This window comes from Psittacula echo (genome assembly GCF_963264785.1).
Source record: "Psittacula echo genome assembly, chromosome: 6".
NCBI classification, from domain to species: Eukaryota; Metazoa; Chordata; class Aves; order Psittaciformes; family Psittacidae; genus Psittacula; species Psittacula echo.
In genome coordinates, this window is record NC_137743.1 from 78,883,439 (window position 1) to 78,955,354 (window position 71,916).

At 45.2% G+C, this 71,916-nt stretch overlaps 2 long non-coding RNA genes and 1 pseudogene across 6 annotated transcripts; 1 reads left to right on the forward strand and 2 right to left on the reverse strand.

The window, feature by feature from the left end:
• Positions 1–14,171: 14,171 nt before the first annotated feature.
• On the reverse strand, positions 14,172–33,729 carry LOC308222839. 4 transcript variants are annotated; one of them, XR_013957215.1, is made up of 8 exons: positions 33,615–33,729; positions 25,870–26,064; positions 25,704–25,778; positions 24,733–24,882; positions 23,903–24,010; positions 23,619–23,713; positions 23,442–23,502; positions 14,172–14,440 (listed from the first exon to the last, which is right to left on the reverse strand). It is a non-coding gene; the product is annotated as an uncharacterized lncRNA (long non-coding RNA). The 4 variants fall into 4 exon arrangements; XR_013957216.1 differs by lacking the exon at positions 33,615–33,729 and adding an exon at positions 27,905–28,040 and having other exon boundaries at positions 24,733–24,879; XR_013957217.1 differs by lacking the exon at positions 33,615–33,729 and adding an exon at positions 27,905–28,040.
• LOC308223297 (G-protein coupled receptor 35-like) lies at positions 26,586–28,896 on the forward strand (annotated as a pseudogene). The gene is made up of 2 exons: positions 26,586–26,648; positions 27,842–28,896. The product of its transcript is annotated as a G-protein coupled receptor 35-like (transcript).
• An 11,855-nt stretch (positions 33,730–45,584) lies between the features above and the next one.
• On the reverse strand, positions 45,585–46,861 carry LOC308223019. The gene is made up of 3 exons (XR_013957231.1): positions 46,786–46,861; positions 46,432–46,559; positions 45,585–45,865 (listed from the first exon to the last, which is right to left on the reverse strand). It is a non-coding gene; the product is annotated as an uncharacterized lncRNA (long non-coding RNA).
• Between the last annotated feature and the right edge of the window lie 25,055 nt (positions 46,862–71,916).

Genomic DNA, 71,916 nt, shown 5'->3' on the forward strand with positions numbered 1-71,916 from the left:
TGAGTTTTTGCATCTGATTAACTACTCAGAATAGGAGTAGCTTTATGGGCTTAGATACCAACTTAATTACTAGCTTTTAACATGCAATCTGGTACTTTTGTTAGCTTGGCATATAGAAAAGTCTAATGAGCTCTGCTTTGCACTATTCTGTTTTGGAAAATAGGTGGTAGTGGCTAGGGTGGGTGCTCATTTTTCTGCTCATTTTCAAAAAATATTGGCTGAAGAAGCAAAGTCGGCTTTTTGAGAAAAATTTTTGGATTATTTTCTTGTTGTAAGGCACGCAATATTTTCAGTTTAAGGACAAGTAGATATGCCTATTGGAGTATGCTCTCCTTACTCTATGTAGATCATAATCAGAAATCATGATTTCTGATATATTAAGGCAATTCATGAAGAATTTATGAACTGAGCTGGATTATTCCCTGTGTAATTTTATTGAATAACTTATTGCATTCTTTTTGCTGCAGCTCTACAGATTAATTCCCAGTGCTGTTAAGGTCTTAAGATGTACCTATTTTTGTTCCTTGGACATTTAATGTAATGTAAAAAATCACAATCTTATTTTGAAACTCTTCTACCTACTTATACAAGGGTTTATAATTTTCAAGGTAAAGAGTTTGTAAGTTGCTGCTTCGTCAAATTTGTAATAAAATTTTTAATTCATCTGAGTCACCAAAATACTAGTTTCTGTGTCTTTAGATTCAGTGTGCACTCCATTACCACAGATATACATTATGGTCGTCCCTACAGTAGCAGAAAACTCTTTGGTGGAAGTCTACACAGATTTAGTCTGACCCATACTGCCTTATTTTCTTTCTGAATTACTGCTTGAATGTCACTGGGAAATAGTCAATAATTAATAATGTAGTGATCTGCTGGAGAAGTAGACCTGATTATTCTTGATGTGTCTTCTGGATCAGCGTTCTCACTGCCCAAGGTGTGCCTCCCATGTGGAACATGGGGAAGTAACTGACTATATCTCTTTATGTTAATTTTTGAGACTTCCTAGAATTTGAACTCCCCTAGCAGCCCTGCATTTAAGTTATGGTGCTTGAGATAAGGACCAGACAGGAAGGGAGGAAAGCTTCCAGCTGCTTTCTCTCAATCTCTCCCCAAAATATCTCATCAATTCTGCGGTGTTTTCCAGATTAACTTGAATGCAGCTACAAGTCAAAGTATTTGTCCCAAAATCTTCTGTATTGCTAGGTATGTCCAAGCAGAACAGACACCAAGATTTATAAATAGCTTGGGTAAAAATATGTGGGGGAAACTACAAAGCTGCAACATGGTAAAAGGAAAATTCTGAGCCAAATTGAAGTTTATTGTACAACACTCCAGTTTAGAGCCCAGATTTGTAATACAACACATCAAACTCAGAATCCTGGGATGGGTGCTTGAAAGATTAAGAAATATTAGGTATTAAATTGTGGACTGTTCTTGTAACCATTTATTATTAACATGCTTTTTTTTTTCCCCACATTTAGAATTTGAGAGAATTTTAGTTTATAATTCTGTGCACAAATGATTTATAGCCAGAGCAGGCAAAACAAAATTCCTCAAAGCCTCCAAGCTATACCCAATGAGATGTAGGAGGGTTGTAGAAGAGAACACTCCCAACAAATACTGACTTTAAGAATAAAAATCACTAAGCTTTTGTTGCAGAACATCACAAATTTATAGATGCCTTTCAATACATGATGTATTGACTGGTTTTTTTTTTTATTTTCCATTCTGAAAGGAGAGATGAAATAAAATAATCTGGCAGGTCTCTTAGTCAAATCTGTTCATCTTCCCTTCTTCATACTATCATAAAATAGTTGCAGACACTTTGAAGGTGCAGATGTTTAATTTTTTCCTCCATTTTTCCATACCATAATGGAGACTCCGCACTTCTTCCAAAATGCTGGGTAGCTGTGCAGTGGCTGAAGCAGATTTGTCATCAGAATGTGCATGTGTTCTTGTCAGATGCCTACAAACTTGTGGGTAAATGTCTGATATTTGATTAGTGTGGTATCTTGATGCAATAGTGCATTCTCAGGGGCTATCCTTACAAACTATGCTTACCTGACTTGCATGAGACCCTATGCATTTTTATTACTAGTGAATAAAGCTTCACCTTCCAGGTAACTCCCAGTTATATCCCCAGGCATGACGTGCTGTGGTATGGAATACCTCTTTGGCTAGTTTGGGTCAGGAGTCCTGTCTCTGCTTCTCCCGGCTTCCCCTCCTCCCTGGCAGAGCATGAGACTCACAAAGTCCTTGGTCAGAGTAAACTTGACTTAGCAACAACTAAAAAACATCGGTGTTATCAGCGCTGTTCCCAGGCCAAAAGTCAAAACCACAGCACTGCACCAGCTGCTAAGAAGGAGAAAAATGACTGCTACTGCTGAACCCAGGACGTAGTGATAAGACAAGGGGTAATGGGTTAAAACTTAAACAAGGGAAGTTTAGATTGGATATAAGGAGGAAGTTCTTTACTGTAAGGGTGATGAGGCACTGGAATGGGTTGCCCAGGGAAACTGTGAATGCTCCATCCTTGGCGGTGTTCAAGGCCAGGTTGGATGAGGCCTTGGGTGGCATGGTTTAGTGTGGGGTGTCCCTGCCCATGGCAGGGGGGTTGGAACTGGATGATCTTAAGGTCCTTTCCAATCCTAACTATTCTATTATTCTATATGCTTTAAACTCAATGACATAGTGAAAATTCCTGTTTCTGGACTACGTACAATGATCACACATTAAGAAAAAGATCGTCTCTCATTGAGAGATTTCTGGTGTGACAGGCTTACTAGTCTGAATATTGCGTGTCCTTTTCATGCATGCACTGCCTTGAAAGTGGCTGCAGGAATTAAGAGAGTCTACTGATTATTTTCATCCTCGAAGTGTCACATCTTGGATTAATGTGCTGTAGCATGCCTTACCTTACTGCAGGTTTATACGTTAGAAGAGAAGCTTGTGAACGTGATCTATGTCCCATTAGTATCCAGTCATCTTAGCAAACAGAAATGGCTGGGATGTGAATTATTATTCAGTAAGCCAAGAGTAGCCAGAGTATCTTCTGGATTAAATACTTGTTCTAAAATTTGATATTTTTTTCCCCTCCCAGATCTTTAGTGACTGAAGTCAAAAACCAGTAATTAGTTTAATTTATTGACTGGTGTATTTATGCAAGATATAATCAGTAAATTATTTTCCTGAAGTTAGAATAAAAAGCAGCTGAGTTGGTTTTTTTTGAGGCAAAACCTCATTTTTAGACAAAACCAGTTTTCTTCCTTTGATTTCCTAGTTATTTACTATCTGGTTTTGGAACATGAATCTCTTAGAAATGTGAATGAAGTGAATTTTTATAGAATGGGACTGTGTTTCTTTCCCTTCTTTCTCCCCTACTGGAATGAGTTGGTGATTTTAGCAGGTAACCAAGAATAACTTTTTCCTGAGCAGAGACTAAAAATCAGAAACAAACCTTAAGTTTCCAGGAATGTAATTGCTATGCCAGCTGTTCAATATAGTTCTGATCCATAAGTTATATGTGCATACAGATCTATGGCATTATACCAGTCTGTTGTCAGCTCAATACAATAACATTTGTGGAATATTACAACAATTTGTCTGCAGAATGAGTTATTTTTCTTAGCTTAATAATTGTGATGTAAAGCAGCATATGCATACAGACTTGTCCACATCGAATCTTCCTCTGAGGCTTTCTGTATTAGGGTTTAGTAAATCAAGCAAACACAATTTTTTTTGTGTGTGTGTAGTGCAAGTACTTTCAGAGCAAAACCTTTGTGGCTTCCTGCTTGCTGAGATGTAGCTTCACTTGTCAGCATTTTCTGGACTTAGAAAATCTTTGCTCAGTACTCTGATTCCAGATTGACTTCCAGGCTTGCATACCAGACCCATGCATTCTTGGAGAACAGAGACCCAGTATTGCTTTCTAAAGCTGTCTGTTGACCTCCTGCACTGTGGATAGTAATTCCTTCAGTAGGATCACTTCCAAAATATATTTGTAGTTAGGGATGTCCTTATAGAATTAGAAATTACCGATGTGTCCAGCTAGAAGCTTTGCTGGCTTAAAAATATGAAAAGGATATAAAATACTACTGAAATTTTCTGAAAGGGTCTTACTCATCCCTTAGGCATGTTTAGGCAAATGATTTCACTTTTCAAATATACAAACTATAGCAAAAGTAATACTAGTGCTAAAACCTGCATTGATTGAAGCAACTAGTTTATCTGAGTACCTTGATGGCCTTGGTGGTGCAAGGAAATTCGAATGTTTCTGAAGTGGGTTTGAGGAAAAAAGCGTGCTTTCCTGCTGGTGGATGGCAGAGGGCATATGAAAAATGAACTTTCTGAATGCAGATGCCTGCGGGTTAGAACAACCTCTCACCTTTGTTGTTGGTGGCTTATGGTTATTTGTATGCTTATAGTATTTAGTGGCTGTCATGTCAATACTATACAACTTCAATTTTAATAGTATGCTTGCACATAATGTTTTGGGGTTTTTTTCTCCTTTTAAAATATGCATTTGTTTTATTTGTGCAGCTTTTTTTTTTTTTTTTTTTTTTTTTTTTCAACTTCACATACATTAATGTGACAGCAGCGCCCGTCCTTGGGATGCTGTTAAAGGTGGGCTGCCCAAATGCAGGCCACTAGGCAAGGAGGTGGCTCTCTGTCATCAGCTCTGCTGGCTGAGCTGCAGCACTTTGGTATCAAGTCCTGGAGCACCAGCCACACCTTTCCCATGCTGGTATGGGATGGAGAAGGAAAAGCAGAGTGCTGCCACAGGGATGCACCAGAGACATGATGGGCTCACTGTGCTGCTGTCTGTATTCTGCAGACAATGGTAAAATGAACTTAATCCCTTGTATGTGCAGTGATTCTTGGGAAAGTACTGCATACTGTCACTTGTTTAAATGCATCTTTCCTCTTACTGTCGTAGCCCATGAGAATTAGTGACTATAATGCAGCTGTAAAAAGAGAAGAGTGTGGTGTAGCTTTGTGTTCCCTCGGTCCCAGATCCTCAGACATTGGCAGAAGAGAAAATTAGTTCATGGTTCTTCTTCTGCGTCATTTGGTCATCCGCACTGGGTGGAACTGTTTTTTTCCTCTAAGCTGTGCTTGCCATCCTTTTCTCTTTATTTCTGTGCTCTTCTTCCCCAGAGAAGTAGTGAACAAACACCTACCCATCTTCCCAGTGTTGTTTTCTGAAGATGGCGAAAAAGGAAAAATAGCCCCCTGGCTTCAGTAAGGCTGTTCATATATAAAGGATTTTCAGATAGAGGACTACAGAGTTGAGGTAGTTTGAGGATTACATGTAATAAGATTTTGCTAAGAAGTAAACACTATACAAGATGGTTCTTAGAGTGAAACATAGCCTAGATTTACTGAGAACTAAAATCAGTATGATGCATCATGGCAGTTGGAAGCCAAAGGAGGCTGCTATTCATGTTCATGGTATTTCACAGATGACAGTATGCTATTTTTCTTCCACAAAGGACTTATGTGAGTTTGTTTGTGCCTTGTCTAGCAAAACAAATCAAACATTTAGGATACTATAAGACTGTTCTGGCAAAGAAAACACTAGCACAAATACACTAACTCAATTTTAAATTCTGCATATTTTGCAAAGAAAAACGTATCAAGTGTAGCTTGCAGAGGCAGCTTGGATGTGAACAGCTAAGTTACTTGCCTTTTTTAGCACTTAAGGGTTTGAACTGTAGTAAAGTATATTTATTACTTATGTGAGTTTGACTTAACTAAAAGATAAATAAAAATGATATTCTAACAGCTTTTTTCTGAGTCTCCATGGGTTAACTAAAGCTGAACTTAGCTTTGGTTTCTCTTCAGGGGCTGGTTATTATGACAATTATTTCAAATAGAATCATAGAATCATAGAATAGTTAGGGTTGGAAAGGACCTTAAGATCATCCAGTTCCAACCCCCCTGCCATGGGCAGGGACACCCCACACTAAACCATGCCACCCAAGGCCTCATCCAACCTGGCCTTGAACACTGCCAAGGATGGAGCATTCACAACCTCCCTGGGCAACCCATTCCAGTGCCTCACCACCCTCTCAGTAAAGAATTTCTTCCTTAGATCCAATCTAAACTTCCCCTGTTTAAGTTTGAACCCATTACCCCTTGTCCTGTCACTACAGTCCCTGATGAAGAGTCCATCCCCACCATCCTTATAGCCCCCCTTCAGATACTGGAAGGCTGCTATGAGGTCTCCATGCAGCCTTCTCTTCTCCAGGCTGAACAGCCCCAACTTTCTCAGCCTGTCTCCATACAGGAGGTGCTCCAGTCTCCTGATCATCCTCGTGGCCTCCTCTGGACTTGTTCCAACAGTTCCATGTCCTTTTTATGATGAGGACACCAGAACTGCACACAATACTGCAAGTGAGGTCTCAGGAGAGCAGAGTAGAGGGGCAGGATCACCCCCTTAGACCTGCTGGTCACGCTCCTCTTGATGCAGCCCAGGATACAGTTGGCTTTCCGGTCTGCGAGCACACTGAAGCCGGCTCATGTTCATTTTCTCATCGACCAACAGCCCCAAGTCCTTCTCTGCAGGGCTGCTCTGAATCTCTTCTCTGCCCAACCTGTAGCTGTGCCTGGGATTGCTCCGACCCAGGTGTAGGACCTTGCACTTGGCATGGTTAAACTTCATCAGGTTGGCATCGGCCCACCTCACAAGCGTGTCAAGGTCCCTCTGGATGGCATCCCTTCCCTCCAGCGTATCAACTGAACCACACAGCTTGGTGTCATCAGCAAACTTGCTGAGGGCGCACTCAATCCCACTGTCCTTGTCACCAACAAAGAGGTTGAACAAGACCGATCCCAACACCGATCCCTGAGGGACACCACTCGTTACTGGTCTCCAGCCGGACATCGAGCCATTGACCACAACTCTTTGTGTGGGGCCATCCAGCCAGTTCTTTATCCACCGAGTAGTCCACCCATCAAATTGATGTCTCTCCAATTTAGAGACAAGGATGTCATGTGGGACAGCGTCAACCGCTTTGCACAAATCCAAGTAGATGACATCAACTGCTCTGCCCCTGTCCATCAGTTTTGTAGCCCCATCATAGAAGGCCACCACATTGGTCAGGCAGGATTTCCCCTTAGTGAAGCCATCCTGGCTGTCACCAACCACCTCCTTGTTTTTCATGTGCCTTAGCATGCCTTCCAGGAGAATCTGCTCCAAGAGTTTGCCAGGCACAGAGGTGAGACTGACTGGTCTGTAATTCCCTGGCTCATCCATTTTCCCCTTCTTGAAAAGAATTTATTCCTGATAGATTGTTTTGCTTAGTGTTTCTGTCGGTACCCTTTTGGGTCTTAGACTACCTCAGGAGAGGGTACTTCAGTGCTGAGGATGCATGGAGCCTCCGGACCAGTCACAATGGGGTGCTTTTGCCATTTCCTCCCAGTCAGGCTGATCTCAGCATCCAGTACAGTCAACTCTTGGGATCCTCCTGTCACTCCAGACATACAGATGGGTTCCACCCCTTGACAGCTTGATGGCATCAGGGTACACTGTGCACCGGTATCTACTAGAGCTTTATACTTCTGTGGGACTGATGTGCCAGGCCATCTGACCCACACAGTCCAGTAAATCCGATTGTCCCCTACCTCCACCTGGCTGGAGGCAGGGCCCCTCTAACAGTCATCACAACGTTGGACGCCTAAGTCGTGTTGAAAGGGATTATTCTTCGGTATCACAGGAGCTGGAGTAAAATCAGCTCTTCCACCCCATCTGGGAACCTGCTCACCAGAGACTGAAGCCGCAGCTCTCATGGGATGATCAGCCTTGACCCTTGTTCTCCTCTTCAATTCATGCACTTGTTCCTCCAAAGCTGAAGTCGGTTTTCTATCCCACTTCGTCATGTCTTCTCCATGATCCCGCAGGTAAAACCATACGGTGGCCCGTGGTGTATACCTTCTGTATCTTCCCTCTCGAACAATAGGACGTTTTTTGTTAACAGCTCAGATGTGGGTTTTTATACGTGAGGATCTGGATAAATCAGATAGATCGTCCCTCAATTGTTTGACATCCTGGGACAGTTTTTCCACAGCTGAGATGATGGAAGGGGTGAGATTGTCTTCGAGCTCTCGGAGTTTATGAATCATTTCATCCACTGTTAGTGGCATTACGTCACTCCAGGTTACTGTTGTCAATGAATGGGCATATGATGACGGTGCATTCCGTGTACCTTTTCGCCACATGGGTCATGGACATTTGACTTCATCTGGGTCTATGGGTATATCTCCGTTATTTGGTTTGATGTGATAAATCATCTCTGCGATGGCTGATTCCCTCAGAGACTGGATACCTTTGTCTAAAGTAGTCCACTTGGCCGAACAACTCATAACATCGTCCTTGTATGGAAACCTTTCTTTCACAGCTGCCAAGAGCCGCCTCCAAAGGCTGAGGGACTTTTTCTGTCTTGCAATTGCTTTGTCAATTCCCCCTTCCCTAGCAAGTGATCCCAGCTGCTTGGCTTCCCTACCTTCTAGTTCGTGACCATCAGCCTCATTGTCCCAGCATCAGAGGAACCAGGTGATGATGTGTTCCCCTGGTTGATGGGTAAAATCTTTTCACATATTCCATAGCTCTGTGAGGTCCGGGGTCAAGAAGTCACCTCTTCTTTTTCTTCTTCTTCCTCTGATTCACATAATAATAACTCCTGATCAGATGCTGTCCTGGGTAGTAAGTGCATTGTTTCTTCTTCTTCTTCATCTTTCTTGCCTCTTTTTTGCTTTTCCCCTTGCTTACAGGGGCAGCCGATATTGGCACAAATTGGTCTTCTGGTTTAGCTGCAGTAATTATCACCATGGTTGGAGTAGCTGCAGTATTTGTTGTTGGGGTTTGAGTAGCTGCTGTACTTGTCACTGGGGGTGGTGCAGCTGCTGTGCTTGGAGCTGGGGTAGCTGTGATGTCTATTGTAGTCAGAGTTTGAGTAGCTGCTGTACTTGTCGCTGGGGCTGGTGTAGCTGCTGTATTTGGAGTTTGAGTAGCTGTGTTGTCTGTTGCTTTACCATCAGATCCAGAGACATTTTTTTTCCCTTTGAAGGTGCTGGATAGTGTTGAACAGGGCTCTGGAAGCATAGGCCAAGCCCCAGCACGTTGCCATGACCCCATGATCAGGTGGGCCATTTTGAAGGCCATTGTCCTGTTTTAGTGATTAAAGACCTTGTCTCCGATTTCAGGATTAAAAAAAAAAAAAAAACAAAAAACCACAAAATAAAAACCTAAAAACCAACAACAAAACAACCCAAAAATATCTAGAAATGTAACCAAGACCTTAGCTAAAACTGTTCTAAATTGTAGCACTGTGAGTTTATTCTATCTGATGAATTTTGATCAGGCTTTAACAACATTATTGTATGCATTTCAGAAAGCAGAACACAGGGTGCTTAAATTGCTTCAGGGCTTAACCTGTTGTTCATGACCTGTCTTGATTCACACTGCTTCAGAACTTCAGCAAAAGCTGGTTTTAGCCGTATGAATCAGACCCTTGTCACCTTTATAGGCAATGTGATAAAAAACACTTTTCAGAAATTTTAGAGCAGAGCTAGGTTAACTGAGGGCTTATTTTTGGTGAAGGTTTGGGGTGGCGTTTTTCATGTTCAGGTGAGGGGAGATGCAACTTCGAAGTACAGTCTTTTTGGAGAAGTTGGCTTCAATTAAGACAATAGGTGACCTAGCTTAGAAATAGGACTGTACACATGCTTAATACCACTGAAGTGTGTTGTAGTAGAGTTGCAAAACACTAATGTCATATTATGAAACCTGCATTCAGCCTTGAAGTAGCTTTGTAGCGCTGCTGAAGAATAGCCATGGAACAGCAGTGCTCAGAGCATGCACTCTGGGAAAGCACAGGGATGGAATAGACCATGTGAGATCTGTGCTACCACAACTCTTGTTGTTGGCATGGGAGGTAAGTTAATGCAGTATCTTGGGTGTATACTTGTGTTAGACTATAGCAAGGACTGTATAATGTGTACTTGAGGGTGACATAAATCATACTTCTTTAGTCATAGGTCCCTCCTTAGCAATTTAGGCTTTAGGGATTTCCTCTTTACTCAACATGGCTTTTACCCATTCTGTATTTGAGGCAATGTGGAATTTCAAGATCAATTGCTTGTACTTCATCAAAAAAAAATTTTGTCTGACATAGTATTCTTGGATTTTTTGGTGGGAAGATATAGGATGAATATTTTTCAGTAGTCTAATTTCTTTAATCTTTTCTTTGAACTGTTTCAGATGCATTGCAGAAACATTATAAGCATTTACTTTTTCATGTGTATTTGACAATTATGGCCGTGGTTACTTTTAACAAATGAATAAGGAAATCCCTTCAACTGTTGACAGTATATCAGCTTATTGCTTATTCTTTCTTTAGCTTATTTGATAAGGACACTTAAAACTTGATATTCCTACTATTTTTGTGTGATTATTGAAGTGGAAGTATCTAAATGGTACTTATGAGTGCAGTTAACTCTAATTTCTTCATAGAACACAGTAGATGCTAGCTGGAAAGTGGAATACAGTTTAAGTGCAAATTCCTGCAGTTTGTGGAAATTTAATGGCTTGATAGAAATTATTCTAATTTATACTCCATGGAAGGATTTAATGGAATAGACTTCCTTGAAAAATGACCCACTGGTGAAGATGGCATTTGTGTGAAAGCTGGAGCTCTTGGTGGGACCAGACCCCTGTCTGTCTGGTCATCTCATGAACATTTCTAGGAACTGGGTAATGCTGGCTGTGTACCAACAGTCTCATCTATCCATGTCACCCAAAGATCATTCTATCTCTAAATATATTTTTATGACCCGGTATGCGCACAAAGACTCTGTGTTTTCTTCAATATAGTACAGTTAGCCAGTATAAATAGGTCTTAAGATTTTTCCTTTTTCAAGTATGTGGTATCAATAAAAAAGTTATTATTTTGGTCTAAAATGCTAATACATCTGGAATATATTTTAATTTGTTTTTAGTATTGTGCTTCAACTTACGGAACAGACATTTCTTTTCAGCATTAATGTCTGTTGTGAAATCTGGAAGTTTAGATGTCCCTTGTTAGCAGTCCATCTTTTTTTATGTTTTGCCACCAAGTTGATAATGTCTAAACCACAAATCTTCATTTATACATCATGGTTACTTTGGATTTTTTTTTTCCCTAAACAATTTCTAATTTTCATCAGAATTACAGGCTTTCTCAGTTATTGTATCAGTCTATGTAATCAATAAATAAAAAAGTGGGTTTAGGAAGTAGATCAATATGGTGTAGTGAGAAAATACTGAGGGTACTCTTCATAGTCACTTAGTACTGCATAATCTGAGGCATTGGAGGCAAAACTTTCATACACATTGGTACCAATATTACACTAAATAATGGGCATGTATCTAGCAAGCCTCTTCCCATTTGAGGTTCTTTTAGCAATTTTTTCCAGCTATGATTTAAGTTCCCAATGCAAAGACCAGATTAATTCCAGTTATCTCCGTGTTTATTTTATTTCCAGGGAAGTCCCTAAAAGATTTTCTCACAGGTATTTTTAGAGGAAACAAAGTACTATTTGTACTAAGAAGCAAATACAGTCCTGTTGAATGTGCTTCAATGTATGAATCAATTCTCAGGGAAAGTGTATCTTTTTCAGATCAAAAACTTTAATATCCTGTAAATAATTAAAGCAGTCATATGGGAAACTTTTCATCACCGATTTTTGACATTCTACTGAAATGTTTCACGCACGTCCTATGATTGCTTTAATTTATATGTTGGAATAAGAACATGGATTTAATTTTCCTATATTAATAGTTTGTATGAAGATTTGCATGTCTACTTAGAGTATATTAATAAAGGTACTAAAGATCTTGTATAAGTTAATCTAGCAACAAAGAATGGCAGAGAAATTGTGGGCGTGTATGTCATGTTGGTTAAATCACAAGTACTGGCTATCACAACGCATTATGCAGAGTAATTTGATCTTGCAGTTGTCAGCAAATTACACAACAGATTAATTTTTGTGAGCAAAAATAAGATAGCTTTATGTAATATCAGTGGCCTGAAGTGGTGGATAGTAGTAAATAACGTGAATATATATGACTCCATGGCAAAAACTTGTTAGATTAATGGATTTGTAATAGAAGAAGTATTTCTAGAGCTTGGAGATATTAGGCTTGGATATAGTCTATTTGAATAAAACCCAAAGCTTTCAATATTAAAAAGACTAATCCAGTACAAGAAACAATGGAAGTGACAGACATAATGTCCTTGATGTTTTGATGATAATGATACAGTCTGCATTTGGCACATTCTGTCAGCACAGTATGTAGTTTTCCTTAATTGAAGAGTAGTTTGTGTATGTTTGTGCTTTTTGTCTTCTGTACAGTGTTCTTAAGTGTTCAGTTCATTCTTTATGTAACTTTTTCTGTTGTATGTAACTTAATCCTTTAATGTGATCAAAATCACAAAAGACCTTGTGAGATAAAATAAATGGGAGGCAGGGTATTGTGAAGACATATATGTAAGTTTGTGCTAATATGTGAGTTTCAAAAGCATCTACAAGATCTGTGCTAAAGAGGCTTCCTGGGCTGATGCCTTTTGAGGCTCTTCAAGCAGTCTTTGCTCAGTTACAGAAAAGACTGTAAGAAAGACTATAGTGTGCCACACTGAATGTCCTAAAGTGAATGCAACTTGATACATACTGTCTTTTTATGTATTTTTTTTTGGAACTACCTGTGCCTCAGTGGTAAAAAACAGTATTTATACAGAAAAAATGGCATTGACCCTAGGGTCTTGCTTTTTGTCTTCTTCCATTCTCCCTTATTCTTCTTCTCCGCATATACACATATACAATATTTATTAAAAATTCACTTTCTTAAAAACATTTGGAAAAATCTTTGAGATACGGGGATGTTGAAGGACCTGTGTAAAACTTGTGATTTGAGCATGAAAAGTAAGGTTTTAAATTTATGACTCAAAATCACTGCGGTAATGATATAAAAGTCTGTAGTTTGGAGCTAGGATCAAGCTGAGGAGAGGAAGCACAGATGTTACTGGAACAAAACATTCATCCTTGTGATTATGTTGAATGCATGGCTTATGATATAAGCAGCACACAGTTTGAAGATGATGCTGATGAAAATACAGAGAGGAATGACTTAACTGCTTCTTTCACTTGTTTCTGTTTGTGCTTGAGCACATTTCCCTGCAGAGATGAATGTAAGATGCTCTAGAAATAAAAAGCAATTTCTTTTGCATGCTGTAATTTGATTGCTCCTTCTTGATCTTCAAATTGATATCATGTTTTGTCACAATTCATAAGTTTTCCTAGTTTTTTGCCTTAAAGCAGCCCTAATAACGGTTATGGTACATGGAAATATTACTTAAAATATTTTTAATCTCTGCAAGTAATGAATAATGCTTCATCGTATCAGAAATTTAAGTGTTATCAGTCAGTGGTGGTTAGTGCAGCTGGAGGCTTCCTGAGCCAAATTCACACACACGGCCTGGATATATTAATTTGAGTGTTAGATAACTTCTGACATCATCTTTTGTGCCTAGACCATGTAATTTTTTTATACCTCAAAATAAAAGTATTTTAATTCTGTCTTAGCCTCTGTGTTCAGCTGAACTTTTAGGTTTGTCTCTCATGAATTTTCTTTAATGACTAGGAGACTCGATTTCACCTCAACCTCTGCCACCGCTAAAAAAAAAGAATCCAAAAAAAAAAGAATGTTAAAAAAACCCCTAAGCAACAAACAAACCAAAAGTTGTGAAAAATACTGTCATCTTGGTCTCTGCAATGATTTCGGGACTTTTTAAGTAGTTCTGTTGCTTTTACTCCTTTCAGTTAAGTAATATGTTATACTAATTGGTCTATGACTATATTTATATATGAGATAATCTGCAGCTTTGTGGAATTTTTGCCGGCCTTCATATCAGTGATGCTACTAAAAATGTTTCCTCTGCTGACAAATGAAAGAATGGAAGTTTCATTTCAGTTACTAAACATGCTGACTTGGAAATTCAGGGAACCCTGTACTTGAAAGACACAATTAATTTCTGAAAACTTATTTTCCAATTGCTGCTGAAGCATAACACTAAATGTATGAGAAGCTGGTGCTGGAACGGAGTCTGCACTATGCGAAGTACAGGCAGATGCTGTTTTCACAATATTTGGTGCTATTCCTTAAGTACATAATTCAATGTCTGCCAGTTTCCTTGGAGCAGACTATAGTTTCTAGAATGCCTACATTGTAGAATCACAGAATCATATCTCATGCAGTGACTTTAATCTGGCTTTCTGTGAATTGACAGGGGAATCAGATTTCAAGAAATTCAGATTTGAAGCAGAAATTTCAAAAGTATTTTATTGTTATGGCAGTTGAAAATAGTCTCTGTAACACCCAGTTTCTTGGAAGTTCTCCCATCTAGAGGAATAAAGATATTTTTAGTTTCATGAAAGAAAAACCCTTTTTCCTTATGTTTATAGAGCTTAAGCAGGCTCTTAACATTTTTTTTTCTGCAGAGCGGTTCATATCAATGACTAGTTTCTTTGCAAGATTCAACAAAAAGCTCCTAATGATTACTTCAGAATGTACATTATAAATGCAAAGTGGATCACCCATTTCCTGTTCTTAGAAGGCTGTTTAGTCTCCAGTGTGTCATACTTCTGAGTTCATTAAGGCTGTTTGCTTTCAGTTAAATGATTCCTGAGGCAGTTAGTAACCATAACTTATATTGGTAAGCTTTTACTTTCCCTTTGGGAAGAGGGTTGGAGTTAGAGGCCCAGCAGCCACAAAAACAACCCAGACCACTCCAGCTCCTTTTATTTCTTAAATGAAAGACAAACTTGTGTGCTTTAGGAAAGGTGGATCTTTATGTTTTTGGTTTTTTTTTTTTATGATGGTAGTGAGTTGAGACTTTATCACATCAAGTGCTGCAATCCCCATGTTAATTGTGGATCATGTGATGTGGCCATTGGCATTCCTCTGGTCAGCTTGAGAAGGCACCACTTCAGTTATAGCAGGATGAAGAGATGCAAAGAAGGATGTCAAAGATAGTAGTCTGAAGTGTTTGATAAAAGAAAGTGCTTTCAGAACAACAAGCATTGCAGAACACATGCTTTTTGTTAAATGAAAGCAAGATAAAATTATTTGGAAAGAAAATATGAAATGAATTCTTCCGGTTCCAGAACTATCAACAAGTTCTTTGCCTGACATAGATGCTATGGAGAAACAACACAGCAGGAGTGTTTGATTTCTAGTTTTGCTCTCTCCTTTTAAGTGACTCTATTTCCTCTTATTTGTATGCTGCTTTATTCTTTCTCTCTGTAAATGAGCAACTTCTTTTTCCCTCCTGATCTTTTGAATGAAGTGATAATGCTGCTCTGTTCCTATTTGGGCATATCCTTCTCTCTTCTGAGAGCACCTATAATAAGCCAGAAAATAGTGATCTGACCATGAAGAGTAAGCTCTGAAGCTAGGAACAAGTCAAAGAGAAGCCTCCATAAGGTAACATTTATTGAGTAGTGGCGTTTACTGAAAAAAAAAGGGTTTGGGGGCTGGTATCTAAAAATACTAGGTAAACTTAGCAGAAATTTGAGCCAGTGAAGTGGAAAAACTTGGAAAAATGCCTTCTGATTTCTGTAAGGCATCTCCAGGCTATGGCTTCTAGGAGTTGTTCTCTAGTCTGTCAGACAAAAACAAGAGGGAAAGTAGAGAAGAGGAGGGAAATAAAATGGGAATAGAATGAGGTCATTGTCAGCATACTGTGTTTAGTACTAATGGGATAGTAAAATAACCTTTTTTTTTTTTTGTTTTACTTGCTTTCTCAAATCTGTAGATATCATTTAATGGGAGCCTGGGGGACTTATTGTTGCTGTGTTGCTTCATGAAACTGAATTATTCACTTATTTAAAGGTAATTTAGAAGTAGTAAAAAGATACTGCAAAATAGATGCCCTGATCCTTGTCACTGCTTTCCTGAAAAGGAAACATGGTTCAAGGAAAACCAATTACAATCTTAACCAGGGAGATTGCACGCTAGTTCTCTGCTGGCATTAGGTATGAGTGACATTGTTGATTATATACAACAAATGCTGAGTGATGCATGAAGTATTCTTCAAGAAATGTCCAACACTCCTTTCTCAGAACTTGAAAGATTTTAACCAAGTTTCCATTTTGCACACATTTTTCTACTCTTTCAGTGTGTCAATCTGATCTGATTTTAAGGCATTTTTACATGGAATATACCTATTTGACAAAGGTTTTGTTGTTTACTCTTAAAAAAAAAAAAAAAAATTGACTACCAAAATCTAGGTTGATACTTTATAGTCTGTTATAGTCTGACATAAGAATTTATTTTAGTTTTTCTTTAATACCATTTCTTAAATCAGGCTGTATCTCCCTTTTGCAGTCATAACATAAATCAGAATAGTAAATGGAAGAGAATAGGAACCAGGACCTCTGACAAATCCCCAAATCTGACAGTTCCAGCTTTAGGCAAGTCACTTAAATTCTGTCTCAGATTCCCAAAAAAAAGGGGTAACAGGTCTCTTGCTCATCAGGGTATTGCATGAATTGATTCATACTTGTAAGATTTTGCGGAACACTTCATGTTATTGCATTTTACTCAAACTTTCTCTCTATTCGTTAACCCCTACTGATTTGTTGTTTGTGCATTGGCCAAAATAGACATCATAGGGGAAAGGAAATAATTCTTATTACTGTTCAGAAAGATAAAAGTAAAAATTATATAAATATAGCATTGTAATTTAAAGCAATATTGTCACATGAATACAAATTTTCAAGTGGAGAACATATGGCCATTCCGAAGTCATAAAATGATCCTGGGCAATTTTCTTATTTTATTGTCTCTTGTCAAGAATCTCATAGATAAAGGTATATTTTGGAATTTGCCAGACAATGAGGAAGTTATGAGAGCAGCAAGCTCACTATGCCCTGTGGTGTACCAATTGCAGAACACTTGTGTCACTTTTTTAGCCAGTAGATACGTGTGGCTTCTACAATGCAATTTCATTCCTGTTTGGGAACAAGTCCTGTGCTATACAAGTTCAGTTTCTGTAACCGTGCCTCTACTACTGAAAGCACAGGTGGAGTGTGTTTTTAGATGTAATGTAGTATGCCTTTTGGCAAGCTTCAATGGCAGGTTCTAAACGATGAACTTTTAAACTACAGAACTAATACAGAACTTTCTTAAACATAGGGCCAGACAACGTAGATTTACAGATCTTGAACTCAGCACAAATTCTAGGCAGGTTGGGAAGGGTTTGTAAGCAATTTAATTGCCTTTTAGCAGCCAGAGCTATGCTGAGCACTGAGTGGACCATCTTAAGTAGACAACTACAGCTGCAGAAGAAATTGGAGCCAAACCCTGATATCTCTCTAGTGTAGAGGGAGCAAATGCTGTTAGAACCTCCAAAATCCCATAAACTAGTAACACAAAATAATACTTCTGTGGGGAAATCTGTCTATGTAAAAACTTCTGATGAAGTCAAAACCTGCTGAGCAGTATATATGATTTGAATTGACCTTGCCCGAATTCATCAGTGCAACTTTGAAATGCAGATCAAGACAAGGCCTTTAATCTAACCATTAATTTTCAGAAAACACTCCCTGTGTGTATATTTTAAATGCTAATTTTAATCAGTGTAAGAGACATTTAACCTAGTCATGGAGCTCTAGCTCTCTTGAGAGCAATAGGATTTTCACAGTGTAGCCTCAGTGTAGTCGGATGAGCTTCCTCTGCAGTCATATGAAGAGATGCTTAAATGAGAAAGTATTATATTTTGGCAGCTTGTGACTTGGAAAATGTTTCCAGCTGTTTACTTGAATTTGAAATACTAAAAGCTAAGTATCAATCTGTTTGGGTATTTGTTGCTACAGAAATCTTTTGTTTGGTTGTGCTACTGTAACTAACCACTAATGTAACTCCTGGTCAAGTAAAAGTAAGAAAACCTGAGAACGGCAATGAGAAAGCAGTGTTAGGAAAGTAACAAAACAGTTCTGTGCCGTTACGCCATATGGGAGACAGCAGTGTGTGTTACAATAAAATAGGAAATGGCATTGTTTGCAGTGGCAGGTGTGAAGAAAGCATTCCTTTATGTGCTACCATTTTTATTTGCCTGTAACTGCTGTCAGCAGTCTGTATGGGCTGAGGGCTATCTATATTCAGTCACCGTTGAAGTGCTCAAGACAATGCTATGTACGTAACACTGTGCTTTGTCCATTCAAAAATTCTTACAGGGACCTTGACAGTTTAAACATCAATGGGACCAAGGCAGCTATAAAGTATGATAATACACATTACCAATAGGAACATTTCTTGCGTGTCATTTGGGCCAGCTAGAAAGTCACCCACCACAGTTCTGGTGGGCAAGATTTCCAGTGACAGCTAATGGTGAGATATGCTATAGATATCTTGAAGCAAATTTTCCTTTTGTTCATTTTCTTTAGACTTGTATCTTGCTGACAGATATAACTCTTTTGGTTTTGGTCCATTTCTAGGATCTCTGGCAAAAAAACAGGACTTGCTTATTATCTTACGAAATATCAGTGTAATCTAATTATTTTGCATTGCTTCTGTTCATCTTTTCTCAAGTGGGCAAACTGTAAGAGTGCTGTCCTGGGTTCAGCAGCAGCAGTCAGTTTTTCTCCTTCTTAGTAGCTGGTGCAGTGCTGTGGTTTTGACTTTCGGCCTGGGAATAATACTGATAAAGCCGATGTTTTCAGTTGCTGGTCAGAATGTTTACCCTGACCAAGGACTTTGTGGGTCTCATGCTCTGCCAGGGAGGAGGAGAAGCCGGAGGAAGCAGGGACAGGACACCTGACCCAAACTAGCCACAGCACGTCATGCCCGGGGATGTAACTGGGAGATACCCGGAAGGACACGTCCTCTTTTCTGTCGGGCTCTTTTCCGGCAGGTGGTATCGTATTCTCTTCCCTTGTTATTTCTCTTATCATTATGATTATTGGTGGTAGCAGTAGTGATTTGTGTTATACCTTAGTTACTGGACTGTTTTTATCTCAAGCCGTGGGAGTTACATTCTTTCGATTCTCCTCCCCATCCCTCCTGGGGGGGCGGGGGGGGGAAGTAGACTGCGTGGTTCTAATTTACGGCCGGGGCTTAAACCACGACAGTTCTTTTTGGCGCCCAACGTGGGGCACGAAGGGTTGAGATAACGACAGATCTGACCGGAGTGTGTCTAATCGTATTTGTGATAAGCATTCAGTGTTTTGGATTAATAGTCACTCGTCACAATGCTGATTTATTGGCTCTCAAAGTTGTTGTTTTTGATCTCAAAGTCTCAATATGCCATAGGTTACTTAGAGCCGGTATTTGCTGTGTTAGTGTTTTTCAAGTGTGGGGCTTGGGCTAAGGTTATTGTCTCATTGTATTTTATGGTAATGACTTGTAATACAATAGAAAAATTGATCATGAAACTGATCTGGCTTATGGTCCCAATGTGGTCACCACCTTTATACTTTGGGAAGTATATAATACAAGTGCTTAGCAACTATACATCCATTTTCTCCTTCCTGGGCGGTCAACCTATGAAGGAGACATTCTTTTACCCTCCCAGTGCCCCTCCCAGACTGTTTACAGCATCGTTTGAGAGTTTTGAAGTTTTTGAATGGCCTTTTAATATTGAGACCTGTTTGCTGATTGTGATGGGGATCACCATGTTGGCACGCATACAGAGTGTGTTTTGTCCACAACCATTACGTCTGATCTCAAGAGTTAAGCAGAGTCGGGTTTGGGTCTTGTCTGGAGTTAGACGACAATAAAGGGGGACCGGGAGATTTTCCCCGAGGCTGGACAGCCACGAGTGGCAGGGTGTGTGGGATAGTATGGGCAAGTATCTAGGTCAGTGGGCCTCTCCAGTGTTTTGGAATTTCACCACCGAACAAGTGCAAAATCCAGAAGAATTAGTAAAACACTTAAATGAGGTGTGTTGTCATCCTGGTCATACCAGAGAGGGACAAATCATGTCAACGTGCTGGGGCTTGGCCTATGCCTACCGGGCCTTGTTCAACACTATCCAGCACCTTCAAAAGGAAAAAAATGTCCCTGGATCTGAGGGCGAAGCAACAGACAGCGCAGCTACTCCAGCTCCGAGCACAGCAGCTACACCACCCCCAGCGACAAGTACAGCCGCTACTCAAACTTCGACTGAGGGTGGGGGTGAGGTACCAGTCGGTGAGCGGTTGTATTCTCTTCCTTGTTATTTCCTTTATCATTATTATTATTGGTGGTAGCAGTAGTGATTTGTGTTATACCTTAGTTATTAAACTGTTCTTATCTCAACCCGTGGGAGTTGCATTCTTTCGATTCTCCTCCCTGTCCCTCCAGGAGCGGAGGGAAGAAAGGTGGGGGGAAAGTAGACTGCGTGGTTCTGATTTACGGCCTGGGCTTAAACCATGACACATTCCCATTCCCAGTGGCCTTACCTCTTCCTCCCATGCTGAGAGGATGAGAAAGTTGGGGCTGTTCAGCCTGGAGAAGAGAAGGCTGCGTGGAGACCTCATAGCAGCCTTCCAGTATCTGAAGGGGGCCTACAAGGATGCTGGGGAGGGACTCTTCATCAGGGACTGTAGTGACAGGACAAGGGGTAACGGGTTCAAACTTAAACAGGGGAAGTTCAGATTGGATCTAAGGAAGAAATTCTTTACTGAGAGGGTGGTGAGGCACTAGAATGGGTTGCCAGGGAGGATGTGAATGCTCCATCCTTGGCGGCGTTCAAGGCCGGGTTGGATGAGGCCTTGGGTGACATGGTTTAGTGTGGGGTGTCCCTGCTCATGGCAGGGGGGTTGGAACTGGATGATCTTAAGGTCCTTTCCAACCCTAACTATTCTGTGATTCTATGCCACTTTACCACGCTTCAGTGCAGCACCCAAGGACCTTGTCTCTGTACGGCTGGGTTCATCAGCACACTGCGTGCTGGGCAGCATGCATCACCTGCAGGGCTCTGTGATCACCAGGGTGCGGCAAAGGCAGCAGTAGAGAGGCGTCCCTTGGAAATGTGCTGTCTGTCTTCAGGCACTGCTCTGCTATGGTATCTTCTTGAAATCAGGGGCTAAACACACATCTCTGTCCCTGAGAGTGGTGCCCGGGGCTGCCAGGAAAGCCAATCTGTGGAATAGGCTGTGTGTGTTCTGGTCTGTAAGCTTCCCAGCAGCTACGGTACAGTTGAAGTCTTGTCACTGAACAATGTTTAGCAGATAATACCCTTTAGTGAACTAGAAACCTGCACTAATGCTGCATGCTTGGCAGGCTAGGAAAGGTAGAAACATTTGGGGATACGCATACGAAAGCTGTGGCTCATCCTGCCATGGTTCAAGTGCCATTGCTCTTATAGGTAAATGGAAAAGCAGCCTCAGGCCTCCTGCTGGGCTCAGGGGTCCATCGGCTGCACCAGAGGAGCTTTGCTTTCAAGAGGTGATAGTTGCTATGCTGATAAGTGACCAGTTCAAATAGGTTGAAATAAAAGTGAATTTCCCCAGAGCTGGGTGTTACTCACATCGGTACTGGTACTTGTGGTAGCAAACAGTTAATGTGAACCACATGCTGAGCAGACCTCAGCATTTCCAATAGGCCAGTCTCCCCTCCCTGGCTGCATTAAAATGTGTTCCCCCAGATGAATTTAACCTCATGTCAGCAAAGCACTTCAGCTCAAGGTACCAAAGACAAGCTTCAGCAAGGGCACAATCCCACCAGACACACCAAAGAGCGTGAGGATGAGAAGCCCTTCCATAAGGAAGAAGAATAATTGTGGCTTTGGGGGTTTAAAGAGACCCTCAGCAGCTGTAGGGAAACGCCTGCAGTCACTGGGGTTCTAATCATAGGATCACAGAATGGTTTTGGTTGGAAGGAACCTTTAAAGGTCATCCAGTCCAACCTCCCCCGCCATGAGCAGGGACATCTTCAACTAGATCGGGGTGCTCAGAACCACATCCAGCCTGGCCTTGAAAGTCTCCAGGGACGGTGCATCCACCACCTCTCGAGGCAACCTGCGTCAGTGCTTTACCACCCTCACTACAGAAAAATACCGGGGCTGACCTGCACTTCCTGGTCCTCCCTCCCTCCAGCCCTTGCCTTCTTCTCAGCAGTGCAGCTCCTCTGCTGCAGAGCTGGGATCCCTCTCAGGAAAATCAACTCTTAGCTCTGAAACTGCCCCCCGAGTCTCTGCCCACACAAGCAGATCAGGATGGCAAAGCTTTGTCCATCTGTGTACATCACCTAGGCAGAAGACATCATAAACAAGGACAACACTGCGAGCACTGTGGTGGACTCCCATTGGGTTGGAAAGACTGCACGGGTACTAATTCAACAAAGACAATACCAAGAGCTGTAAACTCTGCTGGTAGTACCCAAATGTCAAGAGGAAACCGGGGACCTGCATTGTTACAACATCCAACAGGACGATTAGAAACATAGTGGTCATTCCCCAAAGAGCTGCTGCAAAACAGCCTGCAAGCCAATCAATTGCTGTTTAGGCAAAAAGCAATGCAACGATCTCAAATCAGGAAAGCAAATCAAGCTGAGAATTCCTGTGAAAATGTTTTCAATTACATGAATGTAATTGACTGGAAGGAAAAAAACTGCTTGAATTAAGCACGTAAACAAGTTGAACAAAATTATTTCTTCCTTGTTCAAGCAGAGGATGTGGTTTTGCTCTGATTTACTGGCCCCAGGTATTTCTATATGAGGATCTAGATCTGTCCAGCTGTTTAACTGTCACTCCGCATTTATGCCAATGTAAGAGGAAACAAAGTCCTGCATCCAGATCTTGGGCCCCAACTCAAGAGGGATGTGGAGCTGCTCAAGTGAGCCAGAGGAAACCATGGAGATGCTGCGAGGGCTGGAGCAGCTCTGCTCTGGAGCCAGGCTGAGAGAGCTGGGCTGGGGCAGCCTGGGGAAGAGAAGGCTCCTTAAGGGGAAACCTTAGAGCAGCTCCAGTGCCTAAAGGGGCTGCAGGAAACCTGGAGAGGGGCTTTGGACAAGGGCCTGTAGGGACAGGACAAGGGGAATGGCTTTAACCTGACAGAGGGGAGACTGAGATGAGCTCTTAGGCAGAAGCTCTTCCCTGTGAGGGTGCTGAGGCGCTGGCACAGGGTGCCCAGAGAAGCTGTGGCTGCCCCATCCCTGGCAGTGTTCAAGGCCAGGCTGGACACAGGGGCTTGGAGCAACCTGCTGTAGCATGAGGTGTCCCTGCCCGCCCGTGGCAGGGATTGGAACTGGATGAGCTTTAAGGTCCCTTCCAACATGAACCATTCCATGATTCTATAAAATGCAGAAATGGGGAGGATAACTACAGGCAAATTACAGAGCAATTGGTGAAAGCAGAGGGCAGATGGATTTCCTCTCTTGGCAAGGTCAGAGGAGCACGTGCTATCATCACCAGACATACCTCCACTCTCTTCTGGTGCTTCCCATTAGCAGAAACCTTTCTTTTCCTTTTGGTCTTGCAGCTGAAAGAAAGAGGTTAAAAAAATCTTCTGGAGCTCTTGAAAGGGTATGCTCTGGCACGCACAAAATGTCCACACAAGTGCACGCTGCTCTGAAACAAAAGGGTTCTTATATTTACCTAAGAACAAAAAGTGGGTTTTTCTTCAGCTCAAGAAACCACTGACGTGAGTCCACAGCATCCACACCGATGAGGCTGACAGGCTGGTGTGCAGCCTAAAAAGCACGCATGATCGGTGTGCACGTCGTGTGTAAAACTCGTTCAAAACAGACGCCCTCATATATAGCATCATACAAGCAGGGTACTGCTGCAGCTGTCCCTTTAATAAATGACTTGTTTTACAAACCTATCTATCCTGACATCACCTTTACGTTCCTCCTCCTTGTACATACGAACATAGGTACCTGGCTTCTGCGCGGCAGCGCAGTCCCTGCAATGCAGACATCTATGCGGTAGGTCATCATCTCTTTCAGTTTCTGTCCTTACTCCAGGGTATTCTCTGAGCACTTTACCTGGAAGATCACAGCACACGATTTCCTAACAGGAGCTGTGAACCAGAAGCTAAATCCATTCTAACATGGGAAACAAGTGACTCAAGAAACTTCCCTTTTTTGACCAAATGAACCCTTGCATTCACTCCCAGGGACTTTGGAAGCAGTTCCGTGGTTAGGGTGATGACATTACTGCTTTCAAGGGCTGCAGTGACAGATGAGCCTGAAAGAACACAAGCTTCAAGAAAAGAAAAGAACAAAGTGCTGTGCCTTAGGTCACTGTATTTGAGAGCTGTGAACAACAGCAGCAAGGTCAGAGCAGGCACTTTCCAGATTTCTTCGTGCTGTTTGGAAACAGAGAGGAAAAGCCTCTCACCTAAGTGCTGTGCCCCTCACCTAGAGCTCTCCTGCCCCAGAGGCAGTGTGTCTGCTCACTCCTCTTGGCTGTGCTTCCCTGCCAGGTCAGCTCACTGCCGACGGCCTGGCCAGCAGTGCCCATGGTTGCATTAACAGCCCTGTGAAGTAGCGCCCTGCCCAAGTCTAGTCTCATCTCTGTGCAGCACACGTATTACATCTTTGCTGACAGCTACCCATCCCTTCGAGAAGGAAAACCAGGGCTGTTGCCACAGATGTGGCAGGTCTGAAGGCAGCTGATGCAGAAAATGCCATGCCGTTACCATGCTTCCCACCCCGTTTCCTTCTTCTTCTCCCTCTGCTCAGTTCAGGTCCCTTCCCTCACTCACCACAGCTCCTGTGCTGTCCTTAATCGTTTCATCCGCCACAGTCACCCTTCACCCCTCCGGTACCTGCTCACTTCTGAGCTCCCCACACAAGGAAGGAAGAGGATTTTACATGTAAGGGGTCTGGTGCATCCGCTTTTTCATGGCATCCTGCTGGGAAAACCACTGGATGTTTGCCACCACGGTGCTACTGTGGCACCCACAGTGCCTTCAGCCTCTGCCTTGCTTCTCTTCCTCCAAGCTCTGTTAAGGATCTGGAAGAAGCCTGATACTTGGTGAGCTGCTGCTGGAGGAAACAAGCCCACCCTGGCCTTCCATGGAGGGAGACGGCTACTGCCCAGTTCTCCCCAGTCTATGACGGGGGGAAAGCAGGACATACACCACAGTGCTGCTGACCTTGTCCACTGAGCCCCAGACTGTTCCTGGGCCTCCAGCAGCAGCAAGATGCTGTTTTACAGCCATCTCCATCCTTTTCTCACAGCTGCACGTTGCTGCCTAGCTCCTCTGATGCTGCAGCCACTTTATCTACCCCACCATAAAGCATTTCCAGCAGCCGCAGGATATGCTAGCTTATCAAACTGCACCTCTGTAAAGACATTTTGTGCTCAGCCATACCCCATCTGTGCTACATGGCCTGCTTTAAAACTCCCTGCTCATTTCCTCCCTCCTCCCACCAGTCTCTGATCTGCCTGGAGCGCTTCTGAGCCCCGATGCTGGGAACTGCATTTGGGCCACATCTCCAGCCCCAAGGGTGGTGCCAGCCACAGCCCTTTCATGCAGCAGAGCACCACCAGCCCGGTTTGCCTGCCTTGTACTTGAGCACAGAGGCTGCCGCTGGCATTGCAGACCAAGGCTGACGAAAGCAATCTGGGCATCAGCCACGCCAGCAAAGACATCTGCCTGACGCACCTAATGAGCATAACAATGTGGCAGCTTCAGCCTTTGATGTAAGCTATTTCCCTACTGCTACTTACTGTAGTTCAGAGAGGTTTTCCTCAGGTGACAGCCAACAGCTTCCTTCCAGGGTGCAGGCAGCGAGCAGCAAGCCTCTGTTGGGAAACCCAGAGCTGAGCACAGAAGAACTGAAGAGAGCTCTGCACAGGAGTCCCGTTAGTGCCTGTGAGTGCCTAAGACACTTACGTATCCCCCAGCAACTGAGTTATTTGGGTGTTTATCAGTCAGTGAAGTCTGATTTTGCAGCAAGTGCTCTCACCAACTGACCACAAGGAGGTTTCAGTTGCTTGCAGAGGCAAATAACTGCTTAACCAGGCCTGTTCAGTCATGGTGCTCCTTCCTAAATCTCGGAAAGCTGTAGGGTGTCACCATTTCAGTCTCCTGGTGGAATGGCAAAAAAACAGACTTCAAATTCAAAGGTTAAATTCCTTCCAAAGTGCATTTAGATGCAAGCAGAAATTCAGTGACGTATACACAGAATCACCAGTTCAGAGAACTGTTCCTTCTGCAGGCCACACACAGCCACTGTGCGCAGGATGGGGTCTGATAAAAGCTGGTTTTTATCAGCCCGTGAACTCACTCTTCACATAACCAATTCCTTGCAGAACAGCCTGCAGCCAGTGTGACGCAGCCTCAGTAGCTACTACATACATCTGATGGACCTCGCAGGGTGGCAGAATGCCTGCCCTGAGCAGGAGCCATCTCATACAGCCCTTAATGGCAAGTTCCTTGTTTTGCACTGGTGTTCCCTCTTTCAGGTGTGTCTGTCTGCTTTACATCCACAGAATCGAACTCTCTCCTGGAATGCATGGGCTTAAAATCAGGTTAATGCTTGCACCCCACATTGCCCTCACAAGGAGTGGACAGCTACACACCTCACTCACTCACTTAGGGTTTCAAGCATGCCTTTGGGATGCAGGAACTCAGATTCATCTCTCTTCCTCAGCTTTGAGCAGGAGCTCCAGGTTTGCAAGGCAGCCCAAAGGCTCAGAAACCTGCCCAGTTAGAGCTGTTAGAGGAGGGTGAAATTTTCTGGAACCATTCTAGCAGTGATTGTATTTGAAAAGTTTGCAGTTTGCAAAGAAAGCCTTTGTACATATGTTAAAATTTTGTAACTTTGCTGTTCTGTATTTTAGGTACTGTTCCAGTAGGTGATTGTGTTTAGAAATCCTAAATCAATAGAGAAGCTTCATACACTGAATGCTGCAATTGTGCTGGTTTGTATCCCAGCTACTTTATAACTAAACGCTACAATGGTGACTTTAAGAATAGAAACAAATATAACCTTGTAAAGTAAAGGGAATGTAGAAAAGAATATACTGAGAAACTCCAACTTAGCAGAACCAAAGATTAAGCCTGAACCACATACCAAAGGAAGATAAAAGAATGCTGTATCCACATAATGGTTGGGATTTGTCTGAAGAACAAGGTAAAAAGAGGACAGAGTGAGGAAGACTCTTTACTTCATCAGGACGACCACCAGAGGGGGCTGTGCAAGCGCAGAGGAGGCTGATGTCGTAAAGGACTGATGAAGTAATCCCTGATACCTATTGCGAAACTTCTAACGTATAAACTGCGAACACGATGTGACGGGGTTAGAACCAGATTTGGGTGTGTACCACTGGTTCTCGGCGCCTTAATAAAGCACGTCATATAACCATTCCGATAGGTATGTGTTTGTCCTGACGCTAACAGAGCCAGAGCACAAGCATGTCCACCAAGTGAGATCTGCTATGCCCCTCCAGGCCTTCACACCACTCCTCTTGTCTCCCAAGCCAGCAGACCTGGTAGAAGAGCTTTTGCTCATGGGTTGCGCTGGGCTTTAGGTTTGGTTGCTGCAATCCCTGCCTAGCTCATAACCAAGCTAAGGGTAATCTTACTTCATTTGCACAGCCTGGCTTAAGGAATCCCATTGTCACAGGATGCCCTCACTGTCTATAGGGGTTCTTCTCAATGCTATTCCACCCCTCCATTCAAGATGCCACTATTTAATCAAGACTGTCTGCCGTGTCCTATTGGAAGTGTACTTGGAGATATTTACGCCTAAACTGAGTAAATATAAACAAAGCTTGACACAGGCTGCATCCCAGTTAGAGGCTGACTGAGAAGGCCAGCTTTGTAGACTCAAATTCACATTTGTGATTGGCAAAGTAAATAGTTACTTAAATACCTTGTTTTCTACGGGATACACATCTATCAAGAGGTTGGAGGAAAGTCTTACCATGTCTTTTCCTATTTCAGGTCTCCTAACATCACACAACTTCTGCACAACAGGACAAGGAATGTGTCCAACAACTGCAGTATCACAAGTCTGGAACTTTACCACCATGTCCGTCTCTTTGAACTTGCTCTGTATATAATTTTCTTTTTTGGAGCTCCATTTAATGCCCTTGCCCTCTGGGTGTTCTTCTGCAAGATAAAGAAGTGGACAGAAACAAGGGTGTATGTAATCACCTTTGTCTTTGCAGACTGCTTTGGCATCTGCGCCTTGTCTTTCATGGCTTATTTCTCTGGAATAAGTCAGCCCGAGATGAACTCGGCCAGTTTACAGAGACAACTATTTCATCACCATGTTAGTATCTACGTAATTACATTTATCTCCATTGACCGATACAATCTCCATTGACCGATACATATTGCCATAAAACACCCCTTGAAAGCCAGGGCCTTCAGGTCTCCATCAAAGGCAGCCCTTCTTTGTGGGTTTCTGAGATAATTGGTGTCATTGAACAGATCTGGCAGACCCAATCCACCCTCTGCTTCCAGAAGGGTACCGCCGTGCCTGCTGCTCTGAGCCTGCTCTCCATGTGCTTCGTTTTTATTCTTCCGTTCGCAATCTTGATTTTTTGCTCCACAGAAGCAATCGGGAACCTCAAAAGATGCCTGAACACCAATTCACCAGAGCAGAAATCAATCCATAAAGCTGTTCACATTACTTGTGCAAATCTGATTGTATTTCTAGTATGTTTTCTGCCAGCCTTCTTTGGGTTACTTGCCAGGTTCGTAATGGAGAGCGTTGGAGCTACCTGTTTCACGCTCCACGTTATGAAGAACATCTCCTCCATGACAAGCTGTGGTGCCACATCTATCTGCTGCCTGGATAGTGTCTGCTACTACTCTGTGACCAAGGAGTTCCATGAAGCCCTTCTACCGCCCAAAACCAGCAGTGAAAAAGCAGATCAAATCCACCCCTTGCAGACACACACTTGCTAATGGAAAGCACGGGGTGGAAGGAGGGAGGCAAGAGGGATGAAAAACAGCAAACCCCTCCCCCAAAAAACATCTCTGCAACATCAGGATAAGACACATCCTCAGTGTTATTGGGATAACTGTTGCTCTTTCTCTCTGGAGAGATCACAGAGTCATAGAATAGTTTGGGTTGGAAAGGACCTTCAAAGCTCATCTAGCCCACGATCCCAGCCAGCAGATCAAGTCATGACACAAACAAGGTGTTGCACAGTGTAGGTGTTAAGAGCCACCAGTGCTGCTGAAGTTTTGAGGCAGAGGAAATGGGACCTTCTCCAGTACTTGCAATCATCGTAGGTACAGGCGTACCTGCTAAAAAGGGGCAACCCTCTCCAAAAGGCCTGGTATCAACACGAATTTTGTCCTTCTGTCCTCAGTGACTTGACTCCAGCTTTGACTATGGTCTTAGATCACTGTATCGCAGCTTCAAGAGGAAGAGCCATGCTGGATGGAGAATAGATGCTAAGGCCACTGCCTCCACCATGCACTTATTTGTACATAACATGCAATTAAACATAGGAAACTGAGCACCCATACAGCAATACACAAATCCACTTCGGGTACTGCTATATAGATGGTCACTTAAAACCAAGAAAAAACCCATGTACTTCAATGCCAAACCTAATACATCTGTGCTGCTCACACCAAACCATACACTGGGAGTTTCCTGATTGTCCCAGGAGAGGACAAACACAGAGGCCAACCCAGTCTTGCCCTTGACTGTGGTAGCAGGCATTTGGTTAACCTCAGTTCTTGTACCTCATTGTCAATGCAGAGTTTCATTTGCTTCATCCAGTAACAAGCTGCTACTGTGGCAAAGCACACACAGATTTACATTACCAGAGTAACTATTACAGGTTACAACAGCATGTTGAAAATGCTCATGGCAGTGAGAAACCAGCCAAAGAACTTTCTTACCAGTGGAGTTCTCCCACCCTCTTAATTTGTTCCATTACCTGCTTTATAACACTACCATTGTATTAGAATCTTTCTAGCTTTTGCCTTAGCATTTTCTAGCAGCTGCTGCAAATTTGCATGCTCTAACATCTCTTTCACAAGTAACAAATCCACACAGTACAAGGTATAGTCTCTCATTAGCAACTGGCTAGTAAATACAGGTGGTTTTATACACAAAATCACAGCCTCTAATAATAGCTAGGTTACAAGCACACATATTCAAGTTGTTACTTTTCAGTTGCCCCCAAGTGATGTCCTGTAATCATTTATTTTTCTCTTCCTCTATCTCATTCTGCTCGGGGTATTTACTGTCAGCTCCTGTAGCTGAGCCATCGGGTTCCTCCACTTGTCTGTCCAGCTCATGGCAAGGCTTGACAAACTTTGCAGGCAGCTGCCATGGACCTGTAAGTAGGAGAACACAAACATACCCCCTCTCCCACGTTATCAGCTCTTGAGAAGGAGTTGGGTTAAAGTGATTCAAAGGCATTCTGATGGAAAAGGAATGTGAAGCTACAGCTGCCTGCCTGCCTGCTTAGCAGCAGCCATAAATACCTGCCAGCAACAGCGCTTTGCATTAACCCCTTCTTGTCCAAAATGTTAATCTGTTACCCATTAAAACTTTTATACAAACCCAACAACAAGAAATATACAGAACACTGTCCGCCCTCAACACACACACACACACACGGGATCCCACAAGCAAACTCCATACAATTACAATATTTGAAACACAAAACCCAGACAATCATTACTTCCACTACATGGTCCTTCATACGGAACGTGGTGTAAGGACCCTGTAAAGACAATCAAAAAATCAGCTCCAAGCAGCACCATCACAGTGTGAGGTGGCAGGCTCAACTTCAGCAGGCATCCCCGCAAAGGCTCTGCCTCCCCCACATCGCATGAGCCTTGGGCTTTTACACTGACCAAAATGCACACTCATTCCGATGCAGGTGGCCAGCCTACATCGGAAGAAGTGGTCAGCAATATCCATAAAAAGTCTCCAAGGGCTGACAGAAACATGGATATACTTGTATTTGCCAACTTCTAGTACATAAGTCCACAGTCCGTCCACGGTACTCATATAACGTGTTCAAAAGGCTATAAGGGTACATTAAATTGCTGTGGGGTTTGTTTTTTTTTTTTGTGTGTCTGTTTTTATTTTTTTTTCTTTTTTTTTTAGAAAATCAAAAACAAACTGAACACTCTGGCCTGGTAGCCAAGGATAAAGACAATGCCGTTAGTAGGGAGGATTCCCCCAGGGTAAGCTCTGAGGGTTGCTGTCGCTCATTGTGGGGAACCCCCCCATCCCTTGCCCTGTTGCACAAAGGGGGGTGTTGCCAGGGCTCACAACACTCCACTTCCCGTTTCCCTGCGGCTCCCGTTGCTGCTGCGGCCGCAGTTTCCGGCAGTCGCGCGCACGATGACCGCCTCCCCAGCATCTCCACCAATTGTTAGCCTTGGCTGCGGCGCTGCAGCTCCAGCGCTGCCCGCTTGGCCGCACGGCCCGGGGGCTCCGGCCGCGCCTCCCGGGGCACCTTCCCCCACAGCTCCCACGTGAAGGCCTGCACCCGCGGCTCCTCCACTCGCAGCGCCTCGGTGTCCTGCAGCCGCTCCAGCAGCTCCTCCACGCTGCGGCTCCTCCATGCCAGAGCCACCAGGAAGGCGGGGACGTGGCGGCCGCTGAGCCCCAGCAGCTCCTGCAGCTCCCCGGACACCCAGCGCTCCAAGGCCGCAGCCGCTGCCATCGCTGCCGGCCCCCTTAATGGGCATATTAAGTCTTCTTCCCTTGCCGGAGCCACAGGTGCTGTCTGGGCTCCCCCATTAGGGATCTCCACCGCGGGTGGCCAATTTGATTCTCCAAGAAGAGAGGCGCCGGTTTGGCAACCTTCCGCCGCCGCCGTCCCAGCAGTGTCAGTTTGCAGAGTACCATACAATGCCATATGAGCCGCATAGGCGGTCTCTCATTCTTCACGACTCCTGGAGACAACTTTCTCGATGGCACTCCACGTCTCCCCTAGATCTCCTGCTTTCTTTTCCCCAGCCAAGACCGCTTCCAAAAGCTCTTGGCGGATCTGTCCCCATCAGGAGGTATCTAATACATCAACGGGGGCCTCCACTGCCCCCCGGCCTTGCAACCATTGGATGCAGTGGCCCGGAATGTATCGCCTTCGGCAACCCAGCTTGCTGCGCGAGGGCCTCCGGTACCTGTACCACGTGGCTCACATCCATCGCTATCACGTCGGGGTCACCACTTGTAGTTTCTCGCTACTCGTGTGGTGAGGGACGGAAGCACTAGTTCCCTCCGAACTAGGGCTGAGACATAGAGCATTCACAGAATGCGGGTCAACAACAACTTATTGCGCAGTTACAGTTCCTTATATACGTTGCCTAAGCGCCTCGCTACAGTCAGCTGGATCCCGCCCCTCCTGGCAACTTCCCGTCACATCACGTGATCTTCCGTGCGTCAGTCCCTACACCAAGCCATCAATCAATCAATCAATCTAATTCCAAAGCTTGCAGCTATTACCAGGACACAGCTATTGCTGTGCATGGAATAAAGACAGTGGCCTGAGACTATTGCCCCATTCCTGCCCTTTAACGCTTGTATCAGCTTGTGGCAACACCCTGGCGTTTGTGAGACTGAAATCATTGTGGGTATAAATAAAGCCATTACTGCATGGAAAAACAGAGCCCCGCAAAGCATTCTAGACCCCAGAAGAGAACTTTTTTTTCGTGCCTATCAGGTATAAATCTGTCAAGATCTGATCTTCCTCGCTGGATCCCGGACCACGCACCAATGTAAATGGCTGGCTTTCCAACTGCAAACCTCCTGTGTAATACCTGTGCTTGCTGACTACGCACCATGTATCCTCCAACCCCACAGGGAAGTGACAACAGAGCAGCTCAAAACAGTTAAGCCACAAATGGAAATCCTGGGGCACTAGAAGGAAGTGCCCCATAGAGTCAGCATGGGAAACATTACAGAGTTGTTGAAATGCATGCGATAGCTGTATCTCCTTTGGCTCCATGGTCCCTGACTCTGAGTGTCTTCCGACTTGTAAATACCTAAAATATTCTTCCAGGGAATGCAAATCCATATTCTGCTCCTTTAAACCTACAGACAACTAACTTTCTTGGTGACAGCTTACAAACAGTTCCCTAAAAGTGTCCTGTCACCTTCTAGTGTCTGCAGGCCACACGCCGAAACCACTGTCTAGACACCAGCCAAACAACATACGAAACAACCACTCCCATCACAGAAAACACTCCTCATCCCAACATTAGATCTAACTGCTTTGTGTCAACGCCTTGGCACAGGACCCAGCACGAGGGAAGCTCCGCAGAAAAAGGGATTAAACCATTCAGGTCATTCAGTTGATCATTTATGTCACAGTTTTCTTTGACGCGTTATTTAATGCTCTGACATTAATGGTCTTTCACTGCAAGCACAGCGCACGTGACCAACTTAATCACAGCACACACTGCTCGGTCCTCATTTGCCTTTTAAAGCCTCTTTTCAAAGAGAGCAAAAGAAACCAGACACAAATTGTGCCTGAACTTAAAAATCATCCATTGCTTAAGGAGGTGCGTGAGTGTTGTCACCCTTGTAGCTGTCAGCAAATACACTGCTATTAACTATCCTTGGAGAGCAAGGGGCTTAGGGTCCCTGTTAGCCCACTCTCCGTTAGGGTGTGCTGTCAGTGCTCGTGACAGGCATCACTTACTTGTGCAGGCAAGAGGTGTTCAGCAAGGAAGACGTCTTCTGCTTTCAGAAATAGCGCAGAGGGCCTTCAGAAATGTTCTTTCCTGTAGGATCCCCTTCTGGGCTTCTGCATCACACTGGTTATAATAATGCCTGAAATAAATGCATGAAAACGTTCACTACTTTGAAGAGAGATGAAGGTTGAGCCATATCAACCTGTTCTCCTACTGTTAACCCAGAAAGCGAACTACTTACTTGTTCTGCAACCCCTGTCATGTTCTCAGTTTCTGCTTGTTGACATGGGGCACCTTGTCCAATTTCCAGCGAGCTCCAATGAAGTTGTCGACTCTGAAATATGAAACAGCAACGCGTTTGTGACTGTGGCCTCCTCGACAGGCCTCGTAGGATGGCAAATAAAAACTGCTGTTGAGATACCATTTGCTACTGGTTTATAACCAAAGAATTTCAGAGCAATTTCTTCTTCCCCAAGCGCAGGGTTTTCCAATCCGGGAAGGATCACAGACAAGGCATTCTATTAAATAAACTAAACAGCTTCCATGGTTTCAGCCCAGCCAGCAGCTAAGCACCACACAGCCGCCCGTTTACTCCCTGTTGATGCTCAAACCAGCGCAAATGTGCTAGAACATTTATAGTTGGCATTCCTACACATAGCGAAGCTTGCTGCATATAGAGCTGTATGGAGTGAGTGTTTTTCTCTTGCACGAAGCAAACTGACGCCTCCCACTGTTCATGTTCTACATTAAAAACATTAAGTGTTTCTTTTTCTCATTGTAAAATAGAAATTTCCTGACTTCACAATCCCAGTCATCACGAAGGAACGGTTTTTGTGGCACTGACTGCTAGGAAAACAAAAAAGGAAGCATTTTTAGCAAGTGGTACTAAAGCTATTTCACAGTATTATATCTATAAATAAGTATCATTCAGTAAACGGAAAAGCACCTTTGCCACAACAAACCACAGAACCTGGCCCACAACAAACCAGCAGCCATCACACAGCACTGCAATAGCAAACCATGAGGACAGCAACACTGTGATCCACACATCTTTCTGATTTCCTTGCACAGTAGCCTCGCTCACAAGAGGAGGGAGCAGCAGCCACAGTCCATCAGAGCTCCAACAAGCAGGGCTGGACCACTGCATTCTCCCGACATTTCAGCAAGATAGAATCTCTCTGTCCCTTGAAAGGAAAAGATGCTGGCAGCGGCTTAAACTTTAAATGAGAAAATTGATGCTGCAGTAAATCTTAGGCTGTGGGGAGCAGGGGGGACACAAGTAAGATGCAAAACTAACATGCAAGGAAAGTAATCCAGAGTCTTGCTTCTATGCGAGCAGCCATCAGATTCAGCAGTTTTGGCCCTTCTAAGCAGGAAAGGCAGGGGCTGGCATGAGGCATTATTTCACTGTGTTGATGCTGTGGGAGCATGGAGAGGGCTATAGTACAGAGAGCCCTGCAAGGCAGACAAGGCCAAGATCTTCCCCAACAGGAAAAGGAGGCAGGAAGTCTATCAGCAAACCGTACCAGGAGCACAGGAAAACCTCACGAGAAGGGCTTTCTCTGACTGAGAAACAACCTCAAGCAGGACATCAGGCAGAGCTTAAAAAGAAAGGAAAAATGACTCTACAAAACACAGTTAAATCTTAGAGATCAAGAAGTACAAAGATCAAACAGGTCTCAGCAAATTCTTCCCTTAGACATGAAAAGCTACCTACAAATTACAAGCAAAGAAGTGAGATCACCTAGTACTGCCACTGTTAAAACCAGCAAACTTGTCCAGCTATGCCCTGAAAACCACCCTATTGCTTTGTCACAGCTTTCAGTAAGGACGAAGAACCCAAAAAGTCCAGAAGTTTAAAGGAATTGGCACATGAAATCTCACACCAGCAACAAGGCTTTTAAATAAGCCAGACAAAATAGGGTCGGGGGCAAAGACCACCAAACAGAGCCCCTGCTCTTCGCACGGGTGCTGGTTCCCAGTAGTGCCCCCACACTACCCTGATGGAGAGCTGCCAGCAAGGACGTGAGAAAACAGCACACGTCACCTGCACCGCGCCACACGGTGACAGCGCTCACAGGGCTGAGACAGGCTCAGAACTGCTGGGGCAGGGGAAAACACCAAGGGAGCATCACTGGTCCAAAGCGGAGGTGACAAAACCTGCAACTGGATGGAAGAAAGGAACCATAAGGAGCTGAGGTGGAGAAAAGAGAAGCGTGAGGCTCCTGACCCAGTGGTGTCCAGAAATCAGAGACCCAAGAGCCACACCAGGAGACGCGCAAGGTCTCTGCAGGTAACGCTTCATCGTAGCTTTGCCTACCGGTAGCTGCTGTTGAGTTGCTTTGACATATCCTGGTGATCACAACCAGCTCTTTTGCACCTGGTAACATGATTTGTCCCTCCCTTGAAGCCTCCCCAGGCTCACGGGAGACACAGCTGCCCTTGTCTGGTGACCGCAGCACCAAGCTGCGGATGGGAAGCATCACACCAAAGAGATGTTATGAGTTGAGCTCCCTTCAGGCTTGATTTTGCCTGCTCATGCTTAATACTGCTAGGGATTGCCTTGTTACAGACAATAGGAACGTGTGGACAACATCTGAGGATGACGCAAAGTGAAGTGTTTTCTCTATGGTGGTGAAACTATCACGACCCAGGAGCTGGGTGACTTTGAAAACTACAGTACTGACAAGGACCATGACATGAAAACGACAGTGGCTGGGGATCAACGAGCTGGGCGTGCTAAGTCACTCACTAATTTCCAAGCTTCCACCAACAAGCAGCCTAAGAAAGGCAACAATCAGTCCCTGCAAACGCAAGAGAAGCATTTAAACCAAGCTCTATACTGAGTATGCTCTAATAACAAGGGATTAATCTGAAAGGCTGGTTTGTAATGCACAGACAGACAATTCAGAAACACTTCTGAAGCTGCTTTAAGACAACCTGGAAAGCGGGAAGGGCAAACGTGCTTGCCCAAGACAGCAGTTCAGGGTACTGCAACCACAGAGCAGTCACAACGTCGGCAGGTACAGGGGCACAGTGCCACGTGTTCTCAGCATTGCTGGTGGAACAGAAATATGGAACAGGAGAGAATTACTGTGAGTCAGACTGAAAACCTGTTCTAACAATCACAGAACTGTCTGGAAACCACAGCACTCACCGCTCTGTGAACGGGACTGTGGGCCCATTCAGGTGGCAGTCCCCACACCGAATCCAGCAGGAGCAGTGGTCTACAAGGCAGAGAGAAGACCTCAGGATGCTTTAAACCCCTCAACAGCTCCCCTCCAAGAAATGCGCACAGCCTCTTGGCCAAGGAAGGTCAATGGGCATTGCCCAGCGGGGTATCAGGCACTGGAAAGTAACTGAAACAAAAAACCCCAGACCATTGCCAGAGGAACTGCTGCAGGGCTGCACAGCAGATGAGTGTTTCACCTCACTGTTGCAGGCTCCTCAGTCCAAAGCGGATGGTACGAACCACGCCACCGGTGGCAGAGGAAGCTCAACCCTAGGGAAATGCATTGAGGAGGGGCAGGAGTGCTTCCTTGATCAGCATCGCTGCTCTCACAGCCACCAGCAAATGGACATTGCAGCACACCTCACTGGCCATGTACCAGCAGCACTGCTTTCAAGGGCTCACGGTGCCTGCACATCACACCACAGCTGGTGAGGAGGAACATTCACTCTCTCCAAGGGCAGCGAGTGAGCAGGCAATTCCTCCTGGCTACTTGCTGACCTGGGTATTTGAGCTCGGCAAGGCACTGCCTCTCCCCAGCTGTGGTGGAGAAACAGAGAGGGCTGGAGCTGGTGTATTTTCAAAGGCTCATTTTGATCCTGGCCACATTAGCTGTGTTTTGTACACTCAAGGCTTGTCCTGGCCTTTACTAGCTCTCCCTGTTGTCTGTTGTGGTCGATTCTTGTATCTTCTGGGCTCTTAATTTCCTCCTTGTGTCCCAGTCACAGAGCTGCTGCAGGTATTGGCTGTAGCTCATTCCCTCCCCTCTGAAGAGGTCTCCTGGCATGATTCCTCCAGCAGCATTGTTTTCAAAGCTAGCCAAGAGCTGCAGATGCATATAGATGCTGCAGCACTGTCCTATAGTTCGCTTGCTCAGGGCGCTTTCGAGTCCCAGGAACCTGCACCCATGGAGCCATGTTCCACTTGCAGGGAAAAACCAAAGACATAGAATCATAGAACAGTTAGGGTTGGAAAGGACCTTAAGATCACCCAGTTCCAACCCCCCTGCCATAGGCAGGGACACCTCACACTAAACCATGCCACCCAAGGCCTCATTCAACCCGGCCTTGAACACCACCAAGGATGGAGCGTTCACAACCTCCCTGGCAACCCATTCTAGTGCCTCACCACCCTAACAGTAAAGAACTTCTTCCTTAGATCCAATCTAAACTTCCCCTGTTTAAGTTTTAACCCGTTACCCTTTGTCCTGTCACTACAGTCCCTCAGGTCATCTCAGAGCTCCCAGGTCTTTTGTGTCCACGAACAATTGCACCTGGAATAAACTCCTGCATTAACTCCTCCAAAACAGGAGGGCAAACAGCCATAGTGACCTTAGAGCCAGGGTGACCAAATCACCCACTAGACCAGACACAGCTCACCTCTTTATTTCACATGGCTGCTGATCACATTTTCTGCCACGGCACTGGTGAGCCTGCAACCGTGGCAGAAGCTGTAACACTTCTGAGACGCAAACCAGCTTTCACAATCCTTGAAAGGCAGCGTGCAGACCCCTGACTCTGGTTCTTGCTGCAGGCCACTACATGCTACCACCAAGGACATCATTCAGTGGCAGCTAAAACTAGTAAGAGATGTACTAATGATTGCTCTGATCAATAATGAGAAATGATGCACAGACAACTCAGGAATGAAGCAAGCTCTCCTTTTGATGCATCTCTCCAAAAGCATGCTGAGCTGCAAGGATGATGGCTGCCTTCTCCTGAGCACCACTATAAGGGGAAGGGATAAAAGCTGGGTTTAGGCATCCCTTTTCCATTATCACCTGGTTGTAACAGCTCACGTAACTCCTACCTGCAGGATCCGAGTATGGCCCAAAACAGAGGCCCAATCACTTTCCCCTGCTGTTGAGACTGCTCCGGAACCTCAAAAGGCCCCAGCTCTGCTCTGCTTCAGGGCTGCACAGAAAGTGTCAAACCGGACACTGGAGTGAAACCAGACCTCAGCTCAACTCAAAGCCAAACAAGGGGGACAGAGGAGGAAGGAAAACAAACTGGGGTTAAACAAAAGGGAGGGAGGGAGGAAAGAAACAGGAGTGACGCAAACTAACCATGAGCGTCAGTTCTGGTACTTTTGAAATGCATTCAGCTCCACTGAAATAACTATTATTCATGCTCTTACTCCGGTCACTTCCATGGGGGCGGGACAGGAAGCAGGGACTTATTTAAACAAATGTCTTTTTTTCAGCGGAATTCCCATTTAGCTGCAGAGGGCTCAGAATAACAATTCTCACAGCCATGGCAATGCTGCGAGGGCTGGAGCAGCTCTGCCCTGGAGCCAGGCTGAGAGAGCTGGGCTGGGGCAGCCTGGAGAAGAGAAGGCTCCTGAAGGGGAGACCTTAGAGCAGCTCCAGTGCCTAAAGGGGCTACAAGAAACCTGGAGAGGGGCTTTGGACAAGGGCCTGTAGGGACAGGACAAGGGGAATGACTTTAAACTGGCCGAGGGGAGATTGAGATTAGACACTAGGAAGAAATTCTTCCCTGGGAGGGTGCTGAGGCGCTGGCACAGGGTGCCCAGAGAAGCTGAGGGTGCCCAGAGAAGCTGTGGCTGCCCCATCCCTGGCAGTGTTCAAAGCCAGGTTGGACACAGGGCCTTGGAGAAACCTGCTCTAGGGGAAGGTGTCCCTGCCCAAGGCAGGGGGTTGGAACTGGATGAGCTTTAAGGCCCTTTCCAACCCAAACCATTTCATATCACAACATTTTTCCATCCCTGGTGACAGGCAGGAAGGTGCTAAGTCCCCAGCTCCCCATTCCTCTCTGGGCACAGGCACTCACTGCATGGGCAGCTCTCCAGCTCACAGGGCAGTTCCTTCGGACACAGCCTCCAGGAAGGATGCAGCCATTTCATCCTGTTTCAGGGCAACACCTCTTCATGTGCTATCGCTGCAACTGCCCACAAACTTCTCCTTTGTTGGGGGAAGAGAGGGAAACCAACGTGTTTGAACCCTGGGAAAGCTCTGGTGTGTGATGAGAAACATCCTGCACACAGAAAAAAATAATCAAGTAGTTTTGGGAAGGCCCTGGCAAACTGCTGGATCTCGAGAAGAGCTTCACAAAAACTGTACTTTCCTGTTACGGTCAATCATTTGGGCTATAGAGGCTGAGATACCAGGAACATTGGAGTTACTGGAGATAAAGACTGTGAAGGTAGCATTTTATCCTGGCTGCTCTCCTCAGCCGAAACCACTGCAGCAAGCTGGGTTAATGTGTGGATTCACATGCTGCCAGCACCCATGCAGCCTCTGCTGCTGCACCTTTCTCTGCACAAACACTCACCCCAGCAATAAACCTGGCTCCCACCCACATTTGCCTAGGAGCTCTCGTGCCTCTCAACACTCCCGCAGGTTGTCTACGTCTGAGGGTGCACTGAAGATGCTGCTCAAATGCTAGAAACACCAGATGAAGGGACAACACTTACAAGGAATGCTCTTGAAGTAATACTTAAAACTAGTGCTCTGACCACTGTTAATTTTCTTGCAATGCACAAAGGAGCACACTGGGGCAAGCTCTCCTCATTAAATCTCAGTATGACAGAGCAAAATCTCACAGTGTTTGTCATAAGTGATTCTCTTTAACAGTAAAAATACATCATTACTTTTACTGTTAAGCAGGTATCCTGCTTGTATAGGTTTACTAGATTATTTTCCATGTTAGATAAAATAACCAACTGGAACAGTCAACAATGAGTAGGAAGCTCCAGGTTTGTCACCTACGTCAACTGCAGCTGGATAATACCTCTGCTCTTTTCTTTATACAGCATTCCTGATTTTGGCAGAATAATGTATTTTAAAACATGTAGACACTGTTTAGCCAAATGCTCCTCTATTATTCTATGATACAACATTAGATACAATGACCTACCTTCTTTTGCTAGACAAAGCTCCAGGGTAATGGATATTTTGTAACATCAGAATCAGCAGTGAAATTCAGACCACTCTTTAGCCAGGCCCTGAAATATTTAACATAAAATAAGATACAACCTCCCTTAGGTCAACTTCCAGACAATAACCCAGAAAGGACTACTTCAGGGAAGCTTACTCTTGCCTACAGATAACAGATAGCAAAAAAAGCATCTGAAGAAAATAACGTTATTCTTCAAACCCTTTCCTCTATTTTTCTCCCCTAACCACATGTCGTGGTTTAAGCCCAGGCCATAAATTAGAACCACGCAGTTTCTACTTCCCCCCCCCGCCCCCCCAGGAGGGATGGGGAGGAGAATCGGAAGAATGCAACTCCCATGGGTTGAGATAAAAACAGTCCAATAACTAAGGTATAACACAAATCACTGCTGCTACCACCAATAACCATAATGATAAGAGAAATAACAAGGGAAGAGAATACGATACCGCCCGCCGGAAAACAGCCCGACAGAGAAGAGCATGTGCCCTTCCGGGTAACTCCCAGTTACATCCCGGGCATGACGTGCTGTGGTATGGAATACCTCTTTGGCTAGTTTGGGTCAGGTGTCCTGTCCCTGCTTCCTCCCGGCTTCTCCTCCTCCCTGGCAGAGCATGAGACTCACAAAGTCCTTGGTCAGGGTAAACATTCTGACCAGCAACTGAAAACATCGGCTTTATCAGTATTATTCCCAGGCCGAAAGTCAAAACCACAGCACTGCACCAGCTACTAAGGAGAAAAACTGACTGCTGCTGCTGAACCCAGGGCAGTATCCACCCCTTATTCCATACCATTCACATCATGCTCAGATCCCACATTTTCCATATACCCTCACTCTCATCTCAGTGCACTGTTATCTTAGTGCACGGACCAATTCCTATAAAGCTACTGAGTCCATTCGGTCCATGATGTTGGGCTCCATCTCTTGTAACAGTCTTTCAGAGCAGGAGAGGCTGTGTGCAGTGTTGGATCGTTGCCTGCTGATGCTGATCATTCCTTTACTGTAGAAGTCGTCCGGTTCTATCAAAGTTCATTCTCTGTTGGGATGATGGTCGGAGGGAAGGCAGGGCCAGTCACTGGTGCCCTGCAGACTTCTAGTTGATGGGCTATAGCAGGCAACAGCGTACACTTGAGTTCATTGGCTGTTTTCCCCTAAAATCAAATCCCCTTGAGGTACGCATCGGACTTCCCCATCTTCCCACATTACCCACCAAGTATATCCGGGTCCATGAGCAAAAGCAATCCCACGAGTGGGTTTGCCTTTACCTGAAGCAGGAATAACCCAGACTTGTCTTCCCCAGCAAATTCTTCATGTGCACCACAGGAACTTTGTCCCCCTCTACAATATGTAAAAGTTCTGACTGGGCTGGGCCAGCCCTGTTGGCAGATCCTCTGGTGTTGACCAACCAGGTGGCCTTTGGTAAGTGCGTATCCCAATGCTTGGAAGCTCCCCCACCCATTGCTCTCAGTGTAGTTTTTAACAGCCCATTGTACCGTTCGATTTTCCCAGAGGCTGGTGCATGGTAGGGGATGTGATATACCCACTCAATGCCATGCTCTTTGGCCCAAGTGTCTATAAGGTTATTCCGGAAATGAGTCCCATTATCTGATTCAATTCTTTCTGGGGTGCCGTGTCACCACAAAATCTGGTTCTCAAGGCCCAGGATAGTGTTCCGGGCAGTGGCGTGGGGCACAGCGTATGTTTCCAGCCATCCGGTGGTTGCTTCCACCATGGTAAGCACATGGCGCTTGCCTTGGCGGGTTGGTGGGAGTGTGATATAATCAACCTGCCAGGCCTCCCCATATTTATACTTCAGCCATCGTCCTCCATACCAAACAGGCTTTAACCGTTTGGCTTGTTTAATTGCAGCACATGTTTCACACTCATGAATAACCTGGGCAATAGTGTCCATTGTTAAGTCCACCCCTCGATCACGGGCCCATCTATATGTTGCATCTCTGCCCTGATGACCTGAAGTGTCATGGGCCCATCGGGCCAAAAATAATTCACCTTTATGTTGCCAATCTAAGTCCATCTGAGCCACTTCAATCTTAGCAGCTTTATCCACTTGTTGGTTGTTCTGGTGTTCCTCAGTGGCCCGACTCTTGGGTACATGGGCGTCTACATGGCGTACCTTCACCACCAGGTTCTGCACCCGGGCAGCGATATCTTGCCACAGTGCAGCAGCCCAGATGGGTTTACCTCTGCGTTGCCAGTTGCTCTGCTTCCATTGCTGCAACCACCCCCACAGGGCATTTGCCACCATCCATGAGTCAGTATAGAGATAAAGTACTGGCCACTTTTCTCGTTCAGCAATGTCCAGGGCCAGCTGGATGGCTTTCACCTCGGCAAACTGACTCGATTCACCCTCTCCTTCAGCAGTTTCTGCAACTTGTCGTTGAGGACTCCATACGGCTGCCTTCCATCTCCGATGCTTTCCCATGACACGGCAGGACCCATCAGTAAACAAGGCATACTGCTTTTCACTTTCTGACAGTTTATTATATGGTGGGGCCTCTTTTTTGCTTTTTCTCTTGCGTACAGGGGCAATCGATATTGGTACGAATTGGTCCTCTGGTTTAGCTGCAGTCATTATCACTGTGGTTTGAGTAGCAACAGTACTTGTCACTGGGGGTGGTGTAGCTGCTGTGCTTGGAGCTGGGGTAGCTTCGCTGTCTGTTGCAGTTGAAGTTTGAGTAGCGGCTGTACTTGTCACTGGGGTAGCTTCGCTGTCTGTTGCAGTCGAAGTTTGAGTAGTGGCTGTACTTGTCGCTGGGGGTGGTGTAGCTGCTGTGCTCGGAGCTGGAGTAGCTGCGCTGTCTGTTGCTTCGCCCTCAGATCCAGGGACATTTCTTTCCTTTTGAAGGTGCTGGATAGTGTTGAACAAGGCCCGGTAAGCATAGGCCAAGCCCCAGCACGTTGACATGATTTGTCCCTCTCTGGTATGACCAGGATGACAACACACCTCATTTAAGTGTTTTACTAATTCTTCTGGATTTTGCACTTGTTCGGTGGCGAAATTCCAAAGCACTGGAGGGGCCCACTGACCTAGATACTTGCCCATACTATCCCACACACCCTGCCACTCATGGCTGTCGAGCCTCGGGGAAAATCTCCCGGTCCCCCTTTATTGTCGTTTAACCCCAGACAAGACCCAAACCTGACTCTGCTTAACTCTTGAGATCAGACGTAATGGTTGTGGACAGAACACACTCTGTATGCGTGCCAACATGGTGATCCCCATCACAATCAGCAAACAGGTCTCAACAATATTAAAAGGCCATTCAAAAACTTCAAAACTCTCAAACAATGCTGTAAACGGTCTGGGAGGGTGTCCTCGGATCAGCACCAGCAGTCACTTTTTCTCCTTCTTAGTAGCTGGTGCAGTGCTGTGGTTTTGACTTTCGGCCTGGGAATAATACTGATAAAGCCGATGTTTTCAGTTGCTGGTCAGAATGTTTACCCTGACCAAGGACTTTGTGAGACTCATGCTCTGCCAGGGAGGAGGAGAAGCTGGGAGGAAGCAGAGACAGGACACCTGACCCAAACTAGCCAAAGAGGTATTCCATACCACAGCACGTCATGCCCAGGATGTAGAAATGAGAGTGCCCGGAAGGGCTGGAACGCTGCGGGGTGGGGGTGAGGTACCGGTCGGTGAGCGGTTGTATTCTCTTCCCTTGTTGTTTCCTTTATCATTATTATTATTGGTGGTAGCAGTAGTGATTTGTGTTATACCTTAGTTATTAAACTGTTCTTATCTCAACCCATGGGGGCTGCATTCTTTCGATTCTCCTCCCCGTCCCTCCAGGAGTGGAGGGAAGAAAGGTGGGTGGGGGGGAAGTAGACTGCGTGGTTCTGATTTACGATCTGGGCTTAAACCACGACAGAGGGGCACTGGGATGGTAAGAGAATGTCTCCTTCATAGGTTGACCGCCCAGGAAGGAGAAAAAAGATGTGTAATTGCTAAGCACTTGTATTATATACTTCCCAAAGTATAAAGGTGGTGACCACATTGGGACCATAAGCCAGATCAGTTTCATGATCAATTTTTCTATTGTATTACAAGTCATTACCATAAAATACAATGAGACAATAACCTTAGCCCAAGCCCCACACTTAAAAAACACTAACACAGCAAATACTGGCTCTAAGTAAGCTACGGCATATTGCAACTGTGAGATCAAAAACAACAAGTTTGAGAGCCCATAAATCAGCATTGTGACGAGTGACTATCAATCCAAAACACTGAATGCTTATCACAAATACGATTAGACACACTCCGGTCAGATCTGTCGTTATCTCAACCCTTCGTGCTCCACGTTGGGCACCAAAAAGAACTGTCGTGGTTTAATCCCCGGCCGTAAATTAGAACCACGCAGTCTACTTCCCCCCCACCTCCCCAGAGGGATGGGGAGGAGAATCGAAAGAATGTAACTCCCTCGGGTTGAGATAAAAACAGTCCAGTAACTAAGGTATAACACAAATCACTACTGCTACCACCAATAACCATAATGATAAGAGAAATAACAAGGGAAGAGAATACGATACCACCCGCCGGAAAAGAGCCCGACAGAGAAGAGCACGTGCCCTTCCGGGTAACTCCCAGTTACATCCCCAGGCATGACGTGCTGTGGTATGGAATACCTCTTTGGCTAGTTTGGGTCAGGTGTCCTGTCCCTGCTTCCTCCCGGCTTCTCCTCCTCCCTGGCAGAGCATGAGACTCACAAAGTCCTTGGTCAGGGTAAACATTCTGACCAGCAACTGAAAACATCGGCTTTATCAGTATTATTCCCAGGCCGAAAGTCAAAACCACAGCACTGCACCAGCTACTAAGGAGAAAATCTGACTGCTGCTGCTGAACCCAGGACAGATGGCTCTCTAGAAAAAATAATACTAAATCTTTGTACATTCAAACTGCTGAAAACTGAAGGGATGCCACTGCCAGTAACAGTCAGCACCTCGTGATCTTGCCACCAAACACTTTTCAGACTGGAGCTGTGCCTTCATGTGAACGCTTACAAGCTGCTACGATGTCTGTAAGAAATAGAACCACTCACGCAGCCTGCTTGGAATGATCATCGAAGGATAATCTTCATCACGTAGGGCTTGAGCAACAGACTAAAGAGGGGGAAAACAGGAATCCTGAATACACAGCAGAATAACTGAGTTTGTTTCTCACCCACTCTGAGAAAATGCCTCAAACTGGACTCTGTAGCCTCCTCCCCAAACTGGACTGGTGGAGCCACAAGACACACTCGTGATGTGAGAATCCAATCTCTCAATGCGATTTGGGAAAAGACTATTCTTTACTTTTCTAGTGACAAAAACCACCTGTTCACTTTGGATCGGCAGGTGAAGCAGTAATGACTGGGAAATCGTTCCTTGCCTCCCCCTTTCTTTTCTCTTAAAGAAGAGTAAGAATTTAACACAACTAACATAGCTGAATTGCAAGGTGGTTCAGAGATGGCAGAAATAACACAGTACCTTTGAGTCCAAAATCAGTTTCGTGAAAGACAGACTTCTTTTCCTAGCTGAATTACTGAGGAGCTCTACATAACTCAGGAGCCTTAAGAACTGGTTTAGGACACTGCTCTACTGCTGTGGAGTACTTAAGTACTAGAGGATACTTGCCACAGTACCACAACCACATGGCAGTATCCCATCACCTCCTGATACATACAGACCTTACGAGGACTGTTAACACCAGGCTTGCAGAACTGCTTGAAGTAATTCCACTGATCGGGTTTCTATCTGTAGGAAGCCTGAACATCAGTGTAGGTCACAAATCTGCCTGGGCTCTCTGAGACACAAGCTGCAAGAAAAGAAGACACACTGAGGGTAGAGAAGGGTAAGGAAAGTCAGTGCAATCAAAAAGCAAGAAAAAAGGCCCCCTGCACCTGTAAAAGTGCCCCATTTAATGGAATTGCCTTCAGTAATGTTTACTGCAGCATCTGGAAAGGGACACAACGCACTCGTGATTTTCGAGGCAAGTACTTCTCAAATTCTCTGGTAAACACTTTCAAAGTCTCTCCCCTTACCTGGCACATGGAGCACCGCCTGTATCTCCCTGGGCTCCACACATCCCGGTGGATCTGCAGAGCTTCCAGTCTGCTGGGAAAAAAAACCCCAACAAACCAACTTTTTTTAACAGCAGGAAAAAACCATCTACCGAGTCCTCCTCTGCTCCTCTCAGCAGCCGTGTCCTGAGTGAGGTGGTGCAGTCGCTGCTGTCACAGTACACACCTCATGTCCTTCTAGCACATTTGTAAGGAAAACTTTCTTTAGAAAAGGCCTCCTGCAGCTAAAATTGTTCAACCCTTCTACACAGTCTCTTCAGTCAAACAGAGCTCCACAGTTTTGTGTCAATCCCTCAGAAGTGACTTTACTACTGACTAATGATGAATCTCTCCCAGTTACAAAGCAGGAAGGGTGCATGTGCCAGGAATTAAATTCTCAGCACTTGAGGTACAGCCATTATAAACCAGATTTATGTGAGGAATCAGGCAAGGACTGGGGTTTCATGGAAGCATGCACTCAGAAGTTAGGATTCATGTCATGGAGAAGCAGTTGTCCCATTGCCCCCAAAGGCTCCACTCCCCATCTCCTGCTGCTTCCCTTCTGAATGCCCTTTGGACAGCGGCTTCTTCACATTTTTTCCCCATTAGAAAACTGAATGGGAAAAGAAAGAAGCAGCAAAGTGCTGTTACCAAACACTAGCTTCTGGTTTGCTTCGTGCAGAGCCCCGAGCTTCTTGACAGTGACAAGGGCATAAAGGATCCCTAATACTTACTTTGAAAAGGGAGAAGGTTAGAGGAAAAAAACAAACTGCCTTTAAAATTCTGTTTCATAAAGCACTTAGATTTTTCAGAGGAAACACTGATGCGACATCTTTCCTTCCTGAGCAGAATTGCTCTGCTGAGATCAATGGATTAATTCAACTCTCACAACTCAGAACTTAAAACAGAGACAAGCAAAGCAAGCCATTCAGCAGGTATCCCAGGGAAGGTGTGCTTACAGCTGCCTGCCTCCCAGACCTCTCAGTCTCCTCTTTACTGGCACTGGGTAAACACCAGAAAAAAAACCCCGGAGTCCTTTCCAACCCAAACCATTCTGATTCTCTGAAAATGGCATTCTCCTACAGGGAAATGGCATTTCCCCTACAGGGAAAAATCGTGCATTAGAGGGAAACACTGTTGGTTCTGCATACTGGGGATGAGGCTCTGCAATATTAAGGTTTTGTAACATTAAGACTTTGCAATATTGGGGCTGGGGTTAAGTTACTAAGGGAATGAGACAAAGGGGTTGAAATACCATGACTTCAACAGGCACACTCTGTGCTTAAAGACAACGTCACCTTTGGGCGACAGACACGCTCTGTGGTTAAAAAGAATGCTATCTTTGTACAACCTAGGAAACTGATCCACTGCAAACTGCTGCTGTAGTTAAACAGTAAGTTGGGGTACCACGGGTCTGCCAGAGAGTTCTGAAATCGAACCCTAAAAGGACATAAAGAAAGAAAGAAGAGGAAGGGGCCTGCTGGACACCTGCACAGACAACACACTGCCAGGAGCCTGTCCACAGAGCACCAGGACAATCTAGAATCAAGAGACTTCCCCAGAAACAAGTCCTGGAACACTTCCAATTCATCCTCACATAACCTCCTGGGACACTACACTCATTTTCAGCTGCACGCAGTGACCAGTCAGGTCAGACATATTCTGTCCTGTAGGGCGCTGGACACACAGGCTGCGCACTGGGCCATCCACAGCTGTCTCATACATTAAAAGCACTAGGATTCAAAGGGCATTTGTAAAGCTTTAATGAGAGAAACTCCGTTTAATCTTCAGATGGCATAATTTTCAGATGGCAGAAAATTCTGTGAGCAAGCCTTAGACCAACTGCTCCCACATCTAAAGCCTTCAGCTCAAAGGCCAGGGCAAATCAGCAGCAGAGCAAATAAAGATTCTGCCTGTTCTCAACAGACTGAGACTTGAAATGACTTGGCATAAGCCAGAGAAGCCCTAAAGTCACACTGTCTGGTAACTCGATGCGTCTCCTGCTGCAAGCACCTTGCAACACAGATCGAGATCTGGATCAGCTCTCTCACAACGCTATCTCTGCATCTAGAATACAAAGCATTTATGAAGGACCTGATGACTACTTGGAGCAAGGCAGGTGTCCAAACCGGGGGAAACCAGGAGAGCAGCAGCAGCAACTGAAATCCTCGCTGACAGTCTCAACAAAGGCTGTGATGAGCTGGGTTCCCCCAGGGCACAACACAGCAAGGTCTATTGGCAGAACAAAAGGAGGGCAAGGAGCCCTGCCCCTGCTGCTGCTTCAGACCTCACTCATTTCATGGAGAGAGAATTTCAGTCTCCAGACCTGTCAGCATCTTAAAGCTACAGTGAACAGTCTCATTTCCAAACTAACTGCAAGTTTAGATCAGAGGAAATAAACAGGGAATTCCTTGGCTACTTTCTAAACGGCTATTTCCATCTGCACCCCTTTCTCTACCAATGAAGGTACAGTGTGAATTAAGGACCCTCCGGGTAACCCCCCTCAGTTTCTTTACTCTTCCCAGTACCGAGCACGACGTGCTGTGGTATGTATGGAATACGCCTTTGGCTAGCTCAGGTCCGGCGTCCTGTCTCTGCTCCCTCCCTACCTCTTGTGCCCCTCCTCACTGCCAGAGCACGAGGGATAGAGCAACCACTGAAACATCGGTGCGTTACCAGCGTTATTGTCAGAGGAAAGGCGAAACTCTGCGCTGCACCAGATCCTAGGAAGAGAATTAACTCTGCTGCAGCTGAAACCAGGGCAAAGGCAGAGAGACAAGCACAGTGGCAGGGCGCAGGATGCCGGGCCAGGAGCCTCCGAGGCGCCTGACATTCGTCAAGGGAGATTAAGGCAGAACCAAGCGCACTGGGGGCTCCTGACCCGGCTCATCCGGCAGAGCGCAACCCTGCCGCACCGGGCGCTGCGAGGCTTTCCCGCGCCGGACGGCCAGCGGGCACGAGACGCCCCTCTGCGCCCGCCCAAGGGACGGACGGGCGGGATCGGCTCCCCGATAACCCCGGACCCCCGGTGGGCTCGGATCTCACCTGCTGCCGCCGCTGCCGGGACCCGGACCCTGCCCGCCGCCATGCTGCCCCCGGGCGCTGCGCTATGCGACACCGAAACAGCTCGCGGAGGGACCGGAGCCGGTGCGCGAACACCGGGCTGCGGCCACGAGCACCCCCCGCGCCCGCCCACATCCGAACGTGGAGCGGCGGCAGCACCGGCCGCCATTGCTCACCGGCAGCCAGCCGCCGCCACACGGCACCGGTCACTTCCGGGTCAGCCGCGGGGACAAAGGAAGAGCCAAGGCTCATGCGCGGAGCCCGGGCTGCAGTACCGAACTCTGGACACAGGATGGCAGCAGCGACCGCCACCAGGCGCCGCACCACGCTGCCGCCGCCCCACCTCCTGGACCAAGTTTGGGGGGGGTATCCCCTCCCAGCATCAACCCCCCCGCCCCAACCGCGCCCATCGACGGGCTCCCGCGCATCGATGGGTTCCTGCCCCCAGACGGGTATCCACCCATCGACAGGTTCCCGCCCCCTGACGTGTTCTCGCTGTCCGATGGGTTTTTGTCTCTCAGTATTGCCTGCAGGATTGACTTGCGGCGTGTCTGATGCTACGTGTTTGGCAGGAGGCAGTTTCCAAAATGTAAAAGCAGACAAAGTTACCCAATTCCTGCTGCTAAACTAATAAATGCTGAGGAGAACGCAAGGGAACTCTCGTGTGCAATCAGGAGGTGAAGAGCAACACATCAATTTCTGTCTGAGTCTAGAGATGCAGAAGTCCAGTAAGAGGCACACAGGAGAAGCAGTCGCTACACACTAGCAATGTGCAGCATCTCATGGTGGTAGGCCTCTTGGTTTCCACTGACGCCATGGATGGAGTAACGACTGTTAACTGCTTGTACCTATAGAAATTTCAAGACAATTATATATATTATATATTCTATATAGATCTCAAGACAATTGTAATATGTTTGAAAGAGTAGTTAAAGGTAATGAAAAATGGAATTTGATTTCCAGTCATCAGCAGCTCGTTTTGCAGCTTCCCGAATACAGGGCATGGGCTGTTAGTTTTACAGTAATTGCACACAGTGCCACATCTCATGCCCTATGCATGAGTAAAAACATCACCCTCAAGTGATGTCGAGGGGCGGGCATCCCTTGGAGGGCGGGAACCCGTAGTGGGGTGGAAACCCATCGGGGAGCGCATACCCATCAATGGGTGAGAACCCATCAGGGGGTGGGAACCCATGAGGAGTGGGAACCCATCAAGGGGTGGAAAACCATGGAGGGGGTTGAACCCTTTGATGGACAGGAAGCCATAGCAGGGCGGTTATCCATTAATGGGTGGGTAGCCATTGACGGTCTAGAACCCATGGAGGTGGGATGGGTACCCATTGAGGGTCTAGAACCTGTGGGGGGGGCGGGTAGCCGTCGAGGGACTACAAGCTGTTGGGGAGGGGGGGATCCTCGAGGGTCTAGAAGCCATCGGGGGGGGGGGGCGGTACCAGTCAAGGCTCTAAAAGCCATCAAGGAGGTGCAGGTATAGCCATTGAGGCTCTAGAATGTGTTGGGGGGCACGGGTAGAAGTCGATGGTCTAGAAGCCGTTGGGGGGGGCCAGTAGCCATTGGGGGTCTAGAACCCTCAGTTTGCAAGCAAAGTGCTGCCAAGTTTTGCTTGATTTGGAGGTTACAGTAATGCAAACCATTTAGCTTTTCCTGTCTTCATGACTTGCCCATGTGCCAGAATTCAGCCAAGTCTTCCAAAGCTCTGCAAACTTCAGTCTGAATCTTGAATCTGGAGTGAGTGATCTTCAGCACTTGATGGGAAAGACTGAAGAAGCTCACGTTCTTCTCGTCTGACAAGTAAACCTAGCAGCGTTGCACTAAATGGTGTCCCTTCAGGTTGCCCTATGTAGGGTCAGCGCCTGTGACTGTAAAGCCTGCGGAAAGGAACAATTCCAGCAGCTTTTGAGTCTGTTTGTTCTGCAAATAAATCCCCAGGCCCCAGTGGAGTTACAGGTGATGTTACCAACAGCTTCCTGAGCATGCCCTCTTGAGGCTTTCACCCTTGCATGTTTCCTTAGATGATGAGAACATGCCATTCCCTCCTTATGCAAGGGCTAGCTGTTGAGTGGTTAACCTCGTGCCACGATGAATTACTCCCAGAAGGCCTTGGAGAATTTGGCGATGTGCATGAAGTAAACGGACATTGAGTTACGTGGTTTAACTGCTCTCCCATGTCTTTCTGTGGTGTGCTACCCCTTGTACAGAGGATTTCCCCTTCCTTGATGTGTGGGAGGTTGCAGATGTGCCAGCTAAGTGCTATAAATAACATGAAGTACTCTGCTGCTCTTTCAAGGGAACTTCAGGCTTTCTCTTGAATCAACATCACCTTTAAGCAGCATTTCCCTGAATTTGCAGTGTACACATGCAGACAGCTCAAGGTGGGGATGGGTTATTTTAAGCTGTCGTGAGGCAAGGTGCACACAGCTTGATGTGGCAGTGATGTGAACCATGGCTTGCAAAGTTTGTTACCACCTCCTTCCTTTTCACAGAAGTGAGAGCTGAAGGGTACAGAAAGGAGGGGTGGAATAAGTTTAGGTTCTCTGCAGCTGATACTCACGATGGGACAGAGGTCCTGATCCTGTGTGTTACGGAGAGGCTGTTGTATGTTCTTCCTGTGAGGCAACTGAATAAAGGAAGAACAACTTGGGCAACAGCACTTTTTCTGTTGGAGAGCATTTGGTAAACTGAAGATGTGAGACCTGCAGCCTTACTGAGTTTGGTGTAACTTGCTAAGTTAATTGATTCATGAATAAGTGGCTTTTAAAACAAACCCAAAAACTCTGTTTTGAGCGCTTACCTGACGATCAGATCAGTGAATGTTTGTTTGACTTAGCCAAGAGAACAACCAGTCCTAATCGCTAGGAGCAAGCTAGAAATCAGATGTGGTTTATGGAGCTTTTTCCCCTTAGGCAGTGTACTCTATTTAGAACCTGTTTCAGTGATGAAGAAGTAACTGTGTTTGGTCCTGTAGATGTGCTGTGACACAGCCAGTGCTGCTGGACTTGCTGTGGAAAGTGGTGCACACCAGAAGGAGAGAGGCTCTTGACTGTGTGACAGTTTTGGATCTCGAGCAGTTTGTACCTCCTCAAGGTACAATGCAGCTCTTTTCTTACCGCTGAGAGCTGAGTGAGTATACATGCTTGCATAAGCAGATAACACAAATGACTGGCAAATGCCATGGTATCACCTCTGTAAATGAGTATTGCTCTAATAGCAAGAAAAGTACTAGGGTGATAATGTGATCACACCACTGTACCACTAAAACTTGTTCAGAAGGTCATGCTGTGAATTTGGGTTCCTCAAGTACTGGCTTATATGGGATGTTTGAGTGTAGTCTTAGCAGATGTTTATCCATATGCTTGTGGAAGGGAAAATGTACAACTCTTTTTCCCCTTCCTGGTAACAATCAGAGCTGATTGTTTCAGTCAGTAGTTTAATAGTTAAGGCTCCATCTTCTTTACCATCAGGACTAGTGCTTATTCCTCCTTGATCTTAAGGTCCTTTCCAATTCAAACCTTTCTATGATTCTGTGTGCAAGCAGGACATAGAATGTCTGTGATGGCCCTTTGTCACACAAGCAGTGATTTTTGTGTGGACTGGGAGGATTGCTGTCAGTAGCCAAAATGTCTTTAGCTAGATACCCATGAAGACAAGCTTTCAAGGAGTATTGTTCTCCCTTCTTGGACTCTTTTCTTTCCTGACAAAATGATGTGGGTGATTGTAATGTGAGTATAAGCACCACAGCAGACCCTTTTCTAGCCTTGTTATTTCCTGCGTGCGGAGGGATGGATGGAAAGGATGTGCAGAAAAGGCATGAGTGGGAGTTGCAAGCTGACAAAAGGTTTTCTGGAGCATCTCCAATGTAAAAGATCCAAGATAGCAACATTAGAATCAGACGAAGAAATTTCATGGTGGTGAAGAGTTCATTGTTTCCATCTGGATGCTGCTAAAGGATAAAAGTCACAGCACAGCTGGTGAACCTGAAAAGGAAAAGCCTCACAAGAGTCTGTGTATTCATGGACAGGGAAGCAGTGGTTTTAATCTATTGTCTTGTTCAACATTTTGCCTGTTCCTTCCAAGAGACCTTGTCAGAGTGTTTCTGTTCAGCTTGGTGGACAACAGGTACCCAGAAACTTGTCCAGGCAAGAATTCAGTTCTGAATCCTCAGTTGGATGGTGACAAGTTGATCGCAAAGACCTGACTCGCATTCACTGTGAGGAATCTTAGGGTCTGCCAGGTCTTTGAGTCCTTCCCTATCCTGCAGCCTGTGCATGCACACTGCAAGAAGAGATGTTGGTGAGAAAGAATCATGCGCAGCTTGTGGAAACAGAGGGAGATCCAGCTTGGAAGGAGAAGTGAAAACATGTTGTTGAGTAGAAGGTGACTGAACAGCAAATCAGTGGATTCTAGCATGGTGCTGGGAATGCAGTTAACGTCTAGGAACAAGACCTAGGTCGGCTACACTCAGAACAACCTAGTTCTCTATATAGATGTTATAGATGGCATAGCAAAATGCTATTTGCTTAGATTCTCCCTGTTCCTGTGGGGATAGGAAGGCAGGGTTCTGGGAGAGTTCATTACATGCTTTGTGAGATTCACATCAGTAGAGTTAACACACAGTCTTTCTGGAGTTCTTTGGAGGGTAGCTTCACAAGCTTGCCTTGGTCAGTCAGGATGTTGAACAGTTGTTTTTATTGAGCAATGGGAAAGGTCTGTGTTCCTAGAACTACGTGTTCACATGGGTTTTACTTCCATTTTGAGAGATTCCTTAATATTTACTTGGAGATTTTGCTGTCACTGTGTTTATGGAAACTCTTTGTTGTTGTTGTTTTGTTTTCATAAGCATTGAAGTATTTCAGTTGTCCTGAAGTGAATTCTTCACAATGTAACGCAAGTGCTGCGTGGATGTTTGAGGTGTTTGAAACCTGTTCTGTGAATAAATGATTAATGTAGAACATGAGGGATTTCATTCCCAGATGCGCTGCAAAAACACAAGTCCTCATTTCTTCTATACTATTGGCTGAGGCTGGAAACACTCTGCAGTGATAGCAGAAAGTTGGGAGGATGTTTCAACTGAGCTAATGTCTGGGGAGGAATGGAAGCCTTTTCCTTTGCAGTCTTAAATCCGTGTTTGTTTTACATCTTTTGGCCTCTGCAGAAAACTGAAAGAGAACAATGTGTTTCTGTAGTTTTCTGGGACTGTCTCGCCTTGGGGGCAAGAGGTCTCTCTTTAAAAGCCATTTCCTGTTCAGTTTATCTCTTTAAGGGTTCCATGCAGTTCCCACTGTAGTCAGTTACAAGTCTTCTGACTTCAGTGAAAGTTGATTTGGATCAAAATGCGCAGTTTTAACAGTGTGGAGAAGGTTAGAACTTGACACTTCAAAACAAGGGCTCTGTGGGCTCTGCCGGGGAAAGTAAAATTGAGATTTTCTTTCAGCTGCTGCCAAGATGAGCTGTTTTTAAAGCGACTTCACTGTTTTGCTTGCTTTAGGAGAAAACCATTTCAGGTTGAGTTGAAGATGCCCCAATGAGCTGACAAGCTGGGAAAGGTAGAACCATAGAAACATTTGTGTTGGGAGGGACCTCCTTCATTGCAGGAGCTCATTCAGTCCTGCAGTGAGCAGGGACATCTTCAACTAGATCAGGTGGTCCAGAGCCACATCCAGCTTGGCCTGGAACATCTCCAGGATGGTGCATCTGTCACCTCTCTGAGCAACCTGTGCCAGGGTTTTACCACCCTCATTGTAAAGAATTTCTTCTTCGTGTCCAGCCTGAATCTCCCTCTTTTAGTTTAAACCCATCACCGCTCATCCTGTCACACAGGCCCTTCTCAAAAGTCTCTCCCCATCTTTCTTATAGGCTCCTTTTGAGTACTACAAGGCTGCAGTGATGTGTCCCTGGAATCTTCTCTTCCTCCAGGCTGAACATCCCCAACTCTTATCCATTCCTCACAGGAGAGATGCTCCATCCCTCTGGTCATTTTTGTATCCCTCCTCTGGACCCTTTCCAACAGGTCCATGTCTTTCCTGTACTGAGGATTCCAGGGCTGGACACAGGACTGTCGAGGGGGTCTCACCAGAGCAGGGCAGAAGGGCAAGATGTGGGGCTCTGGTCAAGGTGGGAGAAGCTTTTTCCTTTTTCGAAGATTCCTACTGCACATTGTACTTACCCAATGTTCAGGTCTTTGTTGGTATCTGAAGGGCTTCTGATGAAGCCATATCCGATTCTTCACTAAAACGTGACCCTGCAGCATTTGCAGAAATATTCTCATAGTCCCAAGTAAAAGCCGTTCAGAGAGAAATTCCATTTTGTTTTAAATTTCTCCACCTTCCAGACTGTAGGAAGGTTGCTGCTGGAGCTGATCTGCCTGAAGAAGGTGGGAAAACCTCAAGAATTACTCTGTCTGGTGAGTTCCTTTGAGATCAAGACGTTTCCCTGTTAGCAGTATCCCCAGAGAAGGTCTTGAAGACCAGCTAGTAACATATTTGAATCTGCATTTGTGCCTGCTGCTTTGTGTCCATCAGCATTGTAAAGTGCCCTTTCTCATTTCCAGCAGTCACCTATAAGCTTTAACTCCTATGCCGCTAAGTGGTAAAGAATGCAAGGCTACCAGACACTTGCATTGGAGGGTTGCTATGGATCCACTCTGGGGTAGCTGGAGGGTGTGTAGATCTCAAGCCAATGTGCTCTGAGTAGATGGCTCCTGGCATCTGGCTCCCGTGTCCTGATCCTTAGCTGTTCAGCAGGTCCAGAAAGACACAGTTATAGTGGGAGTGCACTACATACTACATCTAGCAAGGTAATAGAGTTCAATAGAGTTCACCTGCTTGTAAGCTGTGACTCAAGTGAGTCCTAGTGCCTTTCCTGAAAGGCACTGAGGTACCTTGGTTGCCATGCTTGTATCAGATGGGTGGGCATTCCCCACTACCCCAAGTGACCTGAGACTGCTTCGATTTCACAGTACTCCCCTGGTAAAGCAAGGAATGCCAGTGGCACCATCCCAGCTGTGCAGCCTGCAACCCTAGCTATCCCTTGCCTGCAAGCAGAGAAGCTGAGGTCTTCAGAAAGTGAGGCAGAGCAGATGTGGATATGCAAGAGGGGGAAAGTACATTGAAGTGATCTGTTAGTGAGTTTCTTCCAGTATCTTTTCAAATCTCACCAATGAGTCATGCTGAAGCCTTGTCACTTTTCCTGTGTTTAAGAGTTCCCAGACTTTTGCAAGACATATCCCGTTAGAAGCATGGATCTGCTCCAGACTCTTACAGTGGTGCAGGCTATTTGAAACAAAGGTCAGGAAACCTTAGATCAGAGCTTCTTGTTAGAGCCAAAATCAAATACATTAACCCAGTCAAAGTAAGTGTAAGGGCCTGTCCTGGTTTATGCATGGATATAAACCAAATCCTACTTTTCCTTGTCAGGAATTAAGGAATAATGTTTAGCTGTTTGGATACCCAGCATCAACACTTCAGAGAAATGATCCATTATTTACTTATGCTATGATGCTTGTAATAGGTGTGCTTTATTGTGCACCTCTTTGCAAAAAGAATAGGAATTGGGAATTGGCTTCACCATTTTATATCTTGAGTTCCAACCAGATAGAAACAATCCATTTTTGAGAGTATGTAAGACAAAACATGGAGCCCTGTTCCTACTGAAGCCCATAGGAAATCTCCCACTGACTTCAGAAAGAACAAGGCTCACACCTCAAGTCTAGCACAACATCTAGAAAACACACCTGGACAGATGGCAAGAGGAGAACTGTGGTAAGGAACATTGCAGGCTTTGCTTGGGAGCCTCTAGGACGGCTAATGCATAGAAAAGAGCAGAGAAGGGAAGGAAAAAAATGCAGATCTGGACATGTTTAACCTTTGATTCAAATTATTTCTGTAGCTTGCAGTGCCTTTCATAATAGGGGGAAAGTGGAGCTGCTTTCCCCTTTGCTCTAAATGTCCTGCTTTCTTCAGGCACCTAGTAGAGAACTTACATTCTACCAAATCAACCAATTTCCCAGATATAGGCATCAAAACTATGAACTGGGGGAGGCTGAACTCTGGCAATCCTGGCACATCTAGAGTCTGATCAATTTAACAGCAACCATGGGACCACTTTCTTCCCTGTTATATTCCATCCAACACAGTAGATTACCAGTAATAGTGCTCTTGGGCAGCAGTCATGCTGGGGGAGGGCTGACTGAAAAAACACCCCAGAAAGCTTTGACTCCAAGAAAAGTCTTCTTAATCAGACTTACTGGAGGACTCTCCTTGTATGTCAAGTGCACTTGGCAAGGCCTGAACGACTGTTTGCTTCTTGTTCCTGCAGCAGTTACAATAGACTTTGATATGCTGCTCTGACATTGCTCAACATGCGTGTTTGAAACCTAATGAGCTTTTAGCTGTTTGTATTCTATGTTTGGGTCTGGGGCCAAACATAGAATATCATAGGGTATCAGCCCTTGCTTCCCCTCCCCTCCTGCTATTTAGTGTTCTTTGTCCCATTTTCTTGTGCCTAGTTGCTCTGGACCCTATTGAAGGCTGCACCTGAGGTGATAGGTGAGATGGATTCAGCCAAAAGGTCCTGGGAAAGGAGCTTAGGAGTGAAAAGAAGATAAGACAGTGCGGACCCAGGAATCTCTTAGCAAGTTTATAGTGCCAGCAAAGGCTTGCATTGGGTTGAGAATTGGTTTAGAGCTGGTTCTTTTGATTATTGTTTAATTAGGTCATGAGCATCTCTGCAGTTTTACTGCCCTTCCACATGCACATTATGGGCAAACAGAAACCCTCCAGTTCAGCAGCTTGAGGAGACTTTGCCATGTTTGTGACACATGAAAGAAATATGAAAGGCAACCTTCTGTTTAGAACTCTAGATACTGCTTATGCTCAGGTGGAGAGAGAAGGCTGGCTGTAGCCTGCATGCTGCATGAGTGATTACCTATGGCATCCTTGTGCCCATGCAGCCCAGCAGCATGCTGGGGAATGAATCAGTGGGGAGAAAAGCTGTAATAGATTATGGTAGACAATCTGTTCAACACACAACAGAATAACTCTTTTGGCTGTTTTGAAGCTGTGCTGACTCATGCCAAGAAGAGACCTTATTCCCTGGTTTCCCCTGACTGCCTCATTTGTTTGTCTTACAGCGGTGGTTTATGCTGCATGAACTGGAAGTACAGAGCAGTCCTCCCCTGACACATCTCTGCCTTGTGCCCCTCCTGCTCCTGCCACTAGCATAAACCCTTCCTTGAAGAGGTTAAAGAAATGGCTGTGTTGGATTTGTTGCAGGATGGGGCTGGTAGGAAATGCGGTGGTGTGCAGTGCCAAACCCATGATGTGTGTGCTCTTTCCATTGGGAACACTGACTCATAAAGTGAAATAAAAAGCTGCTACATTTCTGCATGATGAAAAAAAGGGGCTCAGTCTGGCCTCATATGTACTCACACAACCTCTGTCCAGTGAATGCTTCCCCTATTGTAGATTATGAAACCTGGCTCCCTTTGCTAGAAATTCAGTTTATTTCAGCTGAAAAGAATTGGGTGTCACCTTGGACAGGCTTTCTCCCTCACCTCAAGTCGGGGCCAAGCACTAGTCTTGTGACACTCTAAATACAGTCCATGTAACTGCTTTTGTTCTAATTCAGCTGAGGAGAGCTTAGCAATGATTCCTTTTGGTTGTGCTGTCAGCTGGTTGCTGTTTGAAGTGCAGAGTAAAAGTGTAAGATATCAACAGGATATCTCAAGTAGAGCAGATAATTGGAGGCAAGGAAGCTTAGGAGAGGATTTGGGTAAAAGGTTTTATTGCATGGTGAGTTACAAAGTGATTGCACTGTGGTGTTAGATCTGTGCAGTCTTATTGATAAGCAGTTACAGAAAAAGACTTCTAGTTAGTGCAGTTATGCCTGAGATACACAGGTAGGTTATAGCTGATATTGCTGTGACCATTGATGAGTCATGATGTCAAGCTCTCAGATTTCTGCAAATGGCTCTTTATGTTGTTTGAAATATGAACAAATGCAGTGTAATTCAAACTGTGTGACAGAGCTCAAACTGCCTTTGGAAGAAGCAGCACAGTAAAAGCTAAACACAAGCTGACAAGAACAAATCAGGAACGTTTTGCTTTATGTTAGGGCTCAGCCACAGCTGAAGGAATTGCTACTGCTCATGCTCTCCGTAACAGCTGATAACTGAGTTGTCCGGTGCCAAAGCTGAAACCCATTCCTTGTATTCTGTGCAGTCTAGGCACAGATGCTCAGCTACTGGGGTTTTGCTGGTGGGGAGCTAAGTTCTGCAGACAGCGTAATTTGATTGTTTGGCCACTGCTGGAGGCCTGTCAAAGTCTTTCCTTGCCTGAATCCCAAGTACCAGTGGCAATTGCATGCGTGCTTCATTTTGTGCTGTTGGTTCTCCTCACCAGTGGCAACTGTCTGTGCATTGTGGATAAATTATGAGCTAATGGGAATGAAGTCTAGGTGGTGTAACAATGGCATTGCTGATCCTTCCAAGCAGTGTCTCCCATGATGTGTATGCTTAGGGGCAATTCTGCTGTCCTGCCCTGCAGTGGGATGTTCAAGCAAGATTACAGCTTCTTCGTGACTATCGATTTCTTTCCAACATTCTGCTTGGGCCACTAAGTTAACTTGTAGCTACCTTAAGTTGTGCTAGTGAAAAAGTGCTTGTTGCCTTGGTTGGACTTGTCCCACTCTCAGCAGTTGGTTGTTTTCATGTACTCTGGGAACACATCCTTGCTTTCCAGTGCAGTGTTCTGGATTAAACACTGCAGTTACCAGTGCGTGTGAATTTCTGGAGGCAGGGTTGTTTCCAGCTTGCAATGTGAACAGAGTTAAGAGCCAGGGACTCTGTTTAAATCCCTTTATTATTAGCAGAGTGTACTGTGGCATTTGACATTCCTGAATTCCGCTTCTGTGTCTGCAAACTGAAGGTAATTACAGTACCTACCATTTGTGGGGATGTGGAGGATTGCTTGAGATGTGTACAGCCTCTTCAGAAATGCAGCGATACATCTGCTGAGTATTAATGGTTTGTTAAATTTATTGAGCGCTTTGGGACTGTTGAATGAAAGACCTTATACAAATGGCACTTAATTATTGTTATTACTAGAAAATGGCTAGCACAAAAGCAGCAGCTATCTGGGAATCCATGCAACAAAGGTCTGGAGCATCCCGCCAACATCTGCTACCACTTAAAACTTCAGTCGACTTTCAACACGAGACACGAAGTTGGAGACACGCACAGAGGGGTAGTTTTGCAATCACTGAGTTGTGGCAACCCTTCAGTGATGCTGCTCATATGCTGAATCTATTCTGTACACCTTACCCATGGAAGTGTTGTGTCCTGGGAGGATGGTCAGAGGGATCGTGTGACACTCCTCTCACAAGTCTGCTTTAAACATCACTGTTCCCCTCCTCACTGAACTGAACAGGAATGTGCACTGATGTTTTTCATTCATGACCTCAAGTGTCCTCGCAGACATGGGTGGGACTGTAACGTGGAGCACAGAGCCAAGTTTTCCAAGGCAGGTAATGAAGCTTTCTATTTCTAGGAGCCCTCACAGCTCCTTGAAACTCTTCGTTGCTGCTGGAGCTGTGGGAAGCTCCTCCCTTCAGTTTGAATTGGAACTGATCATCTTGCAACACCAGCCTACTGTGAGGAATCTACCCAGTGGCTTCAGAGAGAGAAGATGAAACCTTCCCTACCTATTGTTGATTGCCGGTGACTGTGGCAGTCTTATTAGGCCCATTTCCTATCAATTTCACTGATGCTATGATGAATTCACTGACAAGCTTGTTCTAGCCTTTTCTGTGTGATCAGAACAGCAGAGGAAACAGGGCAGGGCAACAGGGATTTATTTGAATGGTCTTATTTATGCTCATTTTGGGGACCAATGAACTGTCAGCTGGCCTGTGACTGTAAGCAAAGCTGTGGTCACGAGGAGCAGGTAGTATAAGTGGTGGTGAAGTGATGTATGGTGCCTGAGCTGAAATAAATTCCTCCCATCCCAGCTAAAACACTTCACCATTTTGAGAGTATATTCAGCTAAAAACAAAGCCTGTCTTTCATGAAAGATGGTGCCACTTTTTAACCTACTAGTAAATATAATCTGTGGGGTATGGGAGCTTCCAAATCCTATTCTGATAGCTAGCTATGGGTTTTTAGGTTGTATAGGACCAGAAGCTGTAGAAAGAGGCCCAGTCGAGAATATCAGATCTCGGAGCAGCCATTCTAGGACTCAAGATCCAACTTGAAGGTTAGGCTTACATCAGGTTGAGGAGGAGTTTGCATCTCAGAGGTCTCCCATCTCACATGTTCTTCCTAATCACAAGAGGAGGAGAAGGGAGGGCTTCACCTCCATCTCTAACTTGGTGTCAGCCAGCCTGGGATACTTTGTTCACATCAATCAGCTCTACTTTTTCCAGCAGTGGTCATAATGGCTTTTTAGCTCTATTTTATACATAAATACTTCAGTATCAGCAAAACCTGTTATTAGTGATTGAGAGGAAAGGAAAGGGCAGATGTTAAAATCTGTATGTTCATCTTCCATGAGATCTTTCTTCTGGCTTTAGCAGCTTAACTGCAAATTGAGGCAAAAAGAACCTTAGAAGCAATGAGTAATCCAAGTGAATTTGTCTCCTGTTTGATCTTCCCTGCTCCTAGGACATTTTTGTTGCTCTTTCCACCCTGCATTAATGAAGACAAATGTTTCCTCCAGTATCTGCCCACCTGTGAATCAGTATCGGCAAAGGTTTGTGGTTGCTCAGCACACTTTTGTTAGTAATGTTGTGTCTAAAAGTAGTGCCAGTCACAGGAGTGCCCTGTGGTTGGGACACCTCTGTGCTTGCTGTTGCACTTTGCTGGAATGCTGAGAAGAATATAGCCTCAATAGCTCATCACTTCCTGGCTCAGGAGGTACCATTTCCCTTTCATAGTGCTATCCTGTGCAGCAGAAGCTGTGCTGACCTGCTTTGCTCTGTACAACAGAGCACTTTGCAGGATTACGATGCCAAAGATTCTTTGGTTCCCAGATAGTTTTGTGGTGATGGGAGCTGTAATTTCCACTGGTTCTGGCATTGACTCAGTCCATAGTTTTTCTGGTTGTGTGCTGGACCATACAAGTACGGCGTATGGGAAACGTTCACGTGGGCATGGAAGGTGAGTCCTTCGCCAGTGGCTCAGAAGAATGGAACTTGGTATTTGTGCATTTATGTGAACCCTTGTTTTGCAGAAATCTTGTTTCTTTATAGAGCAGTGGAAACAGAATTCCAAAGACAAGCAAGAGAACATAGCACTTACCACTGTCTGTTCGGCCAGACTTTGAAAACTGACTACATCACAAGTTGTGTAAGCAGTGCATTTCATGTGTGATTTCCAGTTCAAACTGCTTGGTTTCACTGCTTCATGTTTCACTCTACACAGTTACTGATGATCAATGGGATAATTCCCTCAGTTAATAAGGAAGTAGGGATTTTAATTCCTAGTCTTGAAGTTTCCGCTGAGGAACAATTAAAGCTGACTCCTGATACTTCAGCTTTGACATTGCTTTAGATACCTTTCTAGTCAGTGTCTTCAGTATCGTTATTCCGCAGTGGTTTAGAAACTGTAAGTCAGAACCTCAAAGACTGAAAAATTATAACACAATTCCTTCCATCATCAGTTTGTAAATCTTTTAGGGCTTGTCAGTTCCCATTCCCAACCTTCCAGAACTGTAGCTGCTAAACTGTGCTTTCTCACAAGATAAGATGACTGCCAGAGCAGCACCCTGAAGTTGACAATAGTGATTGTGTGGGAGTGTTGCTTTTTTTTGTTCCCTGTGCCAATTCTAAACACTCAATGATGTCGAATATTTTTCAGTCTGATTGCAATATTGATGTTCTCATCATCAAGTTGTCAGCACCAGAGGAAAATCTCTGGGCTGCAGTTCAGGCACGTAGGATGGCTCTGTGGTGAGTTTTCCAGTGTTTCAAACCTAGTCTCTACATGGAGCACATTGAGCATCCCACTTGCATATGCATTCCCTAGCAGGGGAACTGAGGTTAGGACAAGCACTAGTGCACTTGGAAAAGATAATTTCATCTTAGGCTGAGGGCATGTATGGAATCATGGGATGATTTGTGTTGAAGGGACGTTAAAGCTCATCCAGCTCCAACTGCCTGCCACGGGCAGGGACACCTTCCACTAGAGCAGGTTGCTCTAAGCCCCATCCAACCTGGCCTTGAACACAGGCTGTCTCCATAGCAGAGGTGCTTCAGCTCTCGCAACATGTGTATCTACAGTAGCCCATGATGTCAGGGAGAAATAAATCCTGTGCTGCTGTGGTGCATTTTGCACTTCTGTTTTTAAATGGTTGCAATCTCTTGGGCCCAGCTACTGCTCAATTTGTTCCTTGGGATCATTCAATATATCTATATTGGGGATTTTACTTGGAACTGAAGACAAAGCATGATCCTTTTATGTTTCACGCCCTCTTGGATCAACGGCTGGATGGATTTTCTATCTTCCTTTGCAGTGGTGTCAGGAAATGTTCTGTTCCTGGTAATGCTCCATCAGAGCTGCGCTGAGATGCTCTGGCTGCCGCACAGCTCCAGCCTTAGCGCTTGCTCCAGAAGCACTTCTGCCAAATGCCTCACCACTGAGTTACTGCTCCTGAATGCCAACTGTTTGCTCTTTGCAAATGGGGAAGCATTTCATGAATCACAACTCCCACGCCTTTGCATACCCACTCATTCCCAACCAATTACTCACACCAGATACCACTTTTACACCAGAATCTTTTCCATCCCTCCTGTAGGCTGTTGTGCGTAAAGGAGATGAGAGATTCTGGGGCTTCTCTGGAAGGAGATGGCTGACCTGAAGCAGTAAATGTGTGCCTGCATCAGACACTAGAGTTACTTTAGTAACTTCTGTTCTCCTCTGTTCCTGCTGTCAGCTGCCATCACTAGCACCGGGGTGACAGCAGGAGGAGGAATGGGTTACCCATCAATTTGGCTGTAGGAATATCTTGCATCTTGACAAGCAGCAGTATCACTTTTTGAAATGAGTGTTCTAAAAAGCTTTCTCAGCTCTGCTTTCAGTGGGACTGTGCTAATCCTTCATTGGATGTATATTTGATAGTAATCCAGAAAGGACATTTCCTTTGGGTGTTTATCTAGTGGCCGGGATTTGTTGCAGTGTTGCCTATTTTAGGCACCTTAAAGCACATGCTGACTAGTGGAAGACACTCTAAAATGACTTGGTTTTAAGATTCATGTGTGTTGATGCCAGACAAGACCCATTCAATCATTTGTGTCCACTTTTTGGCACTAAAAAAGTCGTGCTCAGTGAAACAGATCGTATTGTGTTTGTACTGCTGTTGTGAGTGGTTAAAATCTGAATTTCTTAAGGATAGGACATGTCTGAGAAGAAAGTGCTTCCTTGGTCTGCACAGAGCTGGCTGTCAGAAGTGAGACTTTGTAGCATGCATTAAGCAAGTCAGCTTCTTTTGCGGTCCCTGGAGAAGCGAAAGGGGTGAAGTGGATGCTCTTCGTATCATTGAGATTTGAGGGATCACTACAAGATCCAGGGTGGAGGCAATGTGTGGACACCCAGTCTGGAAACAGCAAGCCTGAAGCCACAAACGTGGATCTGCTGGGCTGGACATGAAGCATAGCACAGAGTCTGTATCAGAGCATGGCCGCAGTCTGAAGCATCGGCTGGAAGCTCAGCCTCAGAAAATGGGAAGCATCCATCAAGTCAGATATTCTTTTCTCTCCAGAACTATCTGAGCTCACTGTGTAAAGTCAGACAATGGCGTAGTTATTGGCACTGAGCATCTGGAGCACCAGGGTGTCGGTGTCAGTGTCAGACAACACATGAAGCTCTTGTGATCTTATGATGTTAGCAGGGCCTGGAAAGGAAAAGCTTGTATTTTTCTTGCTGGTGTGAAGTGGTGGAAACGAACAACCCTGTTGCTGCAACATTAATTGTGAACATCTAGGTATTGATAGCTCTTTCTGCCATATGGTGGGGTGGTAACGAGTAGTCTTGCCACAGTCTTTTTCTTTCTTTTCCCATATCTATGAAATAAGGATGGGCTGCTTTCATGTCAATCTTCCTAGATGTCATGGAAGGACATTCGTCCTGTATTTTGAGTTGGTTTCTGGATACCCGGTGAAATAGGTGGGCATTAATTGGCCAAATCCGACTAGGTGTATCTTATCCCCAAAGAGATTCCCAGTACTGCTAAAATAAGTATTGCTCTAATATGAATAGGGCCACTTCAGCTGGTCGCTGATGTCGAAGGGTGGTAAGAGTGACCACAGTTGGCTCATGCTTTGGGGAGGCAATTCCAGGCAGGGGTTTGTCATTAAATAAGTGACAGATTCTGATACCTCCACCCTGCTCCCCTCCCTCAGCTAAAGCTTTCCATGGAAACTTCAGCTCCGTTGGCTCTGGCATTTCTGCTTGTGTTCAGGTCAAATAAAACCTAGCAGTAAGCCAACACCCCTGTGAGCTTGAGTTTGGCTACTGTGGCCTTCCAGTGAATGATGGATAAAAAGCTGGTGTTGGCCCCCAGATGGTGTTTATTATTTCCTTTATGGTCATGCCTGGTTGTCTCCAGACTGTTCAGGTTACGGAAAGGGAGTGACTCAGCTCTATCGACATCTGAACTGCCTTACAAAGTTGTCTGTCTCTTCGTTAACCATGTAAAGAGCTTGAGCAAGCTGGGAATGGAGCTCAAAGCTGAGTTGAATCTCGGCCATGGTGAGAGGCAGCTTCTTCTCCCAAACTCTGTGATAAACTGCTCACAAGTTTGGCTGGCTCTAAGGATTAGGAACCTTTGCTTTGGAAAGAAATTTGGCATTAGAAAACCAAGAGTCAAGATGCTTATTTCTTTCAGGACTGAGATACAGAGAATTTCAAGATGTGCTTCTGACTTTCTCAACCGCAGGGCAGCATTTTATTTTACTTGCAGCTTTATTTCATGTGGTGGGACACTCGGTCTTTAAAGAGTTGGTTCAGCTAGAGGGAGGTCTTCAAGAACCTGCAGAAGTTCACATTGAGTATCTGTGTCAGAGCTAGAAATAAATCCCACGTCTCCAGAGGCTTGGTCGTCATCACTGAAAGGCAGCTCTAGAGGTGCTTTGTTTTCCTTGTGTTCTATGAAAAGAAAGCTATGCCAGAGTGTCTGCCTTGACAGAGATTTTCCTTGTCCAGGGAATGAGAGAGATTCACTCCTTCCAGTAGCAATGCAAATTGCCTCAGTGTTCAAGTCCATAAACTGTGAGAGATGAAGCTGAACATTATGTACAGATTAGAAGTGTAACATTGCCCAAGAACTAAAGATGCAGGAAAAAACAGCGTTGTGGCCTTGGCAGCAGCCAGGAACATAGAGCCAGTACTTATGTTGGGTGTGGGATGTAATGCCATTACTTACTGCCATTGCAGAAGAAGCTTCGAGCTTGTCTTGTAATGATTGCTGGAGGCTTCCTGGGAGCAGAGACCCAAACAGGGACCTGAGAGAATGCTGTGGCATTTCCCCAAACCAAATCAGCCACTTGTTAGCCATTTTCTTATATCTCTGAACACCCACTTTGCTCCCCAAACTGGACATGTTCCACTGCTCCAGGAGATGCCATGAAGCTCAGGCACTTAAATTAGAAAGCAGAGACACTGTTGCTGGGTGACAGAGGTACAAACACACCGAAGACAAATGGGGTTTATTCTCTTCACTGTGTCTGGGTGGGGAAGGGGTATTTTTAATGAGGATGAAAACGATGAGCTGTAATTCTTTTTCCATTTCAAATCCAAGGGGGTAGAAATCACACCTCTAATAAAACAGGACAAAAAATTAGATTTAAAAAAAAATTTTAAAAAAAAAGGATTATGTTGAGGACATGAAAAATCTCTTATATTTCAGTTCAGCTTCAGCAACTGAGCTTGGAAAAAAGATGTGTAGAAGAAAGAAACATTGTCCTAAATGGAGCCATTTCAGGCTCTAAACTTGGAACATTTCCCTTGAAAAACGCTGCAGTGAAACCTTTTGAGAAATGTGAAACTCCAGCCTGCTCTGTAATAGCTCTTTCCTATGAATATTTTCAGGTCTCTAATGAGGTCTCTATTAACTGTTACGAATCTTAGAAAAAATAAGTCTTTTCTGTGCATTCAAACCAACTGCTACTCAAGGAAGGTTTTTGATGAAGGGAAAAGATACGTCAAGGTATAATTGCATTATGGAGCACTTGGAGTTCATATTGAGAACATACGGAGTTCAAAGCCCCATTCAGTCCTTTTGAATAGCTGAGTGATACTCTATACTTGAGAAGGAAGAACCCAGCGTGCTGGAGGTTCAGTGCTTTGTGGTTTTGAAATGTCTGGCTATAAACACTCCAGAAGTTGCTGCCATGCTTTGAACACTCTCGGGTGTCAGAGCTTGATCAAACTTCTCCATCAGTTATCCTCAGGTAGGCCGTGTAAGGGAAGGTTCTTGGCTGGGGCTGTTTGGAGCTTCCAAAGTAGGTTTGTGCTGTGCCTTACCCTCTGGAGCATTTTCTTTCTCTGTTCAGTAACTGAAGAGAGATCCTGGCTGGCTGCATTGGGTTCCTAGATGGATGTAATGTGACCAGCTCCCTGCAAGATCCTGGCTTGCAGAAGTGAAGTTGACATCTGTGCACCCACGGTTTCACCTACAGTGACTGAGCATGACATCTTTATCCCATCCAATTGTCTGGGGAGGCTCAGTTCAAAGCGCAGCCCAAGGAAGACATCTGGCACTGGGTGACATCTTGGGCTGTGATTCTGAAAAGGCTGCTACGTGCACAGGAAAGAATTGGATCTTGCACAAAAAGGACAGTCAGGCACAGTTACAGTCAATGTACGTGTTCTGCTTCTCAGTGAGTGTATGGTGTTCAGCTAAGATGCATCCATCTTGGCTTCTCTTGCCAGCAATTGTCAGCTGACAACATGGTCATACAAAAGCAACACCAAGTAGGAAGTGTATTAACCACTTCATTTTATTTCTCTGATTGCCCTATTTTATCCTCTCCTATTCCTCTCTGTCTACTGTTCTATATAAAACAATTTGAGTAGAAGCATACTGGGGGTTTGGTTTTACTTGCCATTAGTTGAAGTCAGCGTAGGACTGTAAGGATGCAGGCAGAGAGAATGGGAATCTGAAAAGTGGTGCTGGGGGTGATGAGACTATGGTTCTTAAAAGCTTTTAGACCAGCCAGGCTGCCACCATCTGTCTAACTCAGCCTGTCTCCATAGGAGAGGTGCTCCAGACCTCTAAGCATCCTAATTGTATTAATTCGCATTTTGATTTCAGAAAATATTGATGTTCTCTGTGAGCACAGGGAATTGCAGTGGTGGCACCAGCCTTACCTGGATGCAGCATGACCCTGTGGGCAGGATTGTTGAGCACTTCTCCATGCAGGTTGGGTTGGTTGTGCTCCCTGTGAGGTACAGGAGGTTGCCTTCAGTTCCTGCCTGTGGTGCCAGTGCAGGTCTGGAGGGTCAGTGGAGGGAGTGCAAAGGAGGTGTTTCAGCCTTATTCAGGCTCCTGAGTTAGGAAATCAGTTTACTGCTGCCACAAGCAGCCATGTGTGTGCTGTCACTTCATGAAATTACCTTGGATGCCCTGGCTCTCCATGCCTGCAAGATGGAATATGGCTGGGCTTTGGCTTGGCTTTCACCAGGGGAGCAGCATCCCCAGCACCTTTACAGACACCTTGCGGTTACAACAAAGTCCAATTTGCATTAGGCATCACAAGCAGATGAAGTTAAGCACATGGAGGGATAACGCCAAGCCATAAATCTGGCCATATTCCTGGACTGCACTAGAAGTCACCCTTGTTCTGCACCAAAGCTGTTCCAGTAACAAACTGGCAGTTAGTAAAGAAATATGTCACCACTAAAGATGCCATTAAGCCTGTCCCATTTGTCTGCTGATGGAGACATTCCTTGTCTGGATCCCTTGTGACTCACAGGGAAAGTGAGAACTTACTTGCCAGCCTCCTACTCACATCTTTTCCTGAGAATACTGTAGGATCCTGATGTTGGTCTCCAGAAGCCTCCTAGGGACACAAGCCAAGAGAACAGGAGGACTTCAGGAGCTGGCCCAAACTGCTACAGCTTCCAATCTGCTTTGCAGAGGTTTCCAAGGTGGCTCTGGAAGACCAGAGAGAGCCTAAACACTAAACACTAAACTACACTTGCTAGTGTAGGAGATGCAGTTTGTTAGTTTCAGTGCATCACACTGAGGTCAGTGGGATCCAGGTAGAGAAGGCGCAGTTTTTCTCTCTGTCCAAACTGTGATACGATGCAAAGAGCTTCAGGTATGATTCCCAGAAGCACCGCATGCTGCTCTTTTCCAGTGTAATCACTTGAAATCACCTCTAAGTTTTACCATAAAGGAGGTACTGTGATATTTACTTCCCAGCATGAATTTACAGTTGTTTCAGTGCTTAGAATTCCTCAGTGGAAGAGTGGATGAGGATGCAGATCTGACTGGATAGAAAGCTTTTAGGGTCAGAATTTGAACGCAGAACTCCAGAGAGTAACATACGTTTTCCAGGGTGGTTCCCGGAAGATTAGAGTTAGACCTCTGCAAAATGGCTGACTTCATCCTTTGAGATTTTTCTGTGGCTTCGTGAGCTACCATGCCAATAGGAATGCTGTTGCTTTAAAGATTGGTGCCTTCCTTTCCTTTTTGTGCACTGAACTAAATCCTAGAGCTGCAACCACAAGCCTGGCTTTTATTAAGTCTGCTTCAAACAGCAGACATGCACAAATGCTGTGAAGAATTATGGGCTGTCACTGCCAAGGGTGCCATCAAATGAGTAGTGAAAGGGACATTTATAAACAAATACAACCTGTTATTAAGGGCATTATTAATGAAAGACCTTAACCCAAAATAACTCACTCCTTTTTGATAAGCTTCGTGGGGAGGTAAATCCAGTGCAGCTCCTCCCAGAGAGGTGACTGAGGAAGCAGTGGGCATCAGTTCTTTGGGAATGGGAGGTTTCGCAACAGCTCGTGTCACATCTGTCCACTGCTGCCGTTCCCATTTTCACAGATCTAGTGAACTTCACAATCTGCCCTAATTAGCACCAGGCCTGATGAGGAGCTTAGGAGTGGGAATTCAGGAGTTGGGGGATGGAGAGAAGCAGTTCATCCTGTTGTGATTCGGGTTTGGTTGGCTAGGGAGAGTGTTCGCAGGGCTGGAAAACACAACTTGGCGCTTGGGCTTCATTTAGCAAATGGGGGTGAGTAGCGGGAAGATGAGGGAACTGCTCTGTTTTCCTGGTTTTCGGATCATTTAGGCAAATGTTTGCCTGTCATGTCATCTTTGCTTGCCTTCCGAGATATTAAGGCCTTGCTGTACTGAGCACAAGGTGAGAACAGTGATTGCTTGCTTTGCTTTGCTGCTCTCGGTCACTGCTTCTTGGAAGAGCAGCATCATGTGTCCTTCCTCAACAGCTCCGGTTCCTTATCCAAAGTAATGGTGCTATTTCCTAGTGAATGTAACATCAGCAGGTTGGGAGCAGCTGGTCTGTGTGCCAGAGAGCTCTTCATAAGCTGGGATTAATGTATTGGTGCCTGATGAGCAGATGTTCTCTCTTTGTGCCATCTTTGCTATGGAAAGAGCTGGGAGGACAGCTCTCTTAAACCACTGAAGATCTTGATTCCTGTAGAAACCAGGTCCTGCCTTGAAGATGGCTAAATAGATGAGAAATGTCAACAAAAGAAAGAGAACTCCTGAGAAAGGAGCTGATGTCTTTGTAAGCCTTTTCATCGGCTAAGTGGCAATGTGGAGAAGAGAGCCCACATGTCCTGATGGTCTGCCTACCTTTACATTTGCTCAGCCAGTTGCTTTTTGCCTGAGCTATGAGGTGGTTCTGTCCCCCTTGTCCCTCTTACAGCACCCCATTCCAGGTATGTATAATCTATTCTGAAACCAAGCAGGGCTGATGGACCAAACTCAAAGAGGCCACTTTTGCCTGCGGTAGCACTCGGTTTATCTACAATAGCGTGTGCTGCTGCTGCTGAGGCAAAGG